The sequence below is a fragment of the Macadamia integrifolia genome, unplaced genomic scaffold (genome assembly GCF_013358625.1).
Source record: "Macadamia integrifolia cultivar HAES 741 unplaced genomic scaffold, SCU_Mint_v3 scaffold458, whole genome shotgun sequence".
Classification (NCBI taxonomy): domain Eukaryota; kingdom Viridiplantae; phylum Streptophyta; class Magnoliopsida; order Proteales; family Proteaceae; genus Macadamia; species Macadamia integrifolia.
Window position 1 is genome coordinate 157,874 of NW_024870457.1, and position 67,949 is coordinate 225,822.

The 67,949-nt window shown below is 42.0% G+C and overlaps 1 non-coding gene across 1 annotated transcript; it reads right to left on the reverse strand.

Moving 5' to 3' along the window:
- Positions 1–19,631: 19,631 nt before the first annotated feature.
- On the reverse strand, positions 19,632–19,738 carry LOC122068788. Its single transcript, XR_006137239.1, has one exon. It is a non-coding gene; the product is annotated as a small nucleolar RNA R71 (small nucleolar RNA).
- Between the last annotated feature and the right edge of the window lie 48,211 nt (positions 19,739–67,949).

The window sequence follows — 67,949 nt, forward strand, 5'->3', positions numbered from 1 at the left end:
TGGGGCACATGCGCAATAAGGGGCGGGACACGCATAGGTGGGGCTTGGGTGCTCATGGCAAGGTGTGGGTGCTTGCATGGGCGGGGTTTGGGTGCTCTTGGCAAGGTGTGGGTGCTTGCATGGGTGGGGTTTGGGTGCTCATGGCAAGGTGTGGGTGCTTGCATGGCAGGGTGTGGGTATGCACGTTGTATCTTCTGAGAATGATTGCGGGAGATCTAATGGTCTGATTTTGATGCATCATATATCCAAGTACTATTCATCCGTACAGTCTCTTTGGACTGGATTCCTTCGTATATGAGAAGTTATAATTGGACCCTTCTTTTCTCTCGCATGGGATTTCTAGGGTTTTTGGGTGAGTATGGAATGCTTCTAGGTTGGGTTACCTCAGTTAGTTGTCATCTCTGTTGATCAGAAGTGAGAGGTCACGTCCATGATTCATAAGTCATCATAGCTGAGGGAGGGTGATGTGAGTGTAGCGGCTGGAAATGGGATCTCTCTCTCTCTCTCTCTCTTCCCTTTGTGGGGAAAGGACTTGTATCTGTTCTGTCCTTTCTCCTCTCTTTCTCTTTTATAAGGGAGGGGTGTGTCGTGTGTGCTTACCTGCGGGCCTTGCACTACTGTATTGCCGATTAGAGATACGTGGAGGCCTACTTCGTAGGAGTATAAAGTTCGTCATTTGAGACGGAGATTTGATGATGGTCCAATATGGGGATCGGGATCATGCAAAAGGGTTTGGAGTCACCACCAAGGGTTATGGGCCTAGGACCCGGGGTAGGACCCGATTCTTGAGAAAAGGGCCCAATAGTTGGTCTAGTCCAGAGATTTAGGGCAAGTGTTAGGTTGTAGAGTTGGGAAGGTGTTAGGCACCCAATCTACCTGGTTCCATTGGTCTTCCTATTAGATGCTTGAGAACGAACATTTTCTATGTTTATTCCTATTCCACATTCATGGCTAAGCTATCACTCGTATATACAATTGAATTTAAATGGCTATATACACTAAAGAAAAATCAATATAAAGTCTACATGATGATGATTCGGTTAAGAAGTTATACTTGAACTTAACACCTGTTTCGGGTCAAGATGGGTGGATGCCCTGGTTGATGCTAGTACGAACTGGTTTCTAGATTCTCCTGGCTCAGGGGAAGATGGTCTTGACCTCCAACTTCCTTTCTCGAGAGATGCTGACTATTCGGACAGAGTTCTAGCTAAGAATGGTTACTTTTGGATTTGATTTCGGATAGAGCTTTGACTAGGTAAGGCTATTTTTGGATTTGAACTCAGACAGAGCTTCGGCTAGGGATAGGCTATGGGAGGGCTAGGCTGAGGTGGCACTCAGACACAGCTTCAGCTAGGAATTGGCTGGAACCTAAATGGTTGAAGAACTTCGAAGGCCCAAAGAACACTTCGAAGATTCGAAGGAATCTTACGAAGATCTCTCAGTAGACTGGAAGAAACTCAAAAGGGGGTGGGAGACTAAGGGAAAACTTTTCCTACACAAAGATCTCACCCAAAGAAGGCAAAGGATTTAAGAGTTTCGAAGGCCCAAAGAACACTTCGAAGATCCGAAGTGTTGAAGGTCTCTCCGAAGACTAGAAAAACTTCAAGGGGGGATGGGGGAGGAGAGAGGGCAAAGCTTCTCTCACTATAAGGCTTAGAACTTTGTGGTGTGTTGTTGTGTAAAACCAAAGGGAGGGGGTATTTATAGGATTCTTGCACCAATGGGGAGGAAAGTAGAAATTTTATAGCCAATGAGGGGAAAAGTGGTTTTTCTAAACCAATGGGGTAAAAATGTGAGATTTTGGGTCAATAGGGTGGAAAATGATTTTCTTTGGGTAATAAGAAAAAAGTAAATTTTTTTAGGCCAATAAGATAAAAAGATACCTTTTTGGGCCAATGGGTGGTTGTGGTGTAAGGTACGCTAGTGGAGTAGCGTACAGTGTAGAAGTGGGGTGGAGAGAAAATGTCTTCACCCAAACAGGTCAGTGGGACATAGTCCGACCATTATTAATTGCACACGAGGCTGGGTAAGGGCAGTCGGGGTAGTCATAGGTGCACATGGTAGGCAAGGTGGGCGCGGGGATACTGACATGGGCGTGGGCGTGGGGCAGGCATAGCTGCGCGGGGCAGCAGGCACATGGTGCAAGCAAGGTGCGAGCAACAAGAAGGCAGGCACGCGTGGCATGCAGGCAGGGGCACTCGGGCTATGCGGTAGGGGCGCACGATTCGTGCAGTAAGGGTATGTGGGCAGGCAGCAGGGGAGCATGCGATGTGCGGTGGGGGTGCGTAAGCCATGCAGTAGGGGTGCTCGAGAAGGCAGCGGGGCTATGTGCGATGTGCAGTGGGGGCACACAAGTCTTATAGTAGGGGAACGTGGGTTGTGCGAGGCTGGCTGGCTTGTGTGCGAGACATGCAAGCGGAAAAATATGATTTTCCAAGGAAGATTGTGGGAGATCTGACGGTCCAATTTTAACATACCATATATCGTCGGAATCATATGTTTGAGCACTATCCATCTGTATGATCATCTTGACCGAATTCCTTCGTATATAAAAAATCAAAATTGGACCCTCTTTTCTCCCACGGGGGGTTTTTGGGTTTTTTAGATAGGGGATGTTTTTAGGTTTCCTTAGTCAATCATCATCTCTGTGGTTCGAAAGTAAGAAGTCATGTTTGCATTTCATCATAGCCGAAGGAGGTGACAAAATTGGGTTTCTACTGAATGCCCCTCTTTGGCCAAGGCCTGTGCCAACAACCAAAGGGCAAAGAAAAGAACGACCATATTTTGTCACCCAGAGCATGTACTACCATCATCTTGCTCATCAATGATGGTGCTGAAAGTGCAACAGGTAATATCTCTTAACTACTTTAAAGTTTAGGACCTAGGCTGCCCGATTGTAAGAAAGAAATTCACTACTCTTCCAATCCTGTAAAAGACGTTACTACGTTGATCTTTGACTTTTCCTAGGCGGGGCTTCCATGTGCTGGCTTAGGAAATTTGGTCTCTAGGTTGGATCATTCGAACCAATCTGGGCTATCTGGGATTGTCGATTACAATAAAGAAATTCACTGCTCTTTCAATCTTGCAAAAAACGTGTGATTAATGGATTTTCCTTAATTGGGCTTCCATGTGCCAGTTTAGGGAATCAATAATGAGATCGAGCCACTCAGAACCAATTCAAAGAAAACGGGCCACCTGTAGCCGGGTAAATGCAATTGGGCCACCTGGGGCCGATAAATGCAATTGGGCCACTTAGGGCTGGTTCAATGAAATTGGGCCACCTGGTGCCCAGTAAATGCTATGGGGCCACCTGGGGCCGGGTAAATGCAATTGGGCCACTTGGGGCCGATTCAATGAAATTGGGCCGCCTGGCGCTGGGTAAATGCAATCGGGCCACCTGGGGTCGAGTCAATGAAATAGGGCCACCTGGGGTCGGTTAGATGCAATTGGGCCACCTGGGGTCGGGTAAATGCAATTGTTTCTTTTCTTGACTTTCTTTCTTTGATTCTTAATTTTTGGCTCTTTGATTTGCTTTTTGCTTTCACTTTTGAATTTTGACTATGAAAAATTCGTTACCTATAAAATTTTGACTTTTACCTTCCTCTTTTCCATATGAGATAATTTTCACCTACCACAAAAATAATTTTGAACTTGTTATTTAGTGGTAAGAATTTTTTGATTTGTACCTTAGAACTGGAACCCTTTTTTTTTTTTTAGGAAAATGATTTTTTTACCCATAAAATGGTCCCCCATCCCTTTGTTTATTCCTTATTCTGACTTTTCTGAGTTGAGAACGATTTTGTGAGTGAGTGAGTTTGGGCTTTGGAATCTTCTCGAAGATCCGAACCATTTCGCATTTTCTCGGGTTTCTTCATATTTTTTCCGAAGATCTTCAGATTTTTCTTGAAGTTCTTCATCTTTCTCTTGAAGATCTTCATAGTTCTTGAGAAAGGAGACCTTTGGAGAATTTGACTTCTTTTTGGGCTTTTGTGCAAAATTGGAGAACTTCTTGGGGTTTTTTATGATTTTGGAAAATATGATTGAAAGAAGAAAGTGAAAGACTTGTGGGGAAGTCTAGCTGGATGGTTGTAGTAATTCTTCACAAAGGTACAAGAACCTTGTGGATTGGTACTCGGGACAGACTCTCCAAAACACTCAGAACCATATCTGCAACTTAGCATAGGGTTATGGGTTAGTCTTTACGTTTCATTCATTATTTTTCTCATCTATTCATTTACTTTTGTTTTGCTCTTTCTTTTTTTTTTTTCATCATTTTCTTACATTTTTATTATTATTAATTTTTATTTTTTATAAGCATGAAGGGAGAGTACAACCAACCTTAGCCATGTATGGCCATTCAAACATGGTTCGGGCTTGGTATAAGATACTTCCCTGCGGGGTAAAGGAGATGGTTGACTCATCTTACTTGAGTCTATTAGTTTTCATAGAGACCAAGAAATTTGGTCCAACATTGGTAGGGGCCCTGATGGAGAGATGGTGGCCGAGTACCCACTCCTTTCATCTTCTTATAGGCGAGATCACCATCACACCCCTATGCTTCTATGGCTTGATAGGCATACCATTTGGGGAGAGACCCCTGATCCTTCCTGAGACTCTGACTGTTAAGGAGTTCGCAGAATTGATAGGCATTGACATTGCAGCTGATCAGACACATATCTGGCTTAGTGAGATTAGTGCGCGTTGGTGGAGCACTAGCCTGGGGGTAAACCTTGGTAACATTGCACAGGTGACCCACTCTTTCTTTTTGCTTGTTGTGGGTCAGTGCCTCTTCGGCGACCTTCGAAGAGGGGTGAATATTCTCCTAATAGCCTTCTTCTGAAATCTTCGGGAGGTAGATTCTTGGGATTGGGGTGGGGCCGCCTATGCATATCTTCTGTGGACCTTGGATCTGTTATCATATGGAGACCGAGGTCTCAAGGGAGTGGGCTACATCCTCTAGGTAATTTTTCATCTTTGTACTCATTTCTCTTCATTTGGTTGCATTTCCTTACTTTGATCTTGCAAATCAGCCCTGGTGCTTTGAACATTTGGAGAATATAACTCCTAGATTGAGAGATCCTCGAGCATTATCCTTTCCCATAGCGACAAGGTGGGGAGATAGTCGGGTACTCAGGGGCCAGTGCCATCCTCCAGGGACCACTACTCGTTCTCTTTTGAACAACCTTATAGAGGTATGCTATAATTGTCATTAAATTTCCTTTTGTCCTGTGCTGTACTTACTCTTCAATTTGCATGTCACTTGGAGGCCGTTCCAGCCTCTTACGTTCCCAAACCATGATGAAGTCACTTTGGCAAGATACTTGTCCGAGAATTGGGTCCTATTCCAGTGCATATGGGGCCATGCCTGGTACTTTGGAGAGATAGTTGTACCTCAGTGGTCTGATTTTGATGCCGTTTCTCTCCTTGTCTCCCTCCACCCACCATGCATTGTCTGGAGTGCATTCCTGCAAACCAGATTGAGAGCTTGGCCAATGGAGTATGAGCTGATTCATTCCTTGACTGGGATATGGACTATAAAACCTTCCTGGAGGAGGAGACAGTATGCACCCCTTTAGGCCCTGACGGTCCAGTGGTACGTTACTCTTCTTTGAGTGTCTCCTTCATGCTTCCATTTCTTTTTTTTTTTTTTTTTTTTTTGGTCTTGACTGATGTTCTTTTAGGGGAGAACACGTCGTGTTGATCTTTCTACAGTCTAGTCACATATCACTACTGCTGATCCATTGTAAAGTAGACCTTCTACCAGTGCAGGTGGGGCCCTCAGGATAGCTAATATCCCCTTCTATGCTTCCCAAGTTGGTGCTACCCCAACACAACCAGTTCTAGCCTCCCTCATTTTTTGGAGCGGAGAACAGATGTAGATGCTTCCCTTGGGCTGCCCATTCCTTATGACTATGTGAGTATCTGGCCATCGCTCAATTGACTTTCATCCTCCTTTGGCTGATATGCTCTTTCTCAGGAGTTTTCGGAGGTCGATTATGAGATTAGGAAGATGTATCATGGCTTGTGTGAGACTATGATTGCCAAGGTATATTCTACCTCTCTATTTTTCTTTTTTGCTTTTCTTCTTTCATTATCCTTCTTCTTGATCCTTCTCCTATATTCCTTAGGACGGAAGGATTGTTGTCTTGGAGAGCCAAGTAAGCTCCTACTAGTAGGAGATTGCCCAACAACATGCACTGATTTAGGGTATGATCCAGAGTCTGGAGAAGACTGGACTGGCATCCATGAGCTCCTCATCATTCCATAAGGGTGACGCAGAGTATGGTTCAGATGATAACTTTGATTCTTAGGGACCTGTTCTTGTATTTTTTGCAAGTGTAAACACATGTGTATCCTTTTTTTTTTTTCTGTTCCCTTCCCATGCTTTTAACCTTTTTATGAGTGAAAATTAGTTGGTGTTATAAAGCAAATTTTATTTATGAATTTTGAATTTTTAGGCATGATTAATTCCACAACTGAAGTCTTCATTAGAATAATTGGAATAGCACAAAAATCCAAATATCATACTACTTTACTATCAAGTTCAATACAGTGAATGAAAATAACTTCCCTACCATAGACAAGATAGGTAGGTAACAAGGTTGGGAGACAATTTCTAAGGTGGCTAAAAGTTCATCAACTCTCATGGGTCCTCTTCCTTCAATCCATATTGTCAGATGATGTAGGTGGGTAGGTAAAAGGACAAATGAGTCAATCTCATCGACCTGACATAGTTGTGTCCAGGGGTCTTCATTAGGCAATCCTTGTGTGGCCACCCTAGGCATCTCCACGCAATATCCTGTGCAGTCCTTTCTTATAGGTACTTCTCCCAATCAATGATAAGGTTGAATTTCGGAACTTCCCTTTTATCCTGGTAGCAAAGAGCTCCGAGTTAGCCTCCTTTTAATGGCTTAGTCAACTTCAGTTTCTCAAGAAGCCAAATCTGGAAAATAGCAGGACTTCTCTGATAATGATCTAGTCCAAATCTATAGCTATGGCTCATTTCATCAAATCCCTTGAGTGTTTTTGCAAGAACAGTAGGGATGATGTCACCTCATTTCTTCAACTGTTTTACCACTTCTATCAGAACGAACGGTGCACCATGCTCGGGAGCTTGGAAAACATAGCAAGCTATCGTGCAAAGCTGATAAGCATCCTGTGATCTCTATTGATGGATTCCTCCCAATGATAGATATTGGGCAAAGATTTGAGCCACCTTCAAAATGTCGATCTTTCCATATCTAACAAATTGCTTCACTTCCGCTTTTTTCCATCCGAAGAAATCCTGAATTTCCTTTTAATAATCTTTCTTCAAAGATGGTTGGAATAACCTGCCTTTGGGTGGAGATAGCATACAAACTCGAAATTCTTCGAGAGTTGGGCATATCTCAACTAACCCAAACTGAAATACATGCAGATTGGCATCCCAATGTTGAGGCACTTGCCAGAGCAATTGGTGATGTAATTTTACACCCTCGATCCGACCGAGCATTGACACATTCATAGATTCCAATAGTCCTGGTGCCCTCATGTTTATGTCCAAGGTCCACTTTCTCAATGTTTCATCCAATGAGCCTATGACTTTTCCTGCTACCATCACAAACAAAAGGAGATGTGATGATTTATCAAAGCATTACTCATTAGCTACTGACACAACCAAACCATTACCACTTTGCATCAAGCTCTTTTTTTTTCTTTTACTAATCAAGGATGGGGAATAAACTGGCCTTGATAAACTGATGCCGGGTGGTGACTTTTTGGGGGATAGAACCCTAGATAAGAATTTGACGGACCATAGGTGAATGATAGATACCTAATAGCCTTGCATGCCAAATGGTGATTCTTGGGGGACACAAACTATAATGATCTTTTAAGATACCTTCATTATTAATTTAGGAACCAATTTATTTCCTCGAGATGGTTGAGGCCACACTTGCACATGTCAAGTTGCCTACATATCCCTAAAAAAGAATCAGGTTTGATGTAGTTTAGGTTATTCACCATTTCAGACATAGTATCTCTTGAGTTGATCCATGTTGACTAGTCCGGGTATTTCTTCGCCATTGTGGTCTATGAGTTTTACAACTTTGCCCGGTAGAATCTCCTTGACAGTGAATGGGCCACTCCAGTTGGGCTAGAATTTCCCTCTGGACACTCCTCAGAATCAGAGTCATCAGAGTCATCCTGCTCTTCACTTTCATCCTCATCGTCATTGTCGTCTTCTTCTTCTTCTTCACTGATTTACCCCTCACTTGGTTCTTCATCAGATTCTTCTTGACCATCAAATTCTCCTGCATCCAAGTGCTCGTAGTATTCAGAGCATATGGACTGAAAGTCTTCTATAGGGCTAGACCTAACATCACTAGCTCGAAGTTGGATTAGATCAGATTCGTCATCCTCTGTGTCACTCCCTATGTGGATTAGAGAAGTGCACTCTTGTGACGGTAGCGGCTGGAGATGATAAGATGTCTCTCTTCCCCTTTGGGGGGGGGAAAGGACTTGCATCACATCCTCTCTCCTCTCTCTTTCTCTTTCATATGAGGGAGGGGTGTGTGGTGTGTGTGCTTACCCTATGGGCATTGCGCCGCCGTATCACCGCTCGTAGATATGTGGGGGCCTATTTCACAAGAGTGTAAAATTGTCATTTGAGATGAGGGTTTTGATGATGGTCCAATATGGGGATCGGGATCATACAAATGGGGTTTGGAGTCACCACCTAGGGTTATGGGCCTAGGACCCTGGGGTGGGCCCAATTCCTGAGAAAAGGGCCTAAAATTTGGTCTGGTCCAGAGATTTAGGGTAAGTGTCAGGTTGTAGAATTGGGAGGTGTTAGGCACCCAATCTACCCGGTTCGATCGGTTTTCCTACTAGATTCTTAAGAACGAACATTTTCCACAATTATCACTATTCCACATGCATGGCTAAGTTATCACACATATATACATTGACTGAATTTAAACTACTATGTACACTAAAACAAGGTCTATATAAAGTCTACATGATGACAATTTGGTTGAGAAACTGTACCTAAACTTAACCCCTGTTTCGGGTCCAGAGGGGTGGGCCCCTAATTAGTACTGGCTTGGACTGTCTTTCGGATTCTCCTAGCTCAGGGGAAGATGGTCTTGACCTCCAACTTCCTTTCTTGAGAGACGTTGATTGTGATGGTATTCGGATAGGGTTCCAGCTAGGAACGATTACTTTCAGATTTGGATTCGGACAGAGCTTCGGCTAGGGAAAGCTATTTTTGAGCTTAGGATGAGGTGGCACTCTGGCAGAGCTTCTGCAGGGGATAGGCTAGGGGAGGGCTAGGCTAAGGTGGCACTTCGACAGAGCTTCCATTGGGAATGGCTATTTCTGGAAAGATTCCAGGGGCACTTGACTGGGCTCCAGCTAGGAATGGTTATTTTTGGAAAGGAATGGATTGACCTAAAAATGGATTGAAGATCCCCAAAGCCATAAAGAACACTCTGAAGATCTGAACAGAACTCTGGATCTTGACAAAGATCTCTTCGTAGACCCGAAGAACCTCAAGGGGGGAGGGATTTCTACTTTGGGTAAAAACCAAGAACACTCAAAGGGGGGAGGCTAAGAACATACTATTTTTGGTAAAATCTGGATTAGGTTAAAAACTTGGATTGCAAATCTTCAAAGTCCCGAAGAACACTTCAATGATCCAAACAAGATTTCGGATCTTTACAAAGATCACTCCGAAGACCCCGAAGAAAATCAAAGGGGGGAGGGGAGGAGAGAGGGCTTCACTACTATGGAGTGAGGTGGGGTTGTTTGGTGTGTAAAATCCAAAGGAGGGGGTATTTATAGGATTTTCAGGCTGATGGGGAGGAGGGAGAATTTTTAACCAATAGACAAAAGAGGGTTTTGGACTAAAGTGGGTGAAGAGGGCTTTTATCCAATGGGTAAAAGGGGTACTTGGACTAAAATGGGTGAAGAGGGTTTTTAACCAATGGGCAAAAAGGGGTTTTTTAGGAGAGAGAATTCTTAGCCAAAAAGTGGGTTTTTGGTCTCAAGTGGGTGAAGAGCACCAATCCCGGCCATTGATGGCAATGCACAAAATTGGGTTGAAGTGCACGGGGCATGGCCGACATAGGAGGGCAGGCAATGTGTACAAGGTGTGTGGGCAATGGCATTGGTGTGCACCACATGGCACGCGAGCAGTGGCATGGGTGTGCAGCACATGGTGTACGGGGCAGTACGCACATGGGCACTAGTAGGGCAGCAGGCAGGGCTGGCTGGGCAGTAGCTATGCATAGTTTGGGTAGCAGCAAGTGCAGGCTGCAGCAGGCAGGGGCGCAGGCTATAGCTAGCGGGGGCACTGGCAGCAGCCTGTGGGCACGCGAGCAGGGTCATTTGGGGGCGTGGGATGGGTCGTGTGGGTTGGACTACTGGCCAATGCACATAGCACATATGCGGGCAGGGCTGGCTGGGCAGCAACCAGGCTGGCTAGCGCGCATGGATTTTTTCATTGACGATCATGGTAGATCCGACGGTCTGATTTTGACATGCCATATATCGTCAGAATCGTATTTCTGAGCACTATCCATCTGCATGGTCATCTTGACCAGATTCCTTCGTATATAAAAGTCAAAATTGGACCCTCTTCTCTCCTGCATGGGGTTTCCAGGCTTTTAGGTGGGTGATGAATTTGGGGTATTTGGGTTGGTAGGGGATAAATTTTGGGGTATTTAGGTAGGTAGGTGATTTTTCCAGGTTTTCAACAAGCTTGCCAGTGTGTGCAGCATACATACGGGAAAATGTGATTTTTGGGGGGCGATTGTGGGAGATCCGACAGTCCGTTTTGGATGTGCCATATATCATCGGAATTGTATTTCCAAGCACTATCCATCTGTATGATCATCTTGACCAGATTCCTTTGTATGTAGAAAGTCAAAATTAGACCCTCTTCTCTCCCGTGCGGGGGTTTCCAGGGTTTTCCTAGTCCATCATCATCTCTGTTGATTAGAAGTTGGAAGCCAGAAGTCACGTCGAAGATCCACATTTCATCATAACCGAAGGAGGATGACAAAATTGGGTGTCTACAGAATGCCCCTCTTTGGCCGAGACCTGTGCCAACAGCCGAAGGGTAAAGAAAAGAACGACCACATTTTATCAACCAGAGCATGTACTACTGTCATCTCGCTCATTTATGATGGAGTTGAAAAATGCAACAGATAATATCTCTCAACTTCTTTAGAGTTTTAGGACTTACCTTGGCTGCTGATTGTAGGAAAGGAATTCGCTCTTCCAATCCTGTAAAAAATGTTAGTACTTTGATCATTGACTTTTCCTTAGCTGGGCTACATATGTGCCAATTCAGGGAATTTGGTCTCCAAGTTGGTTTTTTCGAACCAATTTGGACTATTTGGGACTAATGGTTACAAGGGAGGAATTCGTTGCTCTTTCAATCTTGTAACAGACAAAAACATTTGATTCTTGGATTTCCCTTAGTTGGGCTTCGCATGTGCCAATTCAGGGAATGTGGTCTCCAGGATGGGTCTTTTGAACCAATCTGGGCTATCTGGGACCGATGGTTATAAAAGAAAAATTCACTGCTCTTCCAATCTTGCAATAAGTAAAAACATTTGATTCTTGGATTTTCCTCAGTTGGGCTTCACATGTGCCAGTTCAGGGATTTGGTTTATGAGATCGGGGTCACTTGGAGCCGATACAAAGAGAAAGGGCCCCCTAGGCCAGGGTAAATGCAATTGGGCCATCTAGGGCCCGATCAATAAAATTTTCTCTTTTCTTGATTTTCCCTTGATTACTTGATTTTTGATTCTCTGATTTAGAGCCCTGCTTTTACTATTGATCTTGCTTTTTACCCTTGATTTGGAATCTTACCTTTATCACTGATTTTGCTTTTACCATTGACCTTGCTTTTTGCTTTTTACCCTTGATTTGGAATATTGCCTTTATCATTGATTTTGCTTTTACCATTGATTTTGCTTTTTTGCTTTTAACCTTTTATTTGGAATGTTGCCTTTATCATTGATTTTGCTTTTACCATTGATTTTGCTTTTTGCTTTTAACCTTGAACTTTGACCAATAAAATTTTGACCTTTTCTTTCCTCTTTTTCATGTGACATAATTTCCACCTACCATATGAATTTGAATTTTACCTTCCTTTTGATTTTCACTTTCCATTTTTCATCTGAATAATTTTCACCTACCACATGAATTTGACTTTTACCTTCCTTTTGATTTTCACTTTCCATTTTTATGTGAATTTGAATTTCCAACTACCACATGAATATTTACCTTCCCTTTGAACTTTTACTTCCCATGTGACATAATTTGCAACTACCGCCAAAATAATTTTGAATTTGGTATTTGGTAGTAAGAAACTTTGATTTGCACCTTGGGATTGGAATCTCAAATTTTTTTTTTTGGGGATAAAATGGTCCCCCCTCCTTTGTTTATTCCTCATTCTAACTTTTCTGAGTGAAGAACGATTCGTGAGTGAGTGGGTTCGGGTTTCTGGAACCTTCTCGAAGATCCAAACCATTTTGCATTTTCTCGGGTTTCTTCAAATTTTTTTCGAAGATCTTCAGGTTTTTCTTGAAGTTCTTCATCTTGTTCTTGAGGGAGGAGTCATTTGGAGAATTTGAAATTCTTGTGGGCTTTTGTGCAAATTGGGAAACTTTTGGGGCTTCATGTGATTTTGAAAAATATGGCTAAAGGAAGAAAGAGAAAGACATGTGGAGAAATCCAGCTGGAGGGTTTCAGTAGTTCTTCCCAAAGGGGTGAGGCCTGGCCGATTGGTACTCCGGACAGACTCTTCATAACACCCGAAACCATATTTGCAACTCCGTTTGGGGTTCTTAGGTAAGTTTTTACATTTCATTCATTTTTTTGATCATCTTTTATTCTTGTTTTGTTTTTTTTTTTTTTTTTTTTTTTTTTTTTTTTTTTTTTTTTTTTTTTTGTTTTTTGTTTTTATATATTCTTTATTTTATTATCATAAGAGGAGGGAACCACCTACCTTGGCCCTATATGGCCATCCGAACATGGTTTGGTTATGGTACAGGATACTTCATCGTAGAGTGAAGGAGATGATTGATGCATCATGCCTGTGCTAGTTAGCCCTTGTAGAGACTCGGAAGTTCAATCCGGCACTAGTGCGGGCCCTGATGGAGCGGTGGTGGCCAAGTACTCATTCTTTCATCTTCCTGTTGGCGAGATCACCATCATGCCTTTGTGCTTTTATGCCTTGACAGGCATCCTATTTGGGGGTAGACCCATAACCCTACCCAAGACTCCGACTATCAGAGAGTTTACAGACTTGACAGGCCTTACCATTGCAGCTAACCAGACACATATCTGTCTAGGGGAGATCTATGCACGGTGGAAAACCAGCCTGTGGGTGAACCTAGGAAACATGGCACAGGTGGCCCATTCTTTCTTGCTGTTTGCTATGGGTCCGTGCCATTTTAGTGAGCTCTGAGGGGGAGTAGACATTTGCCTAGTGTTCTTCTTTCAGAATCTTGAGGCGGTAGATTCTTGGGAATGGGGTGGGGTTGCCTATGCATATCTCTTGCAGACCCTAGACCTGTTGTCATATGGAGACCGAGGTCTCAAGGGAGTGGGCTTCATCCTCCAGGTAATTTTCCTTCTTGTACCTATTTCCTTTCATTCATTTGGATTGCACTTCCTTACTTTAATCTCTTAAAACAGCCTTGTTGCTTTGAGCACTTGGGGATTATAGCTCCCAGACTGAGGGATCCCTAGGCATTTTTCTTCCCTATGGCCACGAGGTGGGGAGACAATCAGGTGCTCTGGGCTCGGCGCCATCCTCCGGGGACCACTGTTCATTCTCTTTTGAATGATCTCACTAAGGTATTTCACATTTGACACTAAAATTCCTTTTATCTTGTGCTGTACTTACTTTTCCTTGGATTTGCAAGTCACTTGGAGACCATTCCAGTCTCTTGTATCTCTAGACTAGATGCTTATCCGAGAACCAAGTTCTTTTCCAGGGCATATAGGGCCACTTCTGGTATCTGTGAGAGAGAGTACTACCCCAGTGGTCGGATGTCGAGTCACACTTCTCTCCCTGTCTTCCTCCACCCACCATGCATTGCCCAGAGATCATCATGGCAGACGAGATTGAGTGCTTGGCTGATGGAGTAAGGGATGACTCATTTCTTGACCGGGATAGGGACTACAGAGCCTTCCTGGAGGAGGAGATAGTATGCACCCCTCTTGGTCCTGATGGTCCAGTGGTATGTTGCCCTTTCTTGAGTATTTCCTTCAAATTCTTTCTTATTTTGGTTTTAACTGATGTTCTTTCAGGGGAGAGCGCGACGTGTAGACACTTCTACTATTCAGTCGCACGTCAGTGCTGTTGATCCTTTACAAGTTGGACCCTCTACCAGTGCAGGTGGGTCTCTCAGAGTTGCTAGCATCCCCTTCCGTGGCTTCCCTGCTTGGTGCTATCACAATGCGACCAACCTCAGTCTCCCTCATCTTCTAGAGTGGAGAACAGATGTAGACGCTTCCCTTGGGCTGCCCATTCTTTATGACTATGGGAGTATATGATCATCCTTCAATTGACTTTTGACTTTCTTTAGCTGATATGCTCTTTCTCAGGTGTCCCCGGAGGTTTATTCTGAAATCAGGAGGATGCATTATGGCCTGTGCGAGGTGATGGTTGTCAAGGTATTTCATACTTTTCCCTTTTTATTCTTGCCCTTCTTCTTTCATTATTCTTCTTCTTGATCCTTTCCTATATTCCTTAGGATGGGAGGATTGTCGCCTTGGAGAGCCAAGTTAGTTCCTATGAGTAGGAAATTGCACAGCAGGATGCACTAATTCAGGACATGACACAGAGGCTGGAGCAGACTGGACTAGCATCCGTGGGTTCTTGGGTACTCCATTGGGATGATTCAGAGTATGGTTCTAATGATGACTTTTGACCTATAGGGATTTGTTCCTGTATTTCCTGTAAACACAGACATATGTATATTTTTCTTTTTCTTTTTCCCTCCCCCTTGTTTGTTCATCATTTTATTTTAGCATCTTATGAATGAAAACATATCTTTGGTACAAAGAAAATCATTTTTTTTTTTGTGGTTTGCAATGTTTACGCATAATCAATTCCATAACTAAAGTCATAATTAGAATAATCAGGATAACACAAAAATCCAAATACTTCCTCATTCTATTGCCAAGTGAATTACATGGAAAGGGAAACAATTTTCCTACCATAGACAGGATAGGTGAGTAACAAGGTGGGGTGACAATTCTTGAGGTGGGTGAAAGTTCACTAACTCTTCTAGGTCTGTCACCTCGAGCCCATATTGTCGGCCGATGTACATAAGAAAATAAAAGGATGTGTGAGTCAATCCCATCAACCTGATATAGTTGTAGCCAGGGGTCTTCATCAAAAAATCGATATCTTGCAGAGTCCTTTCTTGCAGGTACTTCTCCCAAGATGCAAAGTAAATAAGCATCTTGTGATCTCTGTTGATGGACTCCTCCCATTGGTAGATATTAGATAAAGATCTGGGCCACTTTCAGAATGTCAATCTTCCCATACCTGAGGAATTGCTTCACTTCGTCTTCTTTCCATTCCAAGAAGTCCCGAATTTCCTCTAAATAATCTTTCTTCAAAGATGATTGGAACACCCTGCCTTTGGGTACGGACAACATACAAACCCAAAATTCTCTGAGAGTTGGGCAGATCTCTACTAATCCAAACCGAAATACATACAAATTGGCATCCCAATGTTGAGGCACCTGTCAGAGTAACTGATGATGTAATTTCACACATCCGATCCGACTGACACATTCATAGATTCTAGCAATCCTGGCGCCCTCATGTTCATGTCTAAGGTCCATTTCCTTAACGTCTCATCCAATGAGCTCATGACCTTTCCTGAAACCATCATAAACAAAATAGATATGATGATTTATCAAAGCATTGCTCATTAGCTAATGACTAAAACAAGCCTTTACCACTGTTGCATCAAGCTCTTTTTTTTTTTTTTGACTGATCAAGGATGGGGAATGAACTGGCCTTGATAAACTGGTACCGGGTGGTGATTTTCTTTTAGGGGATGAAATCCTGGATAAGAGTAGACAGACCATAGGTGAATGATAGATACCTAATGGCCTTGCTTGCCAAATGGTGATTCTTGGGGGATAGAATTCTGGATAAGAAGTGACGGGCCAATGGGTGGATGATAGATACCTAATGGCTTTTCATGCCAAATGGTGATTCTTGTGGGACACAAACTATGATGATCTATTAAGATACTTTGGTTATTAATCAAGGAACCAATTTATTGCCTCCAGATGGTTGAGACCGCACTTGCACATGTCAATTTGCCTACGTATCCCTCGAAATGAATCAGGTTTGACATAGTTTAGGCTTTTTACCCTTTCAGACATAGTATTTCTTGAGTTGATCCATGTTGACTAGTCCGGGTATTTCTTTGTCGTTATGGTCTATGAGTTTCACAGTTTTGCCTAGTAAATCTCTTATACGGTGAATGGGCCACTCCAGTTGGGCCTGAATTTTTCTCTTGGGTCATAATTTGGGGCTCTTTGATCTCAAAGAATAAGTTCATCTTCCTCTATGTGGCGGGGCTTCACATTATTGTTAAAGGCCCTGGACATTTGATGAGCACATTTATGTGTGAAATCTAAGTAGTAAAACATGTATTTTTACATATTTAGAATAGAGCTACCTTCGGTTTTACTCTCTTTTTGTAGGTTTTGTATTTTAAAGATCTTAAGCATTTTGGGCGTCATATCCCTCCAACAACAACTACCTAGTGTAGTTGGTGAGCTATGGTGTGTAAAATTCCCTTGCTCACCAGGAGGTCTCAAGTTTGAATCTCATGGAGGGGATTTCCACATCAAATTAGAAGATTGTCCAAATCTTCAAAGCAAGGAAAATCATGAGAGGGGTTTCTTTCTCAAGAAGAGATAAAAAAGAAAAAGGAAAGAAAAAAAAAATGGAGAAATAAATCTTGTCCAAATCTTCTCTCTCCTCCACATCATCACCAAAAGATTGTCCAAATCACACAAAGCAAGAAGGAAAATCGTCCAAGGGAAATAAAAAAAAATCGGCCAACAAGGGTTGTGCGCAAGATTTAAAGAGTGAAAAACAAAAATAAGAGAAAAATAAATAAAAAAAAGGAAAGAAAATAAGAAAAAAAATTATAGAAAATTTTTCCAAGTTTATTTCTCTCCTCTCTCCTCCACCTTAGTACTTTTTGTCTCAAAAGATCTCACCTACCAATTGTGGGTTTTTTCCTTTTAGGAAGGAGAAATTTATTACCCGACCTCCCCATTCCCTATAAATACAACTCATGCAAGAGGAGGGGGGATGACTTCATTCTTCTTCTAGGTTTTTTTTAGTTACTCTCTCTCTCTCTCTCTCTCTCTCTCTCTCTCTCTCTCTGTCTCACACACACACACACACACTCTCTCTCTCTCTCTCTCTCTCTTTAGTTTTATTTCTTTTTTGTTTTTTGCTTTAATCACTTTTGTAATAGCTTTTTATTTCAATTAATGTAAACATTCTTTAATTTTTATTCAGCCTTTTATGTTTATGATTTATGCAATTGAGTTGTAATTTTTAAAGTTATAGTTCTAGGATTAGATCTAGGTGACAAGATCACGAGTCGTGGAGCATCTTTTTTTCAAGTTTAGTTTTTTTTTTTCAAGATTTGTTTTCTTCAGACCTAGAAATTTCAGATTTGGTTCATTCCATATCTGGTTTTTAGGGTTGGCAGTATCTCAAATCACCCATGCTTTCAAGTTCAAGGATTAATTCAGGTAGGTAGGCTTCTTCAATAGTCTTCTCTCCCCCCTCTCATTTCCTCTTCTGACTACCCTTTTTTTCTTAATTTAGGATTTTAATTTCAGTCGTTACATTATTGCTTTTCTTTTCCCCCAAGGTTCATGGGTAGGTGTTGGTTTTGCCCCTCGTAGCCATAGAACCATCATTTTATTATCTTTATTTTAATTGCCTCCTTTTCCCTAAAGCCAAGTAGAGTAGCCTTTGTAAGAGTGATTCTTTGGTCAAGTAGGAAAGCTCATATTATGCTGCATCCCTCGAGCTAAGTAGAGAAACCTACTTGTGAGCCTCTCTCTAGCTTTATCCTCTTTCTTTTACTTTATTTTTATTTCAGCATTTTTTTCCTTTATTACTTTTTAATTGCAAGGGTTGTTTATTTTCAATTATTTATTTATTTAATTTTAATTGCATGGCTTGCGTATTTAAATTCTTAGATGGTGAATGGTTAGGACGTTATTTTAGATACATATGTTTAGGATGGTAGTTCGAATTAGATCACAACCATTTATCGGTTCAGTTTTGCATTATTAAAAGAAGCCAAAAATAAAGTGGTTGCTCTCCCTGTGTTTGACCCGTAGCTACACTGATCCGTACGCTTGCGGTTGCTTTTAAAATTCAAACAAGTTTTTGAGAAACTTACTTGTGAGCCTCTCTAGCTTTATCCCTTTCTTTTACTTTATTTTTATTTCAACATTTTTTTTACTTCATTGCTTTTAAATTGGGTGGGTTGTTTATTTTCAATTATTTATTTATTTAATTTTAATTGCGTGGATTCCGTATTTAAATTCTTAGATGGCGAATGGTTAGGACGTTATTTTAGATACATATGTTTAGGACGATAGTTAGAATTAGATTACAACAATTAATCGGTTCACTGTCACATTATTAAAAGAATCCAAAAATAAAGTGGTTGCTCTCCTTGTGTTCGACCCGTAGCTACACTGATCCATATGCTTGCAATTATTTTTAAAATTCAAACAAGTTCTTAGCACCTTTGCCAGGAGACAATTCCATGTTATTTTTCTCTTTCTTTTGGTAAATTGGAGTGCTTTGTTTGCTTTGTTTTGTTTTTCTTTTTCCTCTATTGAATTCCTAAGAAGAACAACTTACAATAATAGTTGTATTGATGGAGGTCGCCAAGCTTCACAATATGATAAAGATATGTTTTGCCCTGTAGTAGTACCTCAGGAATTGACCTGAGCAACCCTCGTATCCCTACCGGTAAGCTCCAAAAAAAAAAAAAATCAAAACAAAAAAAATAATAAAAAAAAAGTTTTTCTTTTCATTCTTTTTTGCTTGTCTTACTCTAGTTGTGGGTAGTTTTTTGTTGCATGAGTGTTAGGTGGGTACGTAATACTAAGAATAGGTTAGAAAGAAGAGATCTAACAAGTAATGACCCCTATACGTTTGCTCTCTTTAAAACCTTTCAATATGGGAGACTAATAGCAAAATCCTTCACCTAAATCTTTGAAAGATAAGTTCTACCCTGCTAGAACAGCCCAACCTTCCTGCAAAATTCTACTATAAGCTCAAGGCAATAATTTTGAGCTCAAATCTCAATACATACTTCCATGGGCTGGCCTCTGAGGATGCATACCTATTTCTAAGGAAATTTGAAGAGGTATGTGTTTTAATTAAGATCCAACAGCTTTCTGATGATACTATTAAGCTTAGGTTCATCACTTTTGTATTAAAAGACCAAGCTAAGAAGTGGTTGTATGGGTTACCCACAAATTTCATAACCACATGGGAGAAATTCACAGTTGCCTTTCTCAAGAAGTTTTTCCCAACTCACAAGACCAATAAGCTTAGAAGTGATATCTTTCAGTTTAGGCAAAAGCCTACTGAGTCTTTTTCTAAACTTATGGAGAGATTCAAGGATCTACTCCAAGAATGCCCTCACCATGGCTTAGACTTATGACATTTATGTCAAATAATTTATGAGGGTATTGATTACCTAACCAAACAAATGATAGAGTCTATGTGCCCTGAGGGATTCACATCCTTTACAGATGAAGGAAAGGCATGAGAATTCTTACTTGACTTAGCTGACAAAACCCGAGAGTGGGAATCAACCCAAAAGAGTGAAAGAACCATAGGGAAAGGATATTTTGTGGATGGGATAGTAGCCAAGGAAGCCCATTTGGATAGCCTAATCAAAAGGATTGAAGCTATTGTTCCTAGAGAGCCATTATTAGTCCCCTGGACATGTCATAGAAGAATGCCCCAACACCTCTGGGAGTACTTCTAATGATAGTGTTAATGCCTTATACCAGAATAATCCATATAGTAACACCTACAATCCAGGATGGAGAAATCACCCAAATTTCTCTTAGAATCAGGGCAACCAAGCAGAGCCTTCCAATTTTCGTAATCAAGGTCAACCTGGACCCTAAAGGCCTCCCTTTGCACAATAATCTTTTTCCCAAAATACTTTTCCTCAGGCCAGTTTTCCTAGGGCCCCTCTCCTATCATCTTATCAGCAACCCTCTAGGTTAACCAACACTGGAGAGGCAAGTAGAATAAGTGACTTGAAAAAATATGGCCCTCCTCATGATAAGCCATTAAAATTTTACGAGAAAACTCACCCAAGTTGTTTCAATTATACGTGAGGGGGAGAAGGAAAATTTATCTAATCAACCAGAGCCTAACTCTAGGCATCATCAGCCTGTTAGTTCACAAGTACCAACTAATGCACCACTGAATATAGTACAAGGTCAGAACCAACAAGGGCCCTCCAATTAATGTAATGCTATTTAAGCCCTTAGGTGTGGTACAAAGTACCAACAGAGTGTTCCTAAATCTTTCCCATCTATTACTCTTGTTAACTATCCTTCAGTTGAGGACATAAGTCTGCCTCTTGTTCTAGGTTCGTCTGTTGAACCTAAAGATTCTTCTAAAACTAAAGATGATTTGGTTGAGGAAACCAAACGTGATTCTTTTGAAAAAGAGCAAATTCCTAACAGTCCTTATATTCCCCTTGTCCCCTTTCCTAATCGCTTGGTAAACAAAAAGAAAACTGCTTCCATAGATAAAATTTTAGAAGTCTTCAAAAAGGTAGAAGTGAACATCTCTCTTTTGGATGCCAAATCCCAAATCCCCACCTATGCAAAGGTCCTGAAAGATTTGTGTGCTCACAAATGTACCACTAGTGTGCCCAAAAAGGCGTTCTTGGCAGATAACATTAGTTCCATAATTACTCAGCCTATAGCAGCCAAGTATAAGGATCCAGGGAGCCCTACTATAGCTTGTGTCATAGGCAACACCTACATTGAGCATGTCTTACTTGACCTTGATGCAAGTATGAATCTTTTACCTTATCATGTGATTAAACAATTAGGATTGGGAGAATTAAAAGCCACTGGAACTACTCTTCAGTTGGCAGATACGTCTGTTAAGATTCCTAAAGGGATGGTTGAGGATGTCTTACTAAAGTTGGGAGAATTTATTTTCTCTGTTGATTTCATTGTGTTAGATACCAAACCCTTCTCAACCAAGGATGAGATCCCCATAATCCTAGGAAGACCATTCCTTGCTACCAGTAATGCATTAATCAATTGCTGGAATGATTTCCTAAGGTTATCTTTTGGCAATCAAACTGTTGAGTTTAACATGTTTAGGAAAGGCAAGCAACCACATATGGAAGAAGAGATCAATATGCTTGAGGATTTTCTGAATTTTTCTAATGATTTTATTACCAACTTTGATATTAATTTTGATTCAGAATTCCAAGAGTGTACAGATGAGATGGACGATGATAGTGAAATTTTTTTTTCTGAAGTCTTGAGTCTTCACACAATTGTGGAGCCCTTAGGACCCCTTTCCAATTCTATTCCCAAACCTTCCATAGTTGAGCCCCCAAAGCAGTTGCCATATAATTTGAGGTATGCTTTCCTAGGGTCTGACTAGACTCTTTTAGTAATAATTTGTTCAGATTTGACTTTTAGCCAGGAAGAGGAATTACTTAAAATGCTAAAAGACAATAAGGAAGCCCTAGGTTGGATCATAGCTAACATCAAGGGTATAAGTCATTCTATTGTGCAACATCATATACATCTTATGGAGGATTTCAAACCATCCATGGAACCTCAAAGAAGAGTTAATCCTTTGATGATGGAAGCCATTAAGAAACAGACCCTAAAATGCTTGGATCGTGGAATGATTTATCCTATTTCTTATAGCCAATGGGTAAGCCCAATTCATGTAGTGCCCAAGAAGTCTGGTGTTACTGTAGTTCCCAATGCCAATAACGAACTAATTCCAACCCATGTCCAATCAGGGTGGAGAGTGTGTATAGATTACAAGAAACTTAATGCGGCAACTTAGAATGACCATTTTCTATTGCCATTCATTGACCAGATGTTAGAGAGGTTAACTAGACATGAATACTATTATTTTCTTGATGGATATTCCGGCTATAACCAGATCCCAATTGCTTTAGAGGACCAACATAAGACCACTTTTACATGTCTATATAAAACATTTGCTTATAGGCGTATGCCCTTTGGGCTTTGCAATGCCCCTGCTACGTTCCAACGATGCATAATGAACATCTTTTCTAATATGGTCAAAAAATTCTTAGAAGTATTTATGGATGACTTTTCAATTCATGGGAATTCTTATTCTGAGTGTCTTCACCATCTTTCCCTAGTTTTGAAAATGTGCATATCTAAGAATTTGATTTTGAATTGGGAGAAATACCATGTTATGGTTAAATCTGGTATTGTTTTAGGCAATGTAGTATCCAAGGAGGGAATTAAGGTTGATAGAGAAAAAGTGGATTTAATTGATAATTTACCACCTTCTCAATCTGTTAAGGACGTTTGGTCTTTTCTAGGGCATGTTGGCTTCTACAGAAGGTATATTAAGAACTTTAGTCAGTTAGCCCAACCTCTCACTTCACTACTTGCCAAAAATCAAACTTTTGAGTTTTCGAAAGAGTACCTAGAATCCTTCAAGAAAATTAAGGAGTTGACCAATGCATCCATTGTTCAACCACCTGTTTGTACTGAACTTTTTCAACTGATGTGTGATGCTTCAGATTTTTCCATAGGAGCGGTTTTGGGTCAAAAGATTACTAAGTTGCCCACTGTCATTTGCTGTGCTAGTAGGATCCTAAATGATGCACAACTCAATTATACAATCACTGAAAAAGTTTTTTAGCTGTTGTGTTTACATTAGAAAAGTTTCTGTTTTACTTAGTTGGTTCACATGTGGTGATGTATACTGATCAGTCTGCTCCTAGACACCTAGTTCAAAAGAAGGATGCCAAAGCTCATCTTATTAGGAGGGTTTTACTTTTGTGAGAATTTGATTTAGAAATTAGGGATAAGAAAGGAGTTGGAAACCTAGTTGCAGACTATTTATCCGGCTTCCCAATTCCTTGACTATCGATTCTCCAGTCAACGAGAATTTTCTGAATGAATAGTTACTTGTAGTGTCCAGTGAACCATGGTTTCCTAATATTGTCAACTTCTTAGTTTCAGGCATGACTCCAGATCACTGGTCCACTCAAGATTGGTATCGATTCCTTTCCCAAGTTAAGCATTTATTTTGGGACGATCCTTATCTTTTTAAAGTTTGTCCTGAACAAATTATCAGATGTTGTGTGCCTAATCATAAGCAACACTCACTCATATCTTTTTGCCATAATCGTGCATGTGGTGAACACTTTGGACCTAAAAAGACTGCCGCAAAGGTTCTCCAATGTGGATTTTTTTGGCCCACTCTTTTTAGAGATGCTTTTGGTTTTTGCAAGCTTGTCCCGCCTGCCAGTCTTTTGGCCTTATCATTAAGAGGAACATGATGCCCCTCAACCCTATTTTGATAGTTGAGATCTTTGATGTATGGGGCATCGATTTTATGGGACCATTCCCTAATTCCTTTGGGAATTTGTATATACTTTTAGCCGTTGATTATGTTTCTAGATGGATAGAGGCTATACCTTGTAAATCTAATGACCAAAAAGTGGTGGTCCAGTTTCTCAAAGAGAACATTTTTTTTCTGCTTTGGTGCACCACGTGCAATAATTAGTGATAGGGGTACTCATTTTTGTAATCGGCCTTTTGAGGCCTTGATAAAAAAGTATGGGATCACCCATAAGTCATCAACCCCTTATCACCCCTAAACTAGTGGCCAAGTGAAGGTGTCTAATAGGCAGATCAAACAAATCTTGGAGAAAACTGTTAATTTCAACCGTAAGGATTAGTCTCTTAGGCTCATTGATGCCTTGTGGGCCCATCGGATTGTATTCAAGACCAACCTTGATCAGTCTCCCTACCGTTTGGTGTATGGAAAAGCCTATCACTTACCAGTTGAGTTAGAGCATAAGGCCTTTTAGGGCATTAAGAAGCTCAACTTTGATTTGTCTGATGCGGGAATTCATCGTAGGCTCCAACTATCTGAGTTAGAGGAACTTAGAAATGATGCCTATGAAAGTTCTAGGATTTACAAGGAAAAGACCAAAACCTTCCATGACAAGCACATTCTGTGCAAATCTTTTGCAATTGGTGACAAGGTCTTATTATACAACTCTCGATTGCATCTTTTCCCTGGTAAGCTTAGATCCCAATGGGATGACCCGTTTATTGTCCATAATGTATATCCCTATAGGGCTGTAGAGATTCTGAATCTAGGAACAGGGGTAATTCCAAAGGTTAATGGTTAGCGTTTGAAACAATTCCTTGACATTCCTACTACAAGTAATGAAGAGGTCATGGATCTCCATGAACCTCTTTACACTGATGGCTAACTTTTAATTAGGTATGACCCCCTTGCATTGTCTTCACTTTTAATTCTTTCCATGTATTGAGGACATTGCATGTCTTAAGTGTGGGGGAGGGGAATTGGTTTGCTTTTTCCACTTCGCTTTTTTGTTTTTCTTTTTGTTTTTTAGCTTGCTAAGGATGAAGTTCTACTTTGGCTTTTGGCTAATGATCACACCATTTGGTTGTTTGATGTATGAAAATAAAAGTTTTGATTAAGATACCCATTTTGAACGTATAAAAACCCTGTTGAGGAGAAAGAACAAGCCTGTGTCTTGAGATGAGACTTTCTTTTTAAAAATAAGAGACTCCTGTTTTATGGTGTTAGATCATATGTAAGTCTTTGGTTTCCTTGGACTCTTGATTTGGAGTTGAGACCTTATTTTTAATTTGGCATGAGTTGACAAATACACAATTTTAAATAAAGTGTAAAATGTGCTATAAAGAAAAGTAAGAGTTGATTCCCTTGGAACTAGATAGGGCATTGACTTGATCGAAACTCTTGGGGAGGAAACTTCTGAAAAAAAAAACTCTGGCATCACTGTCTATGTGGGCATATGCAAAAAGTGAAGCTACATAGTAACTTGGGTGTCTGGAATTTCCTCCACCATGTCATTTAGGCCAAAATTAGTGGAGTAGAATAGAGTTTATTAAGCTAAAAAAATGTGCAAATGTCATTCATGCTTGGTAACATGTTTGGTCAAAAACACTCCAACGCATTAGTCCTTGATTCCCTATTTCTTCACAAGTGGTTTTGCCTTAAGATAAGGATGTTTTGAAAGAGACGAGGTGAGTTCCAAATTAAGAAATATGCTAGTGCCTGGAATTGATATGGGGTGATAAAAGTTCAAGTGTGGGGGTCCCTTGTAAGAGGAATTATCTTTGCTTCAGATCGGTATGGCCCTTACCTTTAGCCAAGGTTGGGATTTTTTTTCTTCTGAATTTTGGGTGTATATTCACTGCAAACACCCACGAACATAACTCGTCCACTAGGGGTGAACTAGGGATTTAAAGGCTTGTTGCACATGCTAAGTGCAACCGTGATTCCTACGAAAGTGAGTTAGGTTTTTTATTTTTTACATTTTAGTTTTTTATCTATTTGTTTTGCTTAAGGACTAGCAAAGTCTAAGTGTGAGGAAATTCTAATGAACACGTTTATGTGTGAAATCTAAGTAGTAAAGCATGCATTTTTACATATTTAGAATGAAGCTACCTTGGGTTTTACTCTCTTTTTGCAGGTTTTGTATTTTAAAGGCCTTAAGTATTATCGGGCATCATATATCTCCAACAACAACTACTTAGTATAGTTGGTGAGCTATGGTGTACAAAATTCCCTTGTTCATCAGGAGATCTCAAGTTCGAATCTCATGGTTATCTTTTTTTTGGAGAATTTTGTTGAAGATTTCTTACTTTTCACTCACTTAAAGCACTAAGGGCATGGAGGGGATTTTCACATCAAATTATAAGATTGTCCAAATCTTCAAAGCAAGGAAAATCATGGGAGGGGTTTCTTACATAAGAAGAGAGAAAAAAAGGGAGAAATAAATTTTGTCCAAATCTTCTCTCTCCTCCACATCATCACCAGAAGATTGTCCAAATCACACAAAGGAAAAAGAAAATTGTCCAAGGGAAAGAAAAACAAATTGGCCAACAAGGGTTGTGCACAAGATTTGAAGAGAGAAAAACAAAAAGAAGAGAAAAATAAATAAAAAAAGGAAAGAAAATAAGCCAAAAAGTTATAGGAAATTTCTCCAAGTTTATTTCTCTCTTCTCTCTCCTCCATGTTAGCACTTTTGGTCTCAAAAGATCTCACCTACCAATTGTGGGCTTCCCCCTTTTAGGAAAGAGAAGTTTGTTACCCTACCTCACTATTCTCCATAAATACAACTCATGTAAGAGGAGGAGGGGCGACTTCATTCTTCTTCTAGATTTTTTTTTAGTTGCTCTCTCTCTCTCTCTCTCTCTTTCACTCTTTAGTTTTAGTTCTTATTTGTTTTTGCTTTAATCACTTTTGTAATAGCTTTTTATTTCAATTAATGGAAGCAATCTTTTATTTTTATTCAGCCTTTTATGTTTATGATTTATGCAATTGAGTTGTAATTTTTAAGTTATAGTTCTTTGCCCCTCCTAGCTATAGAATCATCATTTTATTATTTTTATTTTAATTGCCTCCCTTTCCCTAAAGCCAAGTAGAGTAACCCTTGTAAGAGTGACTCTTTGGTCAAGTAGGGAAGCTCATATTATGATGCATCCCTCGGGCTAAGTAGAGAAACCTACTTGTGAGCCTCTCTCTAGCTTTATCCCATTTCTTTTACTTTATTTTTATTTTAGCATTTTTTTCCTTCATTGCTTTTTAATTGCGTGGTTTGTGTATTTAAATTCTTAAATGATGACTGGTTAGGATGTTATTTTAGATACATATGTTTAGGATGGTAGTTCAAATTAGATTACAATCATTAATCGGTTCAGTTTTGCATTATTAAAAGAAGCCAAAAATAAAGTGGCTACTCTCATTGTGTTTGACCCGCAACTATACTAATCCATATGCAAGCAGTTTCTTTTGAAATTCAAACACCATTCTCAATTGATATTTCTTAATATTATCCATGGCTTTCATGCACCTTTCATCGAGAAAATTGAGCTTGTCTTATCTGGCCTTCACCCACTCTCCTTCAGGTAGCTGACTATCAAGAAGCATCCTTAGGGATGGCACCAGGATTTCCACAGGTAGAACCAACTCAACCCCATATACCAAAGAGAAAGGAGTTGCCCCTATCGAGGATCATACAGAAGTCCGGTATGTCCATAAGGCAAGGGGTAACTTATCAGCACAATCTTTGTGTGTTTCCACCATTTTCTGTAGGATGACTTTGATATTCTTGTTGGCTAATTCCACTGCCCTATTGGTCTAAGGCCTGTAAGTGGTAGAACGATGCCTTCTGATACTGAACTTTGTGTAAATTTTATCGGTCATGCCCCAGAAATGGGATCCTTGATCTGATATAAATTCTTGAGGTACTCTATATCGAGAAATGTTATTTTCTTGGATGAATTTTGCTACTTTAGCAGACGTGAGGACTGCATAGGACTGGGCTTCTATCCATTTGGTGAAATAATCAATGGCTACCAAGATGAACTCATGACCATTGGATGATTTGGGGTTGACCTTTCCAATGATATTGATGCCCCAAGAGGAGAATGCCTATGGTGAACTAAGCGAATGTAACTCTGTTGGCGGGATATGTATAATGTTATCAAATATTTGACGCGTGGCATTTCACAAAGTCCATGCAGTCTGATTCCATTATGTTCTAGTAATATCCCAGCCTGAGGATCTTCTTAGATAACATCTTGGCATTCATGTGGGGTTCACAAAGAACTTAATGAATTTCCTCCATTATGGTTGTAGCTTGTTCTTCATCCACACACAACTACTGTATTCCTTATAGGATCTCTTATATAACAAATCCTCTTTAAGAATAAACTGGGTGGCTTATCTTCTTAGAAATTTATTTTTTCTGTCAGTTACTTCAATTGGGTACTTCCTTTCCCTGATGAAGTCCACTATGTGAGCGAACCAAGACCGACCATCTTCAGTGAGAGAGTTCACCAAATTTTGATAAATGGGCCTTCTTCTTTGTTCTACCAAGAATGGCAGTACCCTAGCCATAGGATTACATTCTACCATAGAAGCCAAGGTCGCTAGGGCATCAACAAACCTGTTGTTATTTCTTTGGAAGTATTCGAACGTGATCTTCTCAAAGTGTTCAACCACCTCTTCTAAATGTTCTTGATATGGCTTCTACTTTTCATCTCTAGTTTTCCACTTTCCCTGTGTTTGGCAGATGATGGTGGATGAATCACCGTAAACCTTGATCCTTTTCACTCCAATAGTCAAAACAGTTTCGAGCCCTAAAGCACAAGTTTCATATTCAACAATAATGTTGGTACAGGAGAAATCAAGGTGAAATGATGAAGGTAAATAAAGGTCATCCGGAGTGAAGCAATGTTCCCACACCACATCCCTTCTGATTGGCTACTCCGTCAAAGAATAATTACCATTCAGTAACTGTATCTTCTTTCTCTATTGTGGTGATTCCTTCATCGAGAAAGGTATCATCCAAGAATCTTCCATCTTCTATGGGGTGGGTAGCCAAATGATCAGTTATGGCCTACCCCTTGATAGATTTCTGATAACATAGGTGATGTCAAACTCTGATAGTAAAAGTAACCAGCAAGCCATCCTTCCTATTAGGGCTGATTTCTCAAAGAGGTATTTGATGGGATCCATCCTTGAGATCAAGTGCACCGGATAGGAAACCATGTAGTGTCGCAACCTTTTTATTGCCCAAATCAATGTAGCACAAGTTCTTTCCAAAGATGTGTACTATGTCTTATATTCTAGGAACTTCTTGCTAAGGTAATATATGGCATGCTCTACCCCTTCTTTCGTCTCCTTCGGTGCTAGCAAAGAGCCCATGGAATATTCTCCCATGGATAAGTACAAGAGAAGTGGTTCTCCTTCCACTGGTGGTGTCAATACTAGTGGGTTTATAAGGTATCCCTTGATCTTATCAAAAGCTTATTGACATTGGTCATTCCATTCCGTGGGCTTATCCTTCTTCAGTAGCTTGAAAATTGGTTCACAGATTGTAGTCAACTGAACTATGAATCTGTAACATACTGGATGTGACCCAAAAATCCTCATATTTGCTTCTCAGTTCAAGGTGTGGGCATTTCCTAAATTGCTTTGATCTTGATGGGGTCAACTTCAATGCCTCTTTCACTCACCAAGAAACCTAACAGCTTTTCTGCTATTGCCCCAAATACACACTTCTGAGTGTTCGACTTCAGCTGATACTTCTTGATCCTTTCAAAGAATTACCTTAGCATGGGAATATGCCCCTACCTATCTTTTGACTTTACTATCATGTCATCCACATAGACTTTCACATCTTTGTTCATCATGTCATGCAATATGGTAGTAGCTGCCCCTGATAAGTTGCCCTGGTGTTCTTCAATCCAAAAGGCATCACCTTGTAACAATAGGCTCTCCATAGAGTGATGAAGGTCGTCTTCTCACGATCTTCTGGGTGCAAGCTTATTTGGTTGTATCCTGAGAATCCATCCATAACTGATAACAAAGCATGCCTCGCCATATTATCCACCAATACATCAATGTAAGGTAATGGGAAGTCATCTTTAGGGCTCACTTTGTTAAGATCTCGGAAGTCCATGCACATTCTTACCTTACCATCTTTCTTTGGTACTGGTACAATGTTGGCCAACCATTAGGGGTACTTCACCACCTGTAGAAACCCTGCATTCCATTGCTTCACAACTTCTTCTCTGATCTTCTCACTCTATTCTAGATGCATTTTTTGGAGCTTCTACTTTATCAATTTTACCTCAGGTTAAGTCGGCAATCGATGCTGCACGATGCTGGGGTCATACCAGGCATATCCTCATAAGACCAAGCAAAGACCTCAGTGAATTCCTTCAGGAGACTAATCATCCATTCTGCTTCTTCGTCATCAAAGGTAGTGCCAATTTTTAGCTCTCGAAGGCATCAGTTCCTAGATAAATAACCCGAGTATCCTCACGGATGGGTTGGGCTTTCTTTGGTTTGCATTGATTTGTGTATTCTTGATATTTATTAAGATCATCATCAGAAAAAGGAGGCAAGTCATACTCGGAATAAAAAATTTCATTCATGAAAGGAGTGACAGACTTGACATACAAGGACTCTGGACTCTCCTCGAGAGGGGAGGCCAATATGGAATCATAAACAGCAGAGTCGACTTTAGACTTGATAACTGGCTTGATGCTTTTGCCAGGGGTATTTAGGCTGGTTGACTCAATAGCATAAGCAAACTTAAAGTTTTCTCTAATGCTTGTCCAGTTTAGGAGCGGTTGTGTGGCTTGATGGATGAGGAGGTAGGGCAAAGGGCCTTCTTCTCCTTCTAAAAAAGTTGCTGCTATTTCTTTTTTGGCGCAATGGTTCTTCTACATAGGTGCCTACTTCTTCACAAATACCAGCTGGTCAATCTCATGCTCTCGAAAGCCGAACTTTCTGAGGGGTGAAGATTGGTGGAGACTACTCAATCCTTCTTCTATAAAGTTCATATTTTTGAGTCTATTGAGGGATGCCATCCTGGTGCCTAGGTCACATCTTTGACCACCTTCACGAGCCTTCCCGTTGTAGTTGGTTCGGGCATAGTACATACAAACCATCATTATCTATGCTCTTCTTTGCTTTGCATATGCACTTCTTCCTTTGAAAGGACAAGGCTTAAGCTCATGTAGCTCTTGGGCTCTTGGTTCTTATAGGAGGGAGAAAATGTAGCTTTTCAAGTCAATGGAAAATGACGGACTCCAGGTGAGCCTTATCTTCTTTTCCCATTCTCTTTTTAGGAGGACTCGAGGACTTAGTGCCTCCTTTGATTGGATCAATGTTGTAGGGTCACCAGAGGAAGACCCAATCTCAATCAATGCAATTTTTGCTATCCTGGTGATGCAACTGTCTTGATCACTTTCATTGAGTAGCATTTTCTATTGTTCCACTTCATGAGTCACCCAGTCGAACTCGTCTTAGAAAAATACTTCAAATCCTAGTTGCATCTTTGCGGCAGTTTCATCAAACCATGGCTCCACATTTCCGCAGAAAGGGAAATCCTCTCATTCTTTTACAAAATACCCATTGAGAGTAGGGTAGTAAGAGATAGAGATCTTCCTAGTCATCTTCAGCACTTTCTACCCTTTGGTGGTTAGAGGAGTGTATCCGAGACCATTCTTTCCTTTGTTTACTGTCAATCTAGGCTACTTTGGAACTCCTTGATGATATTTCCCTAGCCCTATGCCAGGAACATATTATATATTCTTCATCATCTAATTCACTGGTGGACTCCAGATGGCTTCACAGTTAACTGGGATTTTCTCTTTTGGAACTTCTTTAGCAATGGTTGCGCAAATTGTGTCTAATTCAAAACCACTTAGTTGAACTTCCTGGTCTTATTCTTCTCTATTTTCAATATTGGCCAAGCTATTAACCACTTCAGGATCTCTGGCTACTGTGATCACCTTTCCTTCATGAATGAACTTCATTTTTTAATGGAGGCTGGAGGACACTGCCTTTGCATGATGCAACCAAGGCCTTCCCAAGAGCATGTTAAAAGCTGTCGGTATATCAATGACTTGGAAATCAATATCAAACTTCATCGGGCCAATCTTTACGGTAAGGGTAAGGATGCCAAGGATCTTCCTCTTGGTATTGTCATATGCCCATATGGTTTGGGTAGTCGGCCTCATTTCTTCTAGGTTGATGCCAATACTCTTTGCCGATCTCAATGGTAGCACATTCAAAGCGGACCCATTGTCAGCAAGAACCTGGGGATCCACCTTGTCAAGACATTCTACCACGATGTGGAGAGCTCGATTGTGCTGGACCACTTTAGGAAGCCCTGAATCTGAGAACATCAGGGATTGTACCACATATGTTGCCCCTACTATATGTGCGAGATGTGCCAGATTGATCTCGATCGGCACCTGTACATTGGTGAGAGACTTCAAGACTGCTTCACGATGTGTGGGGGATGCCATCAACAATCCCTAAATTGAGATATTCACTTGGGACTTCTTGTGTTGAGCCAAGACTGGGTTCTCTGGCTCTTTCTTCAAGCTGCTAGTTTCGGCCTCATCTGCCCTTAACTGCTCTACTGCTAGAGTCTTGCCTTTGTAATCTTTTCCACTTCTATTTTCCATCATATTGACAGGTTTCTTCACAATAATTTCTATGGGATAACAATCTTCATCATCACTATTTGTTATGGTGATTATCCCTACCATGGGGTCATCCTCTTCTTCTGATTCTCCCTCCCTGCTTGGGGTGGGAAGTCGAGGTCCTCCACAAATGTCCACAGTCTTGGCTCGTAACTTTTTGACTACATTAGAAAGCTATTGGAATGCAGCATCCACTGCCTCTGTGAATGTGTCGTCTGGCCCTATTTCCTCCAGATCATCCAACTACTCACGGTAGTAACGATCATGGATAGTTACTTCACCCAATATGTTGTCAATTTTTTCCACTCTTTCTTGCATCCTCAATGTGTTGGAGTATATTTCATGTAACTTTTCTTCCATCTCTAATGTGGATTCTGGTTCATCCAGATAAACTTGCATCGGCTCTCTAGATTCTTCACCACTTTCTGAATCTGATGTTGAATCATCTCCTCCCATGTAGAGGGAAGGGTAAATGCCACCTATTGGATCATCTATTAGATCATCACCACCGATAGCAAAGATTGAGAAACCTGTCTGATGATCTAGTCAGTAATATTCTGACTCATCATCATTATCATTATACCAAGGCCTCTGGTAGTCATCCTAGTCTGGATACCCATCATCCTCTTGAGAATCAAAGTAATCTCCATCATTCTCATTCTTATTCTCTTCCTCATCATCATCGTCATCATCCTCTTCTTCATTGATTTCCCTCTCACATGGTTCTCCATCAGATTCCTCTTGACCATCAAATTCTCTTATATCCAAATGCTCATAAAACTCAGAGTGTATGGATCAAAAGATTTTCATAGGGTTGGTCTTGACGTCACTGGCTTGAAGTTGGACTAGACTTGATTCATCATCCTCTGTGTCACTCCCTATGTGGATTAGGGGGTGTGCTCTTTAACCTGTTCCCCTATGACCAGTGCGGTTACTGCTCTGAGAAGATCATCTGTAACCTCTTTAATTACCTTTGGATTGTCTTCTGAAGATATAGTAGACTGAATTAGAGAAGTGGGATCACTTTCCTGATCTTCCCCTAATGCATTCACTGACCCTGTTGATGAAGTCATCTTTGGGCAGTCTGGTAGCGTAAGCATATCCTTCCAATCGTGCCCATCCATCCATCCTTCTTTTGGGTTATATACTAAACCTTGAGAATGGGATTGGTATGAGGGTGATGAGGGATATAAAGCGGGATGGTATGAAGACGATGTAATATGAGAGGTAGGATATGAAGATTAGGGGTGATAGGAGAGAAGATTCCTTCTCCTTGATGGTAGGGGGGAGGTTGATGAATGGCAGGGGCTGATAATATGGTGAAGGTGGGAGGTATGGTAGAGGTTGGTAACATGGTACGATGGATTCTTCTGTTAATGCGGAGGGATGAACGACAGGAGTCTGATCTTTTGATTCTTCCTCTGATGATTCTCTTCTTTTGGGAGTCCTTATGACTCTAGCCCTTTGACTCATAAGTTTCCTGTAAGCACTGGCATTCATATGATTCTTACAAGCTCTAGATACAATAAATTGAGTGGGGTCACTCTCTATCACTTCTTCATCTAGATTGTTAACATGATCAGGGAGTGGGTTGGTGTTGACATTGGGAGGTTGCTTCACCTTAACCTTAATAGTTCCATTATCTACCAAGTCCTAAATTGCATGCTGCAAACCCAAGCATCTTTCAGTGTTGTGCCTCTTCTGAGTGTGGTAAGCACAATATTCATGATCCCTATACCAAGCTGGAGGAGGATTGCTAATCACTCTTAGAGCCACTGTCCCTAGCAATCCCTGCTATAGTCACGGGTATTCCCAAATCAGAAAACTGCCTTCTTGGACGAGGGGCCTTCTGGGAGGGTGCATCTGCTTGTATTATGAATGGATGTGAAGCAGTGGCTGGTGGGCCTGACTGCTGAACTGCACTTAGCACATTGGTTTCTGGACTTTTTACACGTCTGACTCTAGTGTTCTTCCTTGCATCTTCATAGGATCCTTGATACTGAGCTTCCCTTAGGATTCTATCTTCCACATGTGTGCCGGTGGCTATTATGGCAACAAAAGTTTATAAATGTTGATAGTAGAGGACATCATAATGAGGCTTTGACAAGTTCTCTATCAACATCTCCATTAGCTCTGCTTTTGAAGGCTGATATGCCATCTTGGCGGCTTTATCTCTAAACCTCATCAAGAAGGCGGTGAATCCTTCTCTAGGCTGCTGTCTCAACATCTCAAGCTCCCAACATTTCACTTCCACCTCAGTATTGTATAAGTACTACTTGGTGAAGGCTTTCACCACTGTTGTCCAATTTTGAGTTTGGGATGACTCCAACTATGTGAGCCACCTTAGTGCTGGTCCTGATAGGGTTAACATAAAGGCTTGCTCCATCTGGTTGTCTGTAAGCTACCATGACTTGGCGATGCTGAGGAAGACTTTGAGATGAGCTTTGGGGTCTCCTAACCCATCAAACCTATCAGTTTGTGTGAGGTTAGTGGTCGGAGATGGATCCCCACCCTCTCTTCTCTCTCTCCCTTCATCTTCGTGGTGAGGGGGAAGGTGGCTCGAGTTGTGTGTGCTTCGCTTTTGGGCCTCGCACCGTCGTATCACTACTTGGAGATACGTGGAGGCCTATTTCGTAAGAGTGTGAAATTCTTCATTTGAGATGGGAGTTTTGATGATGGTCCAATTTGGGGATCGGGATTATGCAAATGGGATTTGGAGTTACCACCTAGGGTTATGGGCCTAGGACCCTGGGGTGGGCCTAATTCCTAAGAAAAGGGCCCAAATTTGGTATGGTCCAAAAATTTAGGGTAAGTGTTAGGTTACAAAGTTGGGAAGGTGTTAAGCACCCAATCTGCCCGATTCAACCGGTCTTCTTGCTAGATGCTTGAGAATGAACATTTTCCATAATTATTACTATTCCACATGTAAGGCTAAGTTATCACATATATATACATTAATTGAATTCCAACAATTATATACACTAAAACAAGGCTTATCAGATGTCTACATTATGCTTGAATGAGGAGAGGGATTATACCTGAATTTGACCCCTGTTTTGGGCCAAGAGGGGTGGGCTCCTGATTCGTACCAACTCAGACTATTTTTTGGATTCTCCTGGCTTAGGGGAAGTTAGTCTTGTCCTCTAACTTCCTTTCTTGAGAGATGTTGATTGTAATGGTATCTGGACAGAGTTCCGACTAGGAATGATCTCTTTTGGATTTGGATTCGGATAGGGCTTCAGCTAAGGAAAGCTATTTTCAGGCTTAGGATGAGGTGGCACTTTGGCAGAGCTTCCGCTGGGGATAAGCTAAGGGAGGGCTAGGCTAAGGTGGCACTTTGACAAAGCTTCCGTTGGGAATGACTATTTCTGAAAAGATTCCAAGGACACTCGGACAGAGGTTCAGCTAGGAAAGGCTATTTTCAGGCTTGAGATGAGGTGGCACTTCTGTCGAGATTCCGCTGGGAATGGCTATTTCTAGGCTTAGGATGAAGTGGCACTCTGATAGAGCTTCTGCGGGGGGTAGGCTAAGGAAGGGCTAGGCTTAGGTGGCCCTTCGGCAGCACTCTGGTAGAGCTTCCACTGGGGATAAGCTAAGGGAGGGCTAGGCTGAGGTGGCACTTCGACAGAGCTTTTGCTGGGAATGGCTATTCCTAGAAAGATTCTAGGGATACTCAGACAGAGGTTCTGCTAGGAAAGGCTATTTTTGAAAAAGAAACGGGATGACCTAAAAATGGATTGAAGAACTTCAAAGTCCCGAAGAACACTTTGAAGATCCAAATAGAGTTTCAGATCTTAACTAAGATCTCTTCGTAGACCGGAAGAACCTCAAAAAGGAGGGGTTTCTATCTCAAGAATGCTCAAGAACGCTCAAGAACACTCAAGAATGCTCAAGAATACTCAAGAACACTCAAGGGAGGTGGCTTAAGAACATACTATTTTTGGCTAAAAACTAGATCTAACTAGGAAGATCTTGAATATCTTCAAGATCCTGAAGAACACTACGAATATCCTAATAAGTTTTTGGATCTTGACGAAGAACGCTCCGAAGATCAGAAGAAAATTAATAGGGGGAGGGGAGGAAAATTTCACTCTGAAAGGGGCTTCAGGTGTTTGTTGGTGTCTTTTTTCTAAGGGAGGGGGGTATTTATAGTTTTTTTTTCAACCAAGTAGGAGAGGGGGAATCCCTTTATCTAGTGGACGAAAGGGGGGCTCTTGCCTAAAGTGAAGAGATAGGATTTTTGTCCAATGGGTAAAAAGGGGGTTAAAGGCAAAAATGGGTGGGGATGGCTTTTGTCCAGTGGGTAAAAGGGGGTTTTCAGAAATAATGGGAGGAAAGAGAAATTTTGGCTTGGAAAAAGGTGATTTTCAAAAAATCAGGATGAGAGAGAAAGTTTGGAAATGGTAGTTTTTGAAAAAGCGGGAGGAGAGAGAAAGTTTTACTAGAAAAGATACTTTTTGGAAAAGCAAGAGGAGAGAGAAAATTTTGTCGAAAAAGGTAGTTTTCGAAAAAGCGAGAGGAGAGAGAAATTTTTGGAAAAGTGAGAGGAGAGAATTTTATCAAAAAAGGTAATTTTTGGAAAAGTGAGAGGAGAGAATTTTATCAAAAAAGGAAGCTTTTGAAAAAGTGTGAGGAGAGAGAAAATTTTATCGGGGGTACGGGTGATGTCACGAGTGCTAGAATGCATGGTGTGCGGGCCATTTGCACGGTGTGCGGGCATACTGTGCATGGTGTGCGGGCCATATGCACAGTGTTGGCCAGGTGTGCATGGTGTGGGGGCACAGCGTGCATGGTGTTTGGCAGGGCCGCGCATAGCATGCGGCAGGTCAGCGCACATCATGCCGCGGACCCATGCACAGCGTGCAGTAGACCCACGCACAGCGTGCAGCAGACCCACGCACAGTGTGCTGTAGGCCCATGCATAGGTGTGGGGCCAGGCTGGCTTGGCTGGGCTGACAGATTGGGTGGCCGGGCTAGGCCTGTGTGTGCGGCATGCGCGTAAAAAAACATGATTTTTTGGGAATGATTGTTAGGGATTCGTCAGTCCGATTTTGATGTACCATATATCGTTGAAATCGTATTTTCGAGTACTATCCATCTATATAGTCATGTTGAACGGACTCCTTCATATACGAAAAGTCAAAATTGGACCCCTTCCCTCCTGCGCGGGGATTTCTAGGGTTTCAGACTTGAGAGTGTTTTGGGGTTATATGGGTAGGTAGGGGATGAATTTTAGGATGTTTGGTTTAGGTGAGGTATTTTTCCAGGTTTCTAGTGGGACTGTCCATGCACACGGAGTATGTGCGGGAAGTCGCAACATACAAGCAGAAAACATGATTTTCTGGGACTGATTGCCGGAGATCCGTCGGTCCAATTTTGGTGTATCATATATCGTCGGAATCATATTTCCAAGCACTATTCATTTGTATGGTCATATTGACCAGATTTTTTCATATATGAAAAGTCAAAATTTGACCTTCCTCTCTCCCGCACAGGGATTTCCAAGGTTTTGGGTAGGGGAGTGTTTCCATCAGCATCTTTGTCTGTTGGAAGTCAGAAGTCACGCCCAAGATCCATATTTCATCATAGTCAGAGGAGGGTGACAAATTAGGTGTCTATATAATGTCCCTCTTTGGCCGAGGCCTATGCTAACGGCCAAAGGGAAAAGGAAAGAACGACCACATTTTGTCACCCAGGGCATGTACTGCCATCATCTTGCTCAGTTATGATGGAGTTGAAAAATGCAACAGATAATATCTCCTACATACTTTGAAGTTGAGGACTTACCTGGAGCTGCCAATTGTGGAAAGGAATTCGTTGCTCTTCCAATCCTGCAAAAAAGGTTAGTACTTCGATCTTAATTCTTTTTTAGCTGGGCTTTGCATGTTCTAGTTCAGGGAAATATGGTCTCCAGGTTGGGTCTTTCGAGCCAATCTGGACTATCTGGGACTGATGGTTACAAGAGAGAAATTCTTTGTTCTTCCAATCTTGTAATAAATAAAAAACATTTGATTTTTTGATTTTTCTTAGCTGGGCTTCACATGTGCCAGGTCAAGGAATTTAGTCTTCCAAGTGGGTTCTTTCGAACCAGGCTGGGCTATCTAGTCTTTCAGGTGGGTTCTTTCGAACCGGGCTGGGCTATCTGGTCTTCTAGGTCCAGGCTAGTTCATTTAAACCGGGCTGGGCTATCTGGGATTGGGTCAATGAGATTGGACCATCTGGGGCCAGCTGAATCATGTCTTCTCTTGATTTTTCCTTGATTCCCGATTTTCGGTTTAGAATTTGATTTTTGCTTTTGATTCTTAATGTTGATTTGGAATCTTTCGATTCTTAATGCTTGATCTGGAATCATAAATTTTTTTATTTATTTTTATTTTTTTTTGAAAAACAAATTTTATATAAAATGAGTCCCCTCCCTTGTTCATTCTTCATTCTAACTTTTCTGAGTGAAGTGAGTTCCTAGATCCCTCTGGTTTTTCTTGAAGTTTTTCCTCTTGTTCTTGGTGTTCTTCATTTTGCTCTTGGAGTTCTTAAAGATATTCATCTTGTTCTTGAGGGAGGAGCTATTTGGAGAATTTGACATTCTCACGAGCTTTCGTGCAAATTGAGAAACTTTTTGGGGCTTTTTATAATTTTTGAATGTTTCAGGGGATTTTTGTAATTTCTAAAAATAGGGATGAAAAGAGGAAGTGGAAGACTCTGGGAGAGGTTCAGCTTGAGAGTTGCAGCAGTCTTTCCCCCAGGGATGAAGGCCGAGCCGATTGGTATTCCGGGCAAACCCTTCACAATAGCCAGAATCATATCTGCAACTCCATATGGGGTTCCTGGGTGTGTCTTTATATTTCATTCCTTATTTTGATCATCTGTTATTTTGGTTTTGTATTGTTTTTGCTGCTTCTTCTCTTTTATTATTTATTTATTATTTCCATTAGCATGAGGGGAAAGAACCACTACCTTGTCCTCCTATAGCCACCCAAACATGGTTCAGTCCTGGTATAGGATCCTCCCTCACAGGGTGAAGGAGATGGTTGATGATACCTATCTGTGCCGACTGGCCCTTATAGAGACATAGAAGTTTAATCTGGCATTAGTGGGGGCCCTGATGGAGCGGTGGTGGCCGAGTACACACACTTTCCACCTTCCTATTGGCGAGATTAGGTGATTGCAACTATTAAATGTTCTGCTTCTTCCTTTCTGTTTTAGAGTCAAAGTAGCGGTGGTGATTGATCAATTAACTCAGTTAGGGCCGGGCATGTTCGGTAAGCCTTTCCCTTCCCTGCTTCAAAACGAGCTAAAAAACTATAGTGTGTGCTAACGCACTACGGCTTTTTCGCCTCCGTTTGTTGGGAAAGAGCAAGTGCATCTTCGTCAGGTTTTCAAGTTTCAAGAAAATCAAACAACACCGGAGACCAACAATCAATAAGAGTGCAGCTAGCCGTGCAGTTAGCGACTGACGTTTAGTCACAATCTCCCTAGCCTAGCTAGCGCCACAAGCATCAGTCTATTGCAAGAGGGGAACGAGTGTGAAACACATCCATTCAGGCTGGTTATAAGAAGGTTATAAAAATGTCTTGAAAGACAATAAGCTGTAAAGAGTAATTAAACTCCATCCACAGTGAAGTCATAGGTATAGATTCATTCACAGGCTTAGTAACCAAAGCCCTCCACCTTTTCGGTTTGGTAACCATATCTGACGCCTAGCGCGCAGAGAAGCAACAAAACTCTGGTGCGCGTTGAGCTGTCTTTGCTTAGTGCACACTAGGAGTGGAACTTGCATCATTAAGTAGGGATTCCTGGGCAATTCGAATATTCCTTTGACAAGGGGTCGGAACGCCTAGGAAATCGCATGTTTCAGACCCCGGCCTGAAACAACTCAATTTATGCTTGCAGAATGCCTTTCCCAGCGATCTATAAATGTTCACTTAGCCCCATCTCTTGACTCCGTACCTGGGAACAGAATATACGAACAAATTCATGCAAGCCTATTCTCATTAAGCTTCCCCATCCATCGCTCCGGGTTCGAGTAGCGGTCCGACAAGTTGATACGAACCATGTGAAACCTATTTCAATGAAATGGAATTGGTGTTTAGTGTACACCGTCTCGATAAAATGTTGAGTGATTGGTTTATGGATTCGCTTTCTTAGGTTGAGCTCACCAGTATGGCAGCTACTACTAATAAAGCTTGGGCTGTCCTCGATGACTTTAGTTGTGTTAGTGCTACTTCAGAAAAGCTAGGAGGAAGGCCAATGTGTGTGGGTTCCACTCTTTAGTTCAATGACTGCATAACTAAAGCGGAGCTCATGGATATGAAGTAGTTGGTTGGTTGTTCACTTGGTTTAACCGGAAGGCAGACAACCTCATTAGAAGGTTGCTCGACAGAGCTTTGGTGAATCGGCATTGGGTCCATCAATTTGTCAATGTAGAAGCTGACTTTCTCAATTCTGGTGTTCAGACCATAGGCCCATTTTTGTTACTATTTGTTAGACAAGTAATACAGGTGCCTCCGGTGCCCTTACAGTTTTTTGAATTCTGGACCTCGCATGAGAATTTCTTACCAACTGTTCGAGAAGTTTGGGGTTCAGTTATTAATGGAAACCAGATAGTTGAGTGAGTGAACGAAGTGACCCTAACAGGAGGGTAAGAAGCTCCAACTCAGACATCATCGATAAGCCTAAGCCTGTAACAAGCGTTGAACATAGGCGGTGGGCGGGGAGGTGCTATTATCGATAGTTCTTCTTGCTTCAGTTCCTGATTGAATAGAGCTTCTTGCTACATAGAAATGCCCTACGATCCCTATAAGACAGAGTAATGGGAAATGTTAATGCAAACTGAAAGCTTTTTAGGTAGTTTCACTACCTGACTTACAGAAATTCAAACATCGATAAATCCTGACTTTTTTACAACTTGATAAATCAATAAATTGCCAATTTATCATTCCATTTTCCAGTTCCAACTTGATCAATCCATAAAAAATGAGTCCTCTAAAAAATTCGAAACCTTCTGAATGGCCCTTTTTACGTCTGGCCAGGTACCACTTTAAGGTTAATTATTTAGCCTATCCAAAGTCTTGTTTAAAAAAATAACCCTTTAAAAAGCTTATATGCTACATAGACTTATGCTCAACACACAATTGCTTATTGATAATATGCTTCTTTAAAGGCATTCGGGTCAAGGAAGGTTGACTTTGAATCATCAAATCCGAATGCCTATCTCCAGCCGAATTCATCTCATAAGACTGATCTACAGAAGTAATTGGATAAGAATCATATGCTGAATGAGTAGACGAATTGACTGAGGAAAGAGATGCTTACACAAACGAACAGAACCTAACTCTACTTCTTTTTTTCTTTCCCCTGCTGCTATCCTCTCAACAGTTCAATTAGTAATGGATACCAAAATGAGGAGAATCGGCTATTGAGAATAGATTTCGCTTGTGGCATTAGGCCCCAACGGGACTGTTCCCAAGGCATATACCCTAAAGGAGGGTGCCCACCCAATAGCAAATGGGGGTATCTTGCTTAATTAATGTAACCTTCGTAGGTCTTAATGCCTTGATTAATCATATACGTATTTTCATCGGTTTGCGTTCTTTCTGCATCAGTAGTTACTAAAGCTATAGTTTCAAAGCGGGGTTTTAGCTCCATGGTGAGATCATAAAGGGGGGGTTCGAGAGAGCTCTTTTCTTCACTTAGCTCAACCTTCAACCGAAGGTTCCCTGATCGTAGAGCACATAACTATGATCATAGACCAACCTTAGATTGAGTGACTGTAGTGCCCATGCTCGGGTAACCGGCCGTAGCAACAATTGTAGCTCCCGTTCGCTTAGCCACCCATCTAGCTTTTAGATCGGGAAGAAAAGCATGCAGCTATGAGATTACTTGCTCTGAGATACGACGTTAGTAGCTACGAGAATCGCGAACCTGAAGTTCGCTCTATTGCTAACGATTTATTCAATCACCTTAACGAAGGAGGTGGAGTTCAACCAAGCCAGCCCTTCTTATGAAGTGGCTATGGAGATTTCCAAAGGAAAAGAAAAAGCCATGGTGCTCATATTTGGCTGCTAAGTACCTCTCCAATGGCAAAAATGGATTGACCAACCCACCTCTTAAATATCCTTTATCTAGAAAGGTCTTATTTGGTACAGAGAGACTTTCAAGCAGAACTTGGGCGTCACTTTGGTTGAGCAATGGTAAGCTGATTCGCTTCTGGGATGATGTTTGGCTGTGCTATGTTGTCAAAGCAGCTAACGATGTCTGCTTTTATGGATCGGTCAATCTCTCCCCAACTCTGTACGTAGGCAAAGAAGCTCTGTGTTCCCTTTATCTTCCTAAAGTCGTGCGAGCACTCGAGGAGCAAAGTGAATGTTCGATTCAATACATGGGAGATGGCATCCAACACTATTCTATCGAGCTAGGCACCTGTGATTCTTGGGATCGGAAGAAAAGAAGCCACCTTGTCCATTATCTCCGGGTAAGGCAATTGGTTGGAAATCATGTATTTATGTGCACGCACCTTTTGCAAGAGGATACGAATTGGTCACTATCAAACCACCTTACCTGGTACACACTGTACCAACCACTGATTAGAATGACTACCGACTGCAAGTCATCCAAAGGGATCCACTTTTGGGGGAGGATACTAACATTCACTCCTGGAAATTCAAAAAGGAAAACAGGAATTGTCACCTCCCGGTCTAATGTAGTCAGCCTCACGGCGAGTCTGCCATCTCCATGGCTTTCCCTTTTGCGGGCTGCTCTTCAAAAAGGCCTTAGAGTGCCGATCTTCGCTTGGGCAGGCTCTGAGGCTCTACCTTGGCTTTTCATTGGTTCCTCCCAGGGGCCCTTTATCGTATCGGGCGCGTATCTTTAAGCAATCGGGTGGGGGTGGCACCGAGTACATAGGCGAGGTGATCCCGGGACCTCCGGCCTCTACTAGCCCACATTGGTTGTAGGGGGTATCTGTGAGAAGGTCTGGCAGGTTCGATATAGGTGCCCGTCCTATTCCACAGCCACATGTCTTTCTATAGCACGCGCCCTATAGTTTGCGGTCCGTTTTACATTTTGTCTCCTCTCCTTGAATGAAGTCAGTGGATTCGAACTACTTTGAAACCTGTCAAATCACGGGGAAGCAAACTTTCTATCAAACAAAAAATAGCTTCCTCTCCGACGCCGAAAGAAAATTCTTTTTCGACCACGGTGGTATGATTGCCGGGCCCTCTCCTCGTTCTACCCACTGGCCTATTGGGATAGCAGCCTTCGGGCTTTGCCTGCCCCTTCTAATAAAGAATTCCGGCTCGGCTCGGGAAAGTACTGGCAACAACAGAAAGCAAGGGGTCCATGTAGTTGCTGCGCCCGCCCACTGAGCAGCAGGTTCGGCATCTACTACAAAAGAGAGAATCCACTTCAGATAACCACGCCTCTGCTAGGCAGCGTGTGGAATGGCCGAGAGCGGACCTTTTTGGATATATAATCCAAGTCAAGAGTGGAGTTACAGGATCAGCCGTCTAATGGAAAACAACTTTCACGTTCGGTTCAGAGAGCACTTTTTTCGTTGAGAATTCCTCGTTCCCTTTCATGTGAATTCCCCAGCGGCAAATTAACAACTTGTGGGGCCCTATCTATTCCATCTCTCAAGCCCCGAAGAAAACCCCCCTCCCCTTCGGACTCCATATCTCTTTTGACTTTATATATGCGGACACCTTTCGGAAAAGGAGGAAGAAAGTTGACCAGAGTTTCCTGATGTGAAGGGTACGACCCCAGTCTTCACTTCAACAGTTCATTCAAAAGGTCTTAGTGACCCGTGCCCTTCAACACTTACTTAGGATCCTATCTTTCTCTACTCGTGTAGCAGAGTAATAAGAAATTGGCTAAGAATATTGACTATGTAGATGATGTTCGGGCAAGTTATGGTTAATTAAGCGCCCGACCAACCGAAGATAGAAGGAAGGATCGGATCCCTTGCAGAAAGACAAGGAAAGATTCTTAGGTGGCACAATAGCTCAAACCTACAGGGAGAAAGAAAGCTCAACCAATAGAGAGAGTATACCTACTGCTATTGAGAAAAGAAAGATTCATTTCATATTTAGAGAAGTGAAATCCTATGACTTCGGTAGTTAAGTAAGTTATTGGGGATGGGATAAAGCCTTTCTTTCGAGGTGATGTTCGCAGATGTTGACACTAGGTTCGAATCAAGGTTTGGAGGTGAAAGACGTTAATGCTAAACCTATTCCCCCGCAGAGTGAGGCTCCTTTCTTAATATTAATAGGGGTTTTCAGAGAGAATAGAATGAGTCACCCTAGACGAATGAATTGCTCTATAGGATAGAAAGAAGACCCGCACGTCTTTGATTTTGCAAAGTAATTTTTAGGAATTTATATATCAACCAGGTCAACTGACGCCAGCATCACCACTACGGAAATGAAATTTCCTTAGTCCTTTTTCTGTGAAACAAAGCCAAGCCTTTTCTACTGGAACTGGGGATCGAAAAGCACCAAATTTGATGACTTATTAAGGGAAAGACGAAGTAAGAGCATGCTATTAAAGATGTTGCAACATATGTTGGGGAGGCCTCCGTTGATTGTGTACGAACAAAATATGAGTCGAAAGGTGCCCCACATAGGTCTTCCCCGAAAACCCCCAGTCACTAAGGTAAACAACGTAGAAAAAGCACCCATTTCTGTATCGGTTCCAGAAGAGCGAAGAAAAAGGGGATGTAGGATTCTCGACTATTGAGGAGTTCACAGATCTGACCGGTATCACCATTAAAGCCGGCCAGACGTGCATCTGCCTAGGGAAGATTAGTTACCGATGGTGGAAAGTTGGCTTGGGGGAGAATCTAGGCAATATGTCTCAGATAGCATGTTCCTTCCTTTTGTTTTCTGTGGGCCAGTGCCTCTTCAGTGACCTCTGAGGGGGAGTAGATATCCACCTGGTGTTTTTACTCAAAGATCTTCACACAGTAGATACCTGGGACTGGGGTGGGGCCACCTATGCATATCTCCTATGGTCCCTGGGCCTATCCTATGGGGATAAGGGCCTCAAGGGGGCACGCTACATCATCCAGGTGACTTTCCTTCTCATAGCTATTTTCTTTCAGTCATTAGGTCTGCACTTTCTTACTTTGATTTCTTAAAACAGCCCTGGTGCTTTGAGCATCTGGGAACCATAGCCCCTAAACTGAGGGATCCTGAGACATTCCGCTTCCCCCTGGCCACAAAATGGTGAGATAACCTGGTGGTCTAGGCCTGACATCATCCTCCGGGGACCACTGCTCGTTCTCTTTTAAACGATCTCACTAAGATATGCCATGTTTGATATTGAAATTCTATTCACTTGGTGCTGTACTTATCCTTCCTTAATTTTGTAGGCTACTTGGAGACAGAGACCATTCCATGACCTGGTGTTTCCGGATTCTAAGAGAGTCGACTGAGATCTTCAACTGTCTACGAATCAAGTCCTTTTCCAAGGCCTATGGGGCCATGCCTGGTACCTAGGAGAGAGAGTAGCACCCTAGTGGTCAAACATTGATTCATGTCCTTCTCCTGGTCTTCCTCCATCCACTATGCATTGTCCAGAGATTGTCCTTGAAGCTGAGATGAAGTACTTGGCTAACGGAGTATGGGAGGACTCCTTTCTTAATCCGGATAGGGACTACGAAGCCTTCTTGGAGGAGGAGACAGTGTGCTCCCCTCTTGGCCCTAAAGGTCCAGTGGTATGTTGCCCTTTCTTGAGTATTTCCTACAGATTCTTCCTTATTTTTTTCTTGACTGATGTTCTTTTAGGGGAGAGTGAGATGTGTAGATCCTTCTACTGTTCGGTCGCATGCCAGTGCTACCTATCCTTCACAAGCGGGGCCCTCTACCAGTGCTGACGGGTCTCTCAAAGTTGCTAACATCTCTTTCGTGGCTTCCCTACCTGGACCTATCCCAATGCGGCCAACCCTAGTCTCCCCCATCTTCTAGAGACGAACACAGATGTAGATGCTTCCCTTGGGCTGCCTATTCCTTATGATTGTGTGAGTATCTGATCATTTTCCAATTAAATCTTGACTTCCTTTGGTTGATATGCTCTTTCTTATGTGTCCCCGAAGATCTATGCTGAGATTAGGAGGATGCACTATGGCCTGTGTGAGGTGATAGTTGCTAAGGATCGGGAGAATGTTCAATAGGGTGCAATGATTGAGGACCTGACCCAGAGGCTAGAGCAGGTTGGAGTAGTATTTGTGGACTCCCTGGCGTTTTATGAGGATGGTTCAGAGTACGGTTCAGATGATGGCTTTTGACCCATAGGGATTTGTTCCAGCATTTCTTGTAAACACAAACATAAGGATATTTTTTTTTTCTTTTTTCTTTTTCCCTCCCCTTGTTTGTTTATTATTTTATTTTAACATCTCTATGAAAACTTACTTTTGGCACAAAAGAAAATATTTCTTGCCCTTTTTTTTTGTTTTTTATTTGCTTGCAATGCTTAGGCACAATCAATTCCATAACTCAAGTCATAATTAGAATAATCGGGATAACACGAAAATCCAAATACTTCCTCATTCCATTACCAAGTGAATTACATGAAAAAGGGGACCACTTTCCTACCACAAATGGGATAAGTGAATAACAAGGTGGGGAGACAATTCTTGAGGTGGGTGAAAGTTCACTAACTCTTCTGGGTCTGTCTCCTCGAGCCCGTATTGTCAGCTGATGTACATAGGCAAATAAAAGGACGTGTGTGTCAATCCCATCAGTCAGACATAATTGTGGCCAGGGGTCTTCATCAGAAAATCTTATTGTGGCTTCTCTGGGCACCTCCATGCGATATCTTGCACAGTCCTTTCCTGCAAGTATTTCTTCCAATCGGTGATAAGGTCTAATTCCAAAACTTTTCTCTTATCCCTGTAACAAAAAACTCTAAGTAGGCTTCCCCTTAATGGTATGGTGAGCTTCAGTTTCTCGAGGAGCCAAATTTGAAAAATAGCAAGACTCCCCTGATAATGGTCTAGTTTGAATCTATGGCCATAGCTCATGTCATCAAATCCCTTGAACGTTTCTATAAGAACGGTAGGGACGATGTCACCTCCCTTCTTCAACTATTTTACTACCTCAATCAAAATAGATGGTGCACTATGCCCAGGAGTGTGGAGAACATAACGAGCTATCATGCAAAGTAAATAAGCATCGAAGGATCCCTGCTGATGGATTCCTCCCAGAGGTAGATATTGGATGAAGATCTGAGCCACCTTCAGAATGTCATCTTCCCATACCTGACAAACTGCTTTACTTCTTCTTCTTTCCATATGAAGAAATCTTAAATTTTCTCTAAGCAATTCTTCTTCAAAGAGGGTTGGAACAAACTACTTTTGGGTGGAGATAGCATACAAACCCGAAATTCTTCATGAGTTGGGAAAATCTTCACTAATCCAAACCGAAATACATACAGGTCGGCATCCCAGTGTTGAGGCACCTATCGGAGTAATTGATGATGTAGCTTCACACATCCAATTTGGCCAAGAAATGACCCATTCATGGATTCCGACAATCCTGGTGCCCTTATATTTATGCCCAGGGTCCATTTCCTCAACGTCTTATCCAACGAGCCCATTAGTTTTCCTGAAACCAATACAAACAACGAGATATGATGATTTATCAAAGCATTACTTATTACATAATGATTCAAACAAGCCTTCACCATTGTTGCATTAAGCTCTTCTTTTTTTCTTTTGACTTTGACTGATCAAGGGTGGAGAATAAACTAGCCTTGATAAACTGGTGCTGGGTGGCGATTTTATTTCAAGGGATAGAATCCTAGATAAGAATGGACGGACCATAGGTGAATGACAGATACCTAATGGCCTTTCATGCCAAATGGTGATTCTTAGGGGACACAATCCTGGGTAAGAAGTGATGGACCAATGGGTGGATGACAGATACCTAATGGCCTTTCATGCCAAATGGCAATTCTTGGGGGACACAAACTATGATGATCTTTTAAGATACTATGATTATTAATTTAGGAACCAATTTATTACCTTAGATGGTTGAGACCGCACTTGCACATGTCAAGTTGCCTACGTATCCCTCTAAAGGAATCAGGTCTGATATAGTGCAGGCCATTCACCCTGTCAGATATAATATTTCTTGAGTTGATCCATGTTAACTAGTCATGGTATTTCTTCGCTGTTGTGGTCTATGAGTTTCATAGCTTTGCCTGGTCAGATTTCTTTGACAGTGAATGGGCCGCTCCAGTTGGGCCTAAATTTTCCTCTTGGGTCATGAATTGGGGTTCTTTGTTCTCAAAGAACAAGTTCACCCACCTCTATGTGGTAGGGCTTCATATTTTTGTTAAAGGCCCTGGCCATTCTCAGTTGATACTTCTTTAGATTATCTATGGCCTTAATGCGCCTTTCATCAAGAAAATTGAGCTCATCATGTTTGGACTTCACCCACTCTCCTTCAGGTAGCTGACTATCAAGAAGCACCCTTAGGGATGCTACCAGGATTTTCATGAGTAGAACCGCCTCAACCCCATATACCAAAGAGAAAGGGGTTGCCCCTGTCGAGGATCATACAGAAGTCCAGTATGCCCATAAGGCAAGGGGTAACTATTAGCCCAATCCTTGTGTGCTTTTACCATTTTTTACAGAATGACTTTGATATTCTTGTTAGCTGCTTCTACTGCCCCATTGGTCTATGGCTTGTCAGTGGTAGAGCAATGCCTTTTGATACCGAATTTTCTGTAAATTTTATCGGTCGTACCCCAGAAATGGGATCCCTGATCTGATATCAATTCTTGAGGTACTCCATATCGGGAAATGATATTTTCCTAGATGAACCTAGCCGCCTTAGCAGATGTGAGGATTGCATAGGAGTTAGCTTCTATCCACTTGGTGAAATAATCCATGGCTACCAAGATGAATTCGTGGCCATTGGATGCTTTAGGATTGACCTTTCCAATGATATCAATGCCCCAAGTGGAGAATGGCCAAGGTGAACTGAGCGAATGCAACTTTGTTGGTGGGATATGTATGATGTTAGCAAATGTTTGACACTTGTGGCCTTTCTTAATGAAGTCCACGCAATCTGCTTCCATTGTGTTCCAGTAATATCCTAGCCTTAGGATCTTCTTAGATAACATCTTGGCATTCATGTGGGGTCCACAAATACCTTGAAGAATTTCTTCTATGATGGTTGTAGCTTGTTCCTCATCTACACACAACAACTGTATTCTGTCGTAGGACCCTTTGTATAACTGATCCTCTTGGAGAATAAACTGGGTGGCATATCTTCTCAGAAACTTCTTCTCTCTATTAGTTGCTTTAACTGTATACTTCCTTTCCCCGATGAAATCCACTACGTGAGCGAACCAAGACAGACCATTTATAGTGAGAGAGTTCGCTGAATTTTGATAAATGGGCATGCTTCTTTGTTCTACCAAGAATGGTCGGACTCTAGCTATAGGGTTGCACTCTACCATAGAAGCCAAGGTTGCAAGGGCATCCGCAAACCTGTTATTATCCCTCTGGAAGTATTCGAACGAGATCCTCTCAAAGTGTTCAATCACCTCTTCCAGATGCTCTTGATATGGCTTCAGCTTCTCATCTCTATTTTTCCACTTTCCCTGTGTCTAACAGATGACAATGAATCACCATAAACCTTGATCCTTTTCACCCCAATGGTTAAAGCAGTCTCGAGCCCCAAAGCATAAGCTTCATACTCAGTAATGTTATTGGAGAAGTCGAGGTGGAATGACGAAGGCAAATAAAGACCGCCAGGAGTAACAAACAATATTCCCGCACCACATCCATTCTAATTGGCTGCTCCATCAAAGAATAACTGCCATTCATTAACTGTATCTTCTTCCTCTACCACTGTGATTCCTTCATTGGGAAAGGCCTCATCCAAGGACCTTCCATCTTTTGTGGGGTGAGCAGCCAAATGATTGGCTATGGCCTGCCCCTTAATAGATTTTTGAGTAGTATAGATGATGTCAAATTTTGATAGCAAGAGCAACCAATGGGCCATCCTTCTTGTTAAGGCTGGTTTCTCGAAGAGATATTTGATGGGATCCAACTTTGAGATCAAATGCATCGGATAGGAAACCATATAGTGTCGTAACCTTTTAGTTGCCCAAATCAACGCAGCACAAGTTCTTTCCAAAGATGTGTACCGAGTCTCATATTCCATAAACTTCTTGCTGAGGTAATATATGGCGTGCTTTGCCCCCTTTTCCGTTTCCTTTTGTGATAGAAAAGAGCCCAAAGAATATTCTCCCATTGGCAGATACAACAGAAGTGGTTCTCCTTCCACTAGCGGTGTCAATACTGGTGGGTTCATAAGGTACTTGATCTTGTCAAAGGCGTTGGCATTGGTCATTCCATTCCATGGGCTAATCCTTCATCAGCAGCTTGAAAATTGGTTCATAGATTGTAGTCAACTGAGCTATGAATCTACTAATATATTGGATGTGACCCATAAATCCTTGAATTTGCTTCTCAGTCGAGGGCATGGGAATTTCCTAAATTTCCTTGATCTTGATAGGGTTGACTTCAATGCCTCTTTCACTCACCAAAATTCCTAACAAATTTCCCACCATTGCCCCGAATATGCACTTCTGAGGGTTCAACTTCAGCTGAAATTTCTTGATTCTTCCAAAGAATTGCCTTGGTGCGGGAATTTTCCCCTGTCAATTTTTAGACTTTACTATCATGTCGTCCATATAGACTTCCACATCTTTGTTCATCATGTCATGCAACATGGCCGTAGCTTCCCTTTGATAGGTTGCCCCAGTGTTCTTCAGTCCAAAAGGCATCACCTTGTAATAATAGGTTCCCCATGGAGTGGTGAAGGCTGTTTTCTCACGATCCTCTGAGTGCATGCTTATTTGGTTGTATCCTGAGAATCCATCCATGAATGATAATAAAGCATGCCCTGCTATATTATCCACCAATACATCAATGTGAGGTAATGGGAAGTCATCTTTAGGGCTTACTTTGTTAAGATCTCTGTAGTCTACGCACATCCGTACCTTTCCATCTTTCTTCGGTATTGGTATAATATTGGCCAACCATTGGGGGTACTTTACCACTTGTAAGAAACCTGCGTTCCATTGCCTCACAACTTCTTCTCTGATCTTCTCACTCCATTCTGGCCACATTCTTCGGAGCTTATATTTTACTGGCTTTGCCCTAGGGTACGTTCGCAATCGATGCTGCACAATGTTGGGTTCAATACCAAGCATATCCTTGTAAGACCAAGCAAAGACCTTAGCGAATTCCTTCCGAAGATTACTCATCCGTTCTGCTTCTTCGCCATCAAGGGTAGTGCCAATTTTTACCTCTCGAAGGTATTGGTCAGTTCCTAGATTAATAACCCAAGTATCCTCACGGATGGGTTGGGCTTTCTTTGGTTTGCATTATTTTATTAATTCTTAATATTTATTAAGATCATCATTGAAAAAAGGAGGCAAGTCATACTCGGAATCAAAAATTTCATTCATAAAAGAAGTAGTACAGTCTCGTCATACAAGGACTCTAGACTCTTCTTAAAAGGGGAGACTGACACAGAATCATAAACAACAGACTTGACTATAGGCTCGATAACTGGATTGATGCAAGGCCTTCTTCGCCTTCTAAGAAAGTTGCTGCTATTTCTTTAGTGGTGCAATGGTTCCTCTGGATAGGTGCCTGCTTCCTCATGAATACCAACTGAATAATCTCATGCTCCCGGAAGCTGAACTTTCTGAGGGGTGAAGATCGATGGAGACTGCTCAATCCTTTTTCTATGAAGTCTATCTTTTCGAGCCTGTTGAGGGATGCCATCCCGGTACCTTGGTCACATCTTTGACCACCTTCACGAGCCTTCCCATTGCAATTGGTTTGGGCACAGTACATACAAAACATCATCCACTGCGCTCTCCTCTGCTTTGCATACACACTTCTTCCTTTGAAAGGATGGGGCTTGAGCTCATACAACTCTCAGGCTCTTGGCTCTTGTAGGAGAGAGCAAATGAAACCTTTCAATTCAATGGGAAGTGACAGACTCCAGGTGAGCCTTATCTTCTTCTCCCATTCTCTCTTCATTAGAACTCGAGGACTAGGTGCCTCCTTTGATTGGATCAATGTTGTAGGATCATCAGAGGAAGACCTAGTCTCAATCAGTGCAATTTCTGCTATCCCAGTGATGCAACTGTCTTGGTCACCTTCTTTGACTAGCATTTTCTTTTGTTTGACTTCATAATTCCCCCAATCGAACTCGTCTTGGAAGAAAATTTCAAGTCATGGTTCCATCTTGGCAGCGGTTTCATCAAACCACGGCTCCACATTTCCACAAAAGGGGAAATTCTCTCCTTTTTCACAAAGTACCCATTGAGAGTAGGGTAGTAAGAGACTGAGATCTTTCTAGTCATCCTCAGCCCTTTCTGCCCCTTGACAGTTGGAGGAGTGTACCCGAGACCATTCTTTCCTTTGTTCACCGTAAAACTAGGCTGCTTTGGAACTCATTGGTGATATTTCCCCAATCCCATGCCAGGAAAATACTTCATGTTCTTCATCATCTAATTCAATGGTGGACTCTAGATGGCTTCATAGTTAGTCAGGATTTTCTCCTTTGGAGCTTCTTTGGCAATGGCTGCGCAAGTGGTGTCTATTACAAAGCCACTTAGTTGGACTTCCTGGTCTTGTTCTTCCCTATCTTCAATGTTGGCCGGAGTGTTAACCACTTCAGTATCTCTGGCCGCTATGACCACCTTCCCCTCATAAATGAACTTCATTTTTTGATGGAGACTAGAGGATACCACCTTCATAGGATGCAACCAAGGCATTCCCAAGAGCATGTTAAAAGCTGCCGGTATATCAATGACATGGAAATCAACATCAAACTTCACCGGGCCAATCTTTACAGAAAGGGTAATGATGCCAAGGATCTTCCTCTTGGTATTATTGTACGCCCTTATGGTTTGGGTGGTTGGCCTTAGTTCTTCCAAGTTGACACCAATACTCTTTGCTGATCTCAATGGTAGCATATTCAAAGCGGACCCATTGTCAACAAGAACCTGGGGAACTACTTTGTCAAGGCATTCAACTGTAATGTGGAGAGCCTGATTGTGTTGGGTTTCCTTAGGAAGCTCAGAATCTAAGAATATTAGAGATTTTACTACATATGTTGCTCCTATTATATGTGAGAGGTGCATCGGATTTATCTCGATTGACACTTACACATTAGCGAGAGACTTCAAGACTGCTTCACGGTGCGAAGGGGATGCCATCAACAATCCCCAAATGGAGATATTTGCTTGGGATTTCTTGAGTTAAGCCAAGATTGGGTTCCTGGCTCTTTCTTTACACTGCTAGTTCCAGCCTCATTAGCCCTTGGCTGCTCTACTGCCAGAGCCTTGCCCTTGTAGTCCTTCCCACTTCTAGTTTCCATCACATTGATTGGTTTTTTCACAATAATCTCAGTGGGATAACTATCTTCATCATCACTATTGGTTAGGGTGATTATCCCCACCATAGAATCATCTTCTTCTGATTATCCTTCTCTGCTTGGGGTGGAAAGTCAAGGACCTCCACAAATATCCACCACCCTGGCTCGTAGCTTCTTGATTGCATTAGAAAGCTGTTGGAATGCAGCGTCTACCGCCTTTATGATTGTGTCATCTAATCCTATTTCCTCTAGGTCATCCAATTGCTCCCGATAGTAAAGATCACTGATGGTTACTTCCCCTAACATTTTGTCAATTTCTTCTACCCTTTCCTACATCCTCAATGTGTTGGAATACACTTCACACAGTTTTTCTTCCAAGCCAGATGTGGAGTATTGTTCATCCATGTAAACTTACATCGACTCTCTAGATTCCCCATTATTTTCTGAATCTGATGTAGAATCATCTCCCTCCATACACAGGGAAGGGTAAATGCTACCTGTTGGATTAGCTATTAGGTCATCATTGCCAATGGCGTAGACTAAGAAACATGTCAGATGTTTTGGTGAGTAATATTTTGACTCATTATCATAATCATTGTACCAAGGTCCTTGGTAGTTATCACAGTCTAGATACCCATCATCCTCAGAGTCATCTCCATCATTCTCATCTTCATTTTCATCCTCATCGTCATCGTCATCGTCATCGTCATTGTCATCGTCATCATCCTCTTCTTTGTTGATTTCACTCCCACATGATTATTCATCAGATTCCTCAGGACCATCAAATTCTCCGACATCCAAACGCTCGTAGTATTCAGAGCGTACAGGCCGAAATATTTCCATAGGGTTGGTCCTATCATTATCGGCTCAAAGTTGGACCAGTCTTGACTCATCATCATCTGCGTCACTCCCTATATGGATTAAGGAAGTGTTTCTTTGATCTGCTCCCCTATGGCCAATGTCGTTATTGCTATGAGAAGATCAGTTGTATTCTCTTCAATTACCTTTAGATTGTCTTCTAAAGTTACAGCAGGCTGAATTAGAGAAGTGGGATCACCCTTTTGGTTTTCCCCCAATGCATTTACTGACTCTGTTGATGAAGTCATCTTTAGGGAATCTGGTAGTGCAAGCATATCCTTCCAATCGTACCCGTTCGTCCATCCTTCTTTCGGGTTACACACCGAACCTTGAGAATGGGATTGGTATGAGGGTGATGAGGGATATGAAGTGGGATGGTATGAAGATAATGTAATGTGAGAGGTAGGATATGAAGATTGGGGGTGATAGGATGAAGAGGTTCCTCCACTTTGATGGTGGGGGAAAGGCTGATAATATAGCGAAGGCTGATATTGTGGCGGAGGTTGGTAATGCGGTGCAGTGGATTCTTCTGATGAGGAGGGATGGACGGGGGGCACTCGATCTTCTGACTCTTCCTCTGATGATTCTCTTCTTCTTAGGGTTCTTATGACTCCAGCCCTTTAACTCATGATTTTCCTATAAGCATGAGTATTCATATGATTCTTTCGAGTTCTAGGTACAATAAGTTGAGTGGGGTCACTCTCTGTAGTTTCTTCATCCAGATTGTTCACATGATCAGGGAGTGGGTTGGTATTGACATTGGGAGGCTATTTGATCTTGACCTCAATGGTTCCATTGTCTACCAAGTCCTAAATTACATGCTGTAAACCCAAACATCTTTCAGTATTGTGCCCCTTCTGAGTGTGGTAGGCACAATACTTATGATCCCTATATCAAGCTGGAGGAGGGTTGCTGATCACTCTTGGAACCACTATCCCTAGCAATCCTTGCTTCTTTAACTTCTCATATATGGCCACTATGGGCATTCCAAGATCAAAAAACTACCTTCTTGGGCGAGGAGCCTTCTGGGTGGGGGCATCTGCTTGTATTATGAAGGGCTGTGAAGAAGTGGCTTGTGAGACTGACTGCTGAACTGCACTCACCATATTAGTCTCTGGACCCTTTTCTCATCTGACACAGATGTTCTTGCTTGCATCTTGGGAGGATCATTGATATTGGGCCTCACTCAGAATTCTATTCTCTACCCGTGTGCTGGTGGCTATCAAGGCATCAAAAGTTTTCAAATGCTAATAGTAAAGAACATCATATTAGGGCTTTGATAAGTTCTCTATTAACATCTCTACCTGCTCTACTTCTGAAGGCCTATCTGCCATCTTGGTGGCCTTGTCTCTGAATCTCATCAAGAAGGCGGTGAATCCTTCCTTAGGCTGCTGTCTCAATGTCTCAAGCTCCCGGCATTTCATATCTACCTTAGTATTGTATGAGTACTGTTTGGTGGAGGCCTTACTACTATTGCCCAATTCTGAGTTTGTGATGACTCCAACTATGCGAGCCACCTCAATGCTAGTCCTGATAGGGTTAACATGAAGGCTTGCCCCATCTGGTTATCTACAATTTACCACGACTTGGCGATGCCGAGGAAGACCTTGAGATGAGCCTTGGAGTCTCCTGACCTGTCAAATCTATCAGTCAGCCACATGAATTTTTCTAGAATTCTCGCTCTATAGAAGAAACTTATTTCCTCAAAATCCACTGCTTGGCATTTTGAGCCTTTTCTCGCTCGAATCATGTTCTCCAACTTCTCCAACTTCTCTTTGAGCTTTCTTTCCTTCTCCGTCTCTGGAGGCTCAAAGCGGACATGTGCTAAATATTCTTCTTCATCTTCGATCACTACCCTAGGAGGGACCTTGGAATAGGCCCCTCGTTGACCATTGGGACAGGTAGGTGAAGATCCTCTCTGATTGGTTGGTCAGATATGCTCTGGTTCCCTTGAGTCAACTTGGGAAGAATTCCCACGATGACCTGTAGCTCCATTCTGATCTACATCTCCTATTGCTGGTGCTGGCTCATTCCTAGGATTAGCTCTAGGAGGGTTCTGAAGTGTATGTAGTATCTGAGCTATCCCTCTTTTGACTTCAGCCATCTCTATCTGCAAGGTTTCTGTGGGACCGACCCAAGCCTATTCGGGTGTTTCCATGTTGTGTGGATCCATGCTTACTGGGATGTAATCACCTGGTAGTAGACAATCTCGAAGAGATGATGGAGGTGATTCTGGATTTAGGCGGGTCTATCGATTACCCTGACGCGTCCAAAGGGATTACAACGAATACTTGAGATGTGGAATTGTGCCTGAACCAAAAGTGGTTTATTCTAGGATTCTTGAATTCCCAACCCTTTGTTCACACGTTCACTAGATTATCAACCAATGATCCATCCAAAGTTAGTCCGCTTAATGATAGGGGTGGATAGGGTTCGATGCCCCTGGTCCACCAAATGTCATAAGTGGGAGATTCATACAAATAGCTTGTCGAGAATATTCCCATAAGACATTTTTCCTTGCTCTTTTCCCACTAGGTGTCCTTCCTTTTGATTTTCTCGGGACTTCTAGGGACTTGACGTGACTCTGGTGGGATTGCCCCTGAGTCACATATCTGGACTTTTTCCTTAGAGAGGAGGGACACCTTTTATCCGAAACCCACTTTAGGAAATCAATTCTTTATGATGGGAATATAGTGTAGGAACATTCATTTTCAAGACCGCAAACAAGTTCTACAATTAGCTTGTGGCGCTCCTAGCTTTTTCATCTATTGTCTACATGATGCGAGCATGCGATGAATGCAATAGGACCGACAAGGTTCCTTGATAAGATCTATATACGGAAGGTATGTGATCCTTTTGATATACTCGTAGGTACGAGATCAAGGGGGTGAATTCATTTCCCATTACTCGTGACTACACACGAGGTTAAGCAATTGGCCATGGGGTGGTGGAACCATGAGTGATTGTGTGCAAAAGTGTAACATAGGGTAACCATCATTCGATCTCAGAATTTTGTAAAGTGCTCGGACCTCCCCGAGGGTGCTGGCACAAATACAGACATCCTCGTTGTTTGATGACACATTCGATCTCAGAATGTTATAAAGTGCACGAACCTCCCTGAGGGTGCTGCCACAAATACAACATCCTCGTCATTTGACAATACCTTTCATTCTTGTATAGGAAGTGGGTATCATTTGCCCTTAGAGTACTCTCCGTGACATGCACTGACCTCCCTGAGGGTGTGGGCATGACAGGGAGTCTCTCACCAAATGATTTCACTTCAAGCACAATGCATGATGTAGTTAGTGAATCCAATTACAAACATAGGGTTAGGCAGTCATGTTTTCAAACAAATGTGGTGGAAAATGTTCATGCATTTAAAGGTAGCATCTAGTATTACAAGCTTGACATTTGTCCCCAGTGGAGTCACCACTGTGAGGGTAGCGGCCGGAGATGGATCCCCACCCTCTCTCCTCTCTCTCCCTTCACCTTCATGGCTAGGGGGAAGGTGGCTCGAGTCGTGTGTGCTTCGCTTGCGGTCCCCTTACTGCAGTATCGCTACTTGGAGATACGTGGAGGCCTATTTTACAAGAGTGTGAAATTCATCATTTGAGATAGGGGTTTTGATGATGGTCCAATTCAGGGATCGGGATCATGCAAATGGGGTTTGGAGTCGCCACCTAGGGTTATGGGCCTAGGACCCAGGGGTGGGCCCAATTCCTGAGAAAAGAGCCCGAAATTTGGTTTGGTCTAGAGATTTGGGGTAAGTGTCAGGTTACAGAGTTGGGAAGGTGTTAAGCACCCAATCTACCCTGTTCAACTAGTCTTCTTGCTAGATGCTTGAGAACGAACATTTTTCATAATTATTACTATTCCATATGTATGGCTAAGTTATCACACATATATACATTAATTGAATTCAAACTACTATATACACTAAAACAAGGCTTATTAGATGTCTACATTATACTTGCATAAGGAGAGAGATTATACCTGAAATTGACCCCAGTTTCGGATAAAAAAGGGGTGGGCCCCTGATTGGTACCAGCTCAGACTATTTTTTGGATTCTCTTGGCTAAGGGGAAGATGGTCTTGATCTCCAACTTCCTTTCTTGAGAGATGCTGATTGTGATGGTATCTAGACAGAGTTCCAGCTAAAAACGATCTCTTTTGGATTTGGATTCGGATAGAGCATCGGCTAGGGAAAGCTATTTCCAGGCTTGGGATGAGGTGGCACTCTGACAGAGCTTCCGCTGGGGATAGGCTAAGGGAGGGCTAGGCTAAGGTGGCACTTTGACAGAGCTTCCACTGGGAATGGCTATTTCTGAAAAGATTCCAGGGACACTCAGACAAAGGTTCAGCTAGGAAAGGCTATTTCTGGGCTTGGGATGAGGTGGCACTCTGGTAGAGCTTCCGCTGGGGATAGGCTAAGGGAGGGCTAGGCTGAGGTGGCACTTCAGCAGCACTCTGGTAGAGCTTTTGTTGGGGAAAGGCTAAGAGAGGGCCAGGCTGAGGTGGCACTTCAGCAGAGCTTCCGCTGGGAATGGCTATTCCTAGAACGATTCCAGGGACACTCAGACAGAGGTTCGGCTAGGAAAGACTATTTTTGAAAAAAAAATGGGCTGACCTAAAAATGGATTGAAGAACTCCAAAGTCCTGAATAACACTTTGAAGATCCGAACAGAGTTTCAGATCTTAACAAAGATCTCTTCGTAGACCCGAAGAACCCTAAAAAAAGGGGGTTTCTATCTCAAGAACGCTCAAGAATGCTCAAGAATACTCAAGAATGCTTAAGAACACTCAAGGGAGGTGGCTTGAGAATATACTATTTTTGGCTAAAAACTAGATCTAATAGGAATTTGGATTGAATATCTTCAGGATCCCGAAGAACTCTACGAATATCCGAATGGGTTTTTGGATATTGACGAAGATTGCTCCAAAGAATAGAAGAAAATCAAGAGGGGGGAGGGGAGGAAAATTTCACTCTGAAAGTCTGACGTGCTAGCTCAATGTTGTTCATTCTTTGCTAAAGAAATGGGGTTTTATCACTACTTTTCCCAGTCAATGGGTGGAACATTAGGTTCCCTTTCTCGTTTTCTGGTTAGGAAATAGCTTCTTCAGCAATCTGCCTCATTGCAGGAGGAAGGAACTGGAGCAACCACTGGAAAGAAGCCTAATGGTATGATTTCAGACCATGCTTTAGTATATAGTAAGGTAAGGTTTTTTCCCCCTACTAGTAAAGGGCTTTTTGAGCTGGGGCAGGGCATTCTTTTCTGCGGAGTTTGTTTTTGACAAAAACCAACAAAAGTTTAGTGCTACTCCTTTTGAGTAAAAAAGCTATCGCTTTTGGGCTTGGGTGCTTTGCTTAGAGAGGGCCATTAGGCCCGGTTTCCTGTAATATCCTTTCTTCTTTCTATTAGTTGTTTCAAGTGATTGATTGATTTCCTTTCCGTGCTTTCCCTCAGATGGTTGATAACTACTATATGATTCCGGTATGCAGTCATAGGTCAGGTTCGTGAGGAAAGTGAAAGTGCAAGTGGTTGCCCCCTCTTTATTTTGGCTATGCCGTGAAGTGAAATTGTATCATATGTTAGTTAAAGAGGTTGGCAAACTACTACAATCTATAGATTCCCCATCTATATCCAATCCCAACGAGAATAGAAGTGAGTTGCTTCCGGCTTGGCTTGTAGTCATAGTCTTTTAGCACTAAGTAGTCATTGGCCTTCCTACACGCACGCGGCTACCAGAATGCCTCCTTGATTCGGGACGAAGGCAAGCCGATACATACGATAGGCGAAGGAAGCACCCCCCCATTTCATAGCGCCTGGGGAACGCAAGTTTGATCGAGGATTAGAGAGGAGAGGTGGAAGAAAAGGCTCGGGATGGATTGTTGAGTCTTTATGCGAGCCGTATGCGATGAGAGTCGCACGTACGGTAACGAGGGGGGTTCAAATCTATACATGTAGTGTGATGGTTGGGCCTACCCACCCTATTTGTTCCATGATCTATGGGTCTATTGGAGCTACCCACTTCGATCAATTAGCAAAGATTTTGACCGGATACGAAATCACTGGTGCTCGATGTAGTGGTATTTTTATGGGAATTCTATCTATTGCTATAGGATTCCTATTCAAGATCACTGCAGTTCCTTTTCGGGCGGCTGTAGGATGGATGATCGCCTATAGGTGGTAGGGTAGGGTGGGTGGTACCGCTCAGATTGCGGCCAATCTTCCTAACCGGGTGCAGGCCAGGCTTAGAGCGCGTGAAACTCATCACTACCTCGTAAGGGTGTTGAGACCATAGCATGTTACATGAAAGCGCCTCTTTCTCTGGAGTGTTGTCACACAGCTGCCTGCCTAGAAGAGCCACTCGCTCTGTAGTGTTGTCACACAAGATAAGCATGCTGCCCGCCTACTGGCCAGGCGAATCAAAGTTATCTTTCGATCAACTGTCCACCCAGTCAAGTGCCGACTTCGTGCAACTCCAGCCAACTCCCCTGTTTCTAATGTGTATGAAACAAAAAGTCAAATTGGGCCATGTCTCACGAGCGAGGCTTACCTCCCAACCTCAGCTCGCTACATATGGCCGGAGCTTCATACTTTTGTCCATCTCTTCCATCAATGGCCTAGGGTGGTGCCGTGGTAGTACCCCAGAGCCCCTCACTCCACCCGCACGACGATCGGGGGTGAGAGTAACAAGACGGAATGGGATCATTGTTGAGTCGTAACTGGGACGTCGGTTTTATTCCTTCTATTCAACATATAAAGTATGCTGGTTAGCTCATCTGGTAGCTCGCCTTTTTCTTCTTCTATAGTTCTAGCTAGCTGGTTGCCGCGACATAAGGAAACATTCAGAATGGGTAGTTTTTGAGGATTTCTACTTTGATGGGGATTTAGGGATAAGACATGCACATGAATAAGCAGAAGCAATCGCGGAATAAGCAGAATACTCAATAGCATTGGAAAAAGTACCAACATAATACCAATTCAGGAATATAAATATGGAATAATAACAACAACATACTAATTAGAGGGTGAAGTAGTAGCTAATCACTAATCAAATAATAGGGAGAAGGAAATCACGGAAAATAATCATAATAGTAAACCAGAGTCACTGATTGGCGGGAGTTCCAACTTCCAAAAGAGAAGGTACAATCCATCAAATTGATTCATGAGAGGGAGGTGGAATCTTTCTTGTAGTAGTTGGAATTGGAGGTAGTACGGCGTTAGGAGCTTGGGGGGATTCAGGTGTTTGTTGGTGTCTTTTTTCTAAGGGAGAGGGGGGGTATATATAGTTTTTTTTCAACCAAGTAGGAGAGGGGGAATCCCTTTATCTAGTGGACGAAAGGGGGGCTCTTACCTAAAGTGAAGAGATAGGATTTTTGTCCAATGGGTAAAAAGGGGGGTTGAAGGAAAAAATAGGTGGAGAGGGCTTTTGTCCAGTGGGTAAAAGGGGGTTTTAAAAAATAACGGGAGGAGAGAGAAATTTTAGCTTGGAAAAAGGTGATTTTCAAAAAAATGGAAGGAGAGAGAAAGTTTGGAAAAGGTAGTTTTTGAAAAAGCAAGAGGGGAGAGAAAGTTTTGCCAGAAAAGGTAGTTTTTAGAAAAGAGAGGAGAGAGAAATTTTTTCCGAAACGGCAGTTTACGAAAAATCGAGTGGAGAGAATTTTTTTCCAGAAAAGTTAGTTTTTGAAACTGCGAGAGGAGAGAGAAAATTTTGCCAAAAAAGGCAATTTTTGGAAAAGTGAGGAGAGAGAAAACTTTACCAAAAAGGTAGTTATTAAAAAAGCGAGAGAAAATTTTACCGAAAATGTAGTTTTTAAAAAAGCGAGAGGAGAGAGAAAATTTTACCAGAATTGTGGGTGATGTCACGGGTGTGCGAATGCATGGGTGTGCAGGCAATGTGCACGGTATGCAGGCCATGTGCACTGTGTGCGGCTGAGGCCTGCACACTATGCGGCTGGGGCCCGCACACTGTGTGGCTGGGGCCTGCACACTGTGCGGCAGGGCCGTGCACAGCGTGCGGTGGGGCCACGCACAACAAGCAGCGGGCCCACGCGCAGCATGCAGCAGACCCTTGCACAGCATGCAGCAGACCCATGCACAGCGTGCGGCAGGGCTGCGCATAGTGTGTGGCAGGCCCATGCACAGGTGTGCAGACAAGCTGGGCTTGGCTGGGCTGGCTAGGCTGGTTGGCTTGGCTGGGTTGGCTGGGCCGGCCAATTGGGTGGCTGGGCTGGCCAGTGTGCGCGACATGCGCGCTGAAAAATGTGATTTTTTGGGAATGATTGTCGAAGATTCGTCAGTCCATTTTTGGCGTACCATATATTGTCGGAATTGTATTTTTGAGCCCTATCCATCTGTATGGTCATCTTGACCAGATTCCTTCATATAGGAAAAGTCAAAATGGGACCCCTTCCCTCCCGCTTGGGGATTTCTAGGGTTTCAGACCCAGGAGTGTTTTGGGGTTATCTGGGTAGGTAGGGGATGAATTTTAGGGTGTTAGATTCAGGTGAGGGATTTTTCCAGGTTTCCAGTGGGACTGTCCATATGTGCGGAGTATGTGTGGGAAGGCACGATATGCGCATGAAAAAAACGTGATTTTCTAGGAATGATTGCCGGAGATCCATCGATCCAATTTTGGCGTATCATATTACGTCGGAATCGTATTTCCAAGAACTATTCATCTATATGGTCATCTTGACCAGATTCCTCTCTCCCGCATAGGGATTTCCAGGGTTTTGGGTAAGGAAATGTTTCCATCAGCATCTCTGTCAGTTGGAAGTCGGAAGTCACATCCAAGATCCATATTTTATTATGGCTAGAGGGGGGTGACAAAATTGGGTGTCTATAGTCTGCCACTTGAATTTATCAGGAATCTTTGCCCCAAAAAGAAACTCATTTCATCTAAAACTACTGTTTGGCTTTCCGAACTCTTCCTTGCTCGGAACATATTTTTCAAATTTTCCAATTACTCCTTGACTTTCCTTTCTCTATCCATTTCTGGAGGTTCCATTTGGATGTGTGCTATAAATTCCTCTTCCCCATCTTCAATCACTACCCTGGGAGGAGGGACCCTGGAATAAGCCCCTCGTTGACCATTTGGATGGGTAGGTGAAGATCCTCTTTGACCGATTGGCCTGACTTGATCTGGTTCTCTTGAGTCAACTCGGGAAGAGTTCCCACATCTCTTGTAGCCTCTGTCGGCTCATTCCTATGATCAGTTCTGGGAGGATTCTAAAGTGTATGCAATATCTGAGCTATCCCTTTCTTGACTTCAGCCATTTCTGTCTGCAAGGTCTCCACAGGATGGACCCACGCCTGTTCAGATGATTCAGAGTCATGTGGATCCATACTATCTGGGCTGTAATCACTTGGTAGTAGACAATCTCAAAGAGACCGCGGAGAATACTTGAGGTGTGGAATTGTGCCTGAAACAAAAGTGGCTTATTTTAGGATTCTTGAATTTCCAACCCCTTGTTCACACATTCAATAGATTAACAACCAATGATCCATCCAAAGTTAGTTCTCTTAATGATAAGGGGTGGATAGGGTTTGATGCCTCTGGTCCACTGGTCCACCCAATGTCATAAACAGGAGATTCATATAAATGGCTTGTCGAGAATATTCTTATAAGGCATTCCATGTAATAAAGTCATGCTTTCCTTGTTCTTTTTGTTGTAACCCGACAGTCACTGAGAGGGGGGGGGGTGAATCAGTGAGTCTAATTCCGATCCCCAAAAAACTTGTCTAATGTTTGGCCAAGAAAAACCTGATATACCTGTCCCTGTTTGCACACAGTCGTATGCACACTCAGCCTCTCATAGGCACTTTCAAGTATGCACACCCATTCCACATTCCATGCACTTCAATATCAAATGCAAACAACAAGCACCCACAACACAGGGTTTTTACGAGGTTCGGCAATTTGCCTACATCCCCGGAGTAGTGCCTGTAAAGGCTTCGTACCTACTCAATACACTACTTTTGACTGCACCCACAGTCGGGAGCACCCACACCCAATTTTCTCAAGCCAAAGCTGAGATGGCACTCGTAGTGCCGATACAATGTGTAGCACCCACTACACGGGAGCACCCACTCCCGGTGCTTAGCACCCACTAAGCACACAATAAATAATACAATTAAATTGGGCTTATATCAATGCCCTACAGTCAAGCTCTGCCTAGCATATGCATCCACAACTAGCTAGCATGCTTACAGTTCATCCACAACTAACCTAGCATGTATACATTCATCCACAACTAACCCTAACATACATACATACATGTAATGTAAAATCCAGGGTTAGAGAATCTCACAACCGATTTCTTGGGATGACTGGAAACTTGTACTGACAAGTTTGGTACTCACACCTTCTCTCTCCTTGGCTTCTTGCTCTTCAAAGCAAATACATCCTTGCTTTATTCTCTTCTTCCTTGGCTTTGAGTTAATGTACCATTAACACACTTCAACCACCTCTTTTACCTCATTTAATGGCCTAAGAACATTTATCATCAAGAATATATGTTCATTCAAGGACCAACAAAGAGGGGGAAGCTTCTCCTACCAAAACCGTAGCCTTCTTTCACTCAAAACCCATTTTTCTTGCTTCCATGGTGTAGGGCTTGAAAAAAAAAAGAAGCTACAACTTGGTTCACCCAAATCCGACTTAAAATGAGGGAGATATGACCTTTTGAAGTTGGACCAATGAGATAGCCCGAAATGGAATCTTTGTACGGGTGGCGTAGGCTACACCGGCGGCGCGCGCAACAGGGGCGAAATCTGACCGTAGATCTCGTATAAGAGATCTTATAATCCAAGCCGTCCGATTAAACCAACGGACAACAGATCCAAACCGTTAGATTTGAATCTTGATGACGTCATCATGACGTAGGCGCTGACATCGTCAGAAGTGTTGTCGATCTATGATTGGTTGCTTTTCCGGATTTTAAGGGAGCTTGTCTCCCACTCACAAAAGAGAAATGGATTATTGACCGTTGGATCCGAATCCTCCTTAATATGATTTCATAAGATCATTAGGATTGGAATCTTCTTTAGATCTTCTAAACACGCGCGAAACACACTAACATTATTTGATAAGGTGTAGCGGCAGTGCATCAAGAATTATGCACTTAACCAATCAAATCCTACGCGCAAGCATCTATCTCGTCCATATCACACAAAAATCTCAGCAGCCTTTGGATGGACATCAAGCCTACGTGGTCGAATCTTGACCATCCATTTCACTTCCCTTTACTCCTCTTTATTATAATCAAGCCCCTGCCTCTATATATTTCAGTGCTTAAAGACCCCTTGCAACTCAGACCTTCAAAATCTTTAAATTACACAAAAGCCCTTCTAACTTCAAAAATAAATTCCGAAAAATCCACCCAACACCGAGATCAACGGATGGATTTTCGGTTTGGATTTTCGAACCGACTTTACAGAAACGCTTATAAATTTTTCATACGATATCCGATCGAGATGAAACGAAGTGCGTTGGAATCGTAACTGGATTCTCTACGACTTTTCAGAAGACTCAATCATCTGAATCGTCCATATAAAAAGACTAAAATGCCCCTACACCTTTCCAATGACGTATCTTTCTCATACAGAATCGGAATGCGATGAAATAAGAACCGTTGGAAAGATTGTATTTTTTTCGTATTGTTACATGTAGAACACTTCCTTTAAAAAATTCATCTTCAATGCCGAAACTGCCCTCAACTGCCACAAATGACGTAACTTCTTCATACGGTATCGGAATGTGACGAAATCAAATGCACTGGACTAAGTAAATTACAATCTATCTTTTTCATGAAGAACCGATCTTCTAAAAATATCATTTTCACTGCCGAAAATACCCTCGATAGTAAATAGGCCAATTTTGCCAGTTTTGACCCAGAAACCCGCACCACCTATTAATGATGTATTAAACCACTCCATGCATACCAAGCTGCTCTGTTATCTCATCGGTGACACTGGATACTGCCATGTCATCATTTTCATCCATATCACCCAAACTGGCCACGTCATCACCGCCACGTGGCCGAGTTGCCAACAAAGACAACCATAAAACAACAATCCAATCATGTTATATGGTATAACTAATATGTTGTCCATATATATCTCATGGTTAATGTGCCATCCAGGAAAATCTCTCCTTGAAGTTAAAGAAGAGCCTTATATAATTCACTATGTTTAACTAAAGTCATGCACGGGTTCCAACTTTACTTGAATTTTGTTAGCAACCAATTGCTTAAAGGAGATTAAAATGCTGCCAAGCAGTCAAATTTTCATGTGGAGTAGCTGTGCTGAGGGGATTGCAGTAGGATATGGCTTCTCGAAGAGGCAAGTTCCCATTGAACCCAACTACATCAGATGCTGAAATTTATAGAAACCCTACTTTACATCTTAGAAACTTGCTCATTTGAGAAGGTTGTTTGGACTATCCTTTCATTAGATGCTGAAAAGATATTTTGGATAATTATCAATGCTGGGATCACCACCCCTTACTAAAATGGGTGGATTTTGACCCTTTTTGTGGAATTTGTCACAACAAGTAGGCATCATTATACCATTTGTTGTGTGAGTGTGAATTTTCAAGAAGAGTTTGGGCTGCCAGTCTCTTGGGTCTTAAACCTAATTGCTTTCCGATTTTATCTTTGAATAGTTTTATTATGTATTGCTTCAACTCTGGTGATATTCTAAAGAATGAATTGTCTTGGTTCTTTTTAGTGTTTATGATATTAAGTTACTTCTATGGAAACACAGAAACTAGACTGTTTTTTGTGCTAAAAAACTGGATCCTGACCAATTCTCAAACAGGTCGAGATTTGGATTTTGCACGGAATACCCAACAAAAAGTGTGCATTTGAGGTGACATATGATATTTCTCAAATATACACTTGTACCCCTACCCCCCGATAAAAATAAAAAATATTGTAAGCAATTTGTTTTTTTAATTCAAAGGGAAATGTATCTTATGTTAGGCAAATTATTTGTTGACAGGAATGAAGAAAACGAGAAAAATCAACTAAAAGGTGGACTTGGTTTGGAGTAATAGAAAGGTAATCAAAATGTAATCTGAAAGGAACTATGGACCTTTGCTAACCTTTTGGCCTAGGACTTTAATACCACTATGTTTAGAAATGGATAACCATCCAACTTACCCTAATTTTTGTGTTAAAACTAACAATAGGCATTTGGTGGTGCACAAATCTCTATAGACAATAAGGCTATTACAAAAAAACAATTGGTTTGTCTGTAGGATGTGATGTATATATAATATTACATAGGTTAATATATCTTT